Here is a 72,089-nt window from a genome sequence, read left to right on the forward strand (position 1 = left end):
ACCAAGACGCACTTAGCGGACCCCTTCCTGTTGCCTATACAGGAAAACTTGGACCCCAGTGAGCTGTCAGGCGTAAGAGGCGCACTGAGTTTTCATAAGGAGGAAGCTGCCGATCTGTGTGCATTAGAGCCCACACATTATCCCTCACCTACGGATCTCCCAAAGTCGAGCTCGAGAGATACAGTGCTAGTGACACTTTCCTCCTTACCTCTTAGGAATACTCCTGCTGCCCCAGAAACCGGAGTGGGGTAGAAAGTTTAACACTACAATGTCCATTAGGCTTCAGCGGACTGTATTAATAAACGGATACCAAGTATTACAGCTCGCTGGGTAAAATAGTTTTTTCTTTCCTCTGCAGAAATGCCACGTAGGTCTTTAGTGACCCTTTTTACTTTACCATCGACAGACTGCCTTGGGTAATAGTAAAGAGACAGACCCGCTATGATGTTAATTGACTTTAATATGGAAGCCTGGATACTACCGCAAATATTTGAGTGTCTTATTGAGTTTATATATTTACACATATTGCTTTGTTTTTTGCCTCAGTGCACGATGTTTCTCTGTGGAACACACTTTTGTACTTTTATCAGGTTTTGAGAACTGCAATCAGCAGCTAACTATTTATGATGTTATAAACTATGCAAGTAAGGCAACTCAGACCCTTATTTCCTACTTAGAATTCTAATATAGCCTATCACCCTAGCTTAAGACAGTCCTCACTAGTATGAATGTGCTCTTACAGAGAAGCAGGATGCGATTAGTTAAATTTTTTAGTCATAGTTACCTAATCTTTTATCAGAATTTAGACAAGCTCAATTCTAACTCTAAAGTATAGTTATTGTTCTGCTACACGGACAGGACTATATTAGCCCGCAATATTTTCCAGCCGCAGATAAAGCTGGTATAGGCTAGCTACTCTTTAGATGCCACTAATACTCTCTAAGTGTTTTTAAAATAGCTTATACCTGTACTCATATTAGCCTACTCTGCAGCAAAGGAGGTTGTGTTGTTTAAAACATTTCACGTCTATGTTGGTTATAATTTGTTGTTTATACTATTTAACTATTGAAATCTCTATAAGTAAGGCAACACTTATTAACATCTATATAGCAATATGGGTCTCTAACATTAACATGGCTACTGAATAGGTTTATGCCTATCTGTAATACTGCCTATTATACTATTTGTTACTTGTTTATATGCCTAGCCATGATAGGGAAGTTATGGTATCTGCAGTTAGTTTATTAGTCTGACCTAGATTAGTTAGATAGTTTATTGTTTTGCATGCTACAGTCTAATATCAAAGCATTCTCTTTCATCTGGAGCTCTATTGTCCACCCACTTACGCATAGAGTAATAGCTTCAACTATATACCTATACATGCTAGACCCTATGCTACTATGATGGAAAGGGGATAGCTATATATATACCTAATGTTTAGTATGATTTCATTATACTAATTTTTCTTAGATATACCATATACCCCAGATGTTAAAGGATTAATATAAAATTACACCCAACATTACATGATGTTTATTATTCCCAATATATTTGAACTTTTTCTCTATTCTAATATTCCCGGGCTTCTTATCTATAGAGCCGCTAGCTCCCATGACATTTCTTTACAGACTATATCTCCCCTCATCCTTTCCCGCTCTATATCTGCGAGCGGGTCATATCCACTATCCCCTAACCGTCTCTGTCCAGTGGTGACAATATCCCTGAGGGGAGATACTGCATAAATGCTCCAATAATGAAACATAGGTCTCATCCTAACCAGACTGGAGCTATACCTACCCTTCCTTGATACTCATTACAAATTACATTTAACTCCCGTATAGCGCAGTGTTACACACTACACGTTATGTAATAATAACTAAGTGACCCTGTCCATTTACATTCCTATAGTCTTCCGCCCCCCCCCCCCCCACTGTAGTTGACCATAGCTATTTATATTGCTATTATTATTATTTTGATCAAATAACTTAGGTACGCTATAATATTCCTATATAGAAAAATTGTTTGTATAAGTGGTACTTACCCGTTGACAATTCCCTAATTCCCCCCCTGTTTTTTATAAAGCTCTTGATATTATGACCCTGACTTTAACAATAAGAAGCATTCAAGTATAGGACGAATTAGTTCAGAATAAAATGGGTCTATCTGGTAGCTACAGTGCTCTTTCAGAGCGCCTTTTTAACATTATGGCCTGGAATAATAGCTACCCACATTATCATATAAAAACATAAAAGGAGGTTTTCAGATGCATTTTGGCATTCATTATATATTTTCTTTGCCTGTTATATTGTTATTGCGACAATCATTGCTATGTTTTGAAATATGTATATGCCATAGTTTTTTGTTGTCATTATGAAAAACCCTCAATAAAAAATTATTAAAAAAAAAAAAATATATATACTTAAGTAATATAGTATTTGAACTTTCTTCTGATATAACTACTTATTTGCTTTAGCGCCCTCTCCCTTTAGTGTTTGGTTTTCATTGATTTTGCCTATCTAGGAAGGAGTTTTTCTTGTGTGGAGAACAATTCAAACCTTTAGTGTGCGCCAGAGCACGGGGTATTTGAATTTCATATCTATTTTAAAAAGTAAGTTATAGCGCATCTTCATTACAACTGATGAATTAAACTCCATCTAAAATATCACTAACATTCTGGATCTGTTTTTATAAAGGGGAGAGTTTACCTATACAATCCTCTAAAATAGAGGTTCTCAACTGTCATGGTATCATAGAAAAAAAAAATTACCATGTTTAAATACAAAGATTTTTTTTTTTTTTTTTTGAGTTTTAATTGAACCACTTATCACATACAAAACTCTAATTCAAGTTATTTACACCTAGATTCCGAGTTTTGCGTTAGAGGCTGTGCGGTGCTAACTTACCTACAGCGCTGGTATTACGAGTTTTCAAAAAGCCGTCGTTAAAATACAAGAAGTGAGCGTTGAGCAAAATTTTGCTCATTACTGCACTCCAATACCAGCGCTGCTTAAGTCAGCAGTGAGCTGGTGTAACGGGCTTGTGCACAATTTCCCCATAGGAATCAACGGGGAGAGCCGGCTGAAAATAAGTCTAACACCTGCAAAAATGCAGCCCCATTGATTCATATGGGGAAATAAAACACCCTAACATGAACCCGGAGTCTAAACACCCCTAATCTTACACTTATTAACCCCTAATCTGCCGCCCCCAACATCGCCGACACCTGTATTATATTATTAACCCCTAATCTGCTGCCCCCAACATCGCCCCCACCTAAATTATATTTATTAACCCCTAATCTGCCGCTCCCAATGTCGCCGCCACCTACCTACACTTATTAACCCCTAAACCGCGGCACTCCCGCCTCGCAAACATTAGTTAAATATTATTAACCCCTAATCTGCCGTCGCTAACATCGCCGCCACCTACCTACATTTATTAATCCCTAATCTGCCGTCCCCAACGTCGCCGTCACTATATTAAAGTTATTAACCCCTAAACCTAAGTCTAACTCTAAACCTAACACCCACTAACTTAAATATAATTTAAATAAATCTAAATAAATATTCCTATCATTAACTAAATTATTCCTATTAAAAACTAAATACTTACCTATATAATAAACCCTAACGCCTAGATTTAGAGTTCTGCGGCCAAAGGGGTGCGTTAGCTACCCGTGCTTTTTTCTGGCCGCACCTTTTAAATACCGCTGGTATTTAGAGTTCACAGAATGGCTGGGTTTTCAGTGCGTTAGGCTCCAAAAAGGGAGCGTAGAGCATAATTTAACGCCACTGCAACTCTCGATACCAGCGGTGCTTACGGACGCGGCCAGCTTCAAAAACGTGCTCGTGCACGATTCCCCCATAGAAAACAATGGGGCTGTTTGAGCTAAAAAAAAACCTAACACCTGCAAAAAAGCAGCCCCATTGTTTTCTATGGGGAAACACTTCCTACGTCTGCACCTAACACCCTAACATGTACCCCGAGTCTACACACCCCTAGCCTTACACTTATTAACCTCTAATCTGCCGCCCCCGCTATCGCTGACACCTGCATATTTTTTTTAACCCCTAATCTGCCGCTCCGTAAACCTCCGCTACTTACATTATCCCTATGTACCCCTAATCTGCTGCCCCTAACACCGCCGACCCCTATATTATATTTATTAACCCATAATCTGCCCCCCTCAACGTCGCCTCCACCTGCCTACACTTATTAACCCCTAATCTGCCGAGCGGACCGCACCGCTACTATAATAAAGTTATTAACCCCTAATCCGCCTAACTCCCGCCTCAATAACCCTATAATAAATAGTATTAACCCCTAATCTGCCCTCCCTAACATCGCCGACACCTAACTTCAATTATTAACCCCCTAATCTGCCGACCGAATCTCGCCGTTACTGTAATAAATGGATTAACCCCTAAAGCTAAGTCTAACCCTAACACTAACACCCCCCTAAATTAAATATAATTTAAATCTAACGAAATAAATTAACTCTTATTAAATAAATTATTCCTATTTAAAGCTAAATACTTACCTGTAAAATAAACCCTAATATAGCTACAACATAAATTATAATTATATTATAGCTATTTTAGGATTTATATTTATTTTACAGGTAACTTTGTATTTATTTTAACCAGGTACAATAGCTATTAAATAGTTAAGAACTATTTAATAGCTACCTAGTTAAAATAATTACAACATTACCTGTAAAATAAATCCTAACCTAAGTTACAATTAAACCTAACACTACACTAACAATAAATTAATTAAATAAAATACCTACAATTATCTACAATTAAACCTAACACTACAATATCAATAAATAAATTAAATAAAATTCCTACAAATAAATAAATTAAATAAACTAACTAAAGTACAAAAAATAAAAAAGAACTAAGTTACAAAAAATAAAAAAATATTTACAAACATAAAAAAAATATTACAACAATTTTAAACTAATTACACCTACTCTAAGCCCCCTAATAAAATAACAAAGACCCCCAAAATAAAAAAATGCCCTACCCTATTCTAAATTACAAAAGTTCAAAGCTCTTTTACCTTACCAGCCCTTAAAAGGGCCCTTTGCGGGGCATGCCCCAAAGAATTCAGCTCTTTTGCCTGTAAAAAAAAACATACAATACCCCCCCCCCCCCAACATTACAACCCACCACCCACATACCCCTAATCTAACCCAAACCCCCCTTAAATAAACCTAACACTAAGCCCCTGAAGATCTTCCTACCTTGTCTTCACCATGCCAGGTATCACCGATCGTTCCAGGCTCCAAAATCTTCATCCAAGCCCAAGCGGGGGCTGGCGATCCATAATCCAGCGGCTGAAGAGGTCCAGAAGAGGCCCGAAGTCTTCATCCTATCCGGGAAGAAGAGACGAACCGGACCGGCAACCATCTTGATCCAAGCGGCATCTTCTATCTTCATCCGATGACGACCGGCTCCATCTTGAAGACCTCCACCGCGGACCCATCTTCTTCTTCCAACGACTTTCCGACGAATGACAGTTCCTTTAAGGGACGTCATCCAAGATGGCGTCCCTCGAATTCCGATTGGCTGATAGGATTCTATCAGCCAATCGGAATTAAGGTAGGAAAATTCTGATTGGCTGATGGAATCAGCCAATCAGAATCAAGTTCAATCCGATTGGCTGATCCAATCAGCCAATCAGATTGAGCTCGCATTCTATTGGCTGTTCCGATCATCTTGGATGACGTCATTTAAAGGAACTGTCATTCGGCGAGTAGGCGTCGGTTGAAGAGGTTGGATCCGGGTCGGTTGGAAAGAAGATGGCTCCGCTCCGCTCCAGAAGAAAGAAGATTGAAGATGCGGCTTGATAGAAGACTTCATCCCGATGATGGACTTCCGACTTCAGCCCTATGATGGAGTTCTTCAGCCGCCGCTTGGATCCAGACTTCAGCCCGAGTATGGACGTCACTCTTCAGCCCCCCGCTTGGGCTTGGATCAACACTTCCGAGGCTTGGATCAAGACTTCCGAGGACGGATCAGTGAACCTGGTATGGTGAAGATAAGGTAGGAAGATCTTCAGGGGCTTAGTGTTAGGTTTATTTAAGGGGGGTTTGGGTTAGATTAGGGGTATGTGGGTGGTGGGTTGTAATGTTTGGGGGGGTATTGTATGTGTTTTTTTTACAGGCAAAAGAGCTGAATTCTTTGGGGCATGCCCCGCAAAGGGCCCTGTTCAGGGCTGGTAAGGTAAAAGAGCTTTGAACTTTTTTAATTTAGAATAGGGTAGGGCATTTTTTTTATTTTGGGGGTCTTTGTTATTTTATTAGGGGGCTTAGAGTAGGTGTAATTAGTTTAAAATTGTTGTAATATTTTTTTAATGTTAGTAAATATTTTTTTATTTTTTGCAACTTAGTTCTTTTTTATTTCATTGTATTTATTTGTAGATATTGTATTTAATTAATTTATTGATAGTGTAGTGTTAGGTTTAATTGTAGATAATTGTAGGTATTTAATTTAATTAATTTATTGATTGTGTAGTGTTAGGTTTAATTATAACTAAGGTTAGGATTTATTTTACAGGTAATTTTGTAATTATTTTAACTATTTTAGCTATTAAATAGTTCTTAACTATTTAATAGCTATTGTACCTGGTTAAAATAAATACAAAGTTACCTGTAAAATAAATATATATCCTAAAATAGCTATAATATAATTATAATTTATATTGTAGCTATATTAGGGTTTATTTTACAGGTAAGTATTTAGCTTTAAATAGGAATAATTTATTTAATAAGAGTTAATTTATTTCGTTAGATTTAAATTATATTTAACTTAGGGGGGTGTTAGTGTTAGGGTTAGACTTAGCTTTAGGGGTTAATCCATTTATTACAGTAGCGGCGAGATTCGGTCGGCAGATTAGGGGTTAATAATTGAAGTTAGGTGTCGGCGATGTTAGGGAGGGCAGATTAGGGGTTAATACTATTTATTATAGGGTTATTGAGGCGGGAGTGAGGCGGATTAGGGGTTAATAACTTTATTATAGTAGCGGTGCGGTCCGCTCGGCAGATTAGGGGTTAATAAGTGTAGGCAGGTGGAGGCGACGTTGAGGGGGGCAGATTAGGGGTTAATAAATATAATATAGGGGTCGGCGGTGTTAGGGGCAGCAGATTAGGGGTACATAAGGATAGCGTAGGTGGCGGTGCTTTGTGGTCAGCAGATTAGGGGTTAATTATTGTAGGTAGCTGGCGGTGACGTTGTGGGGGGCAGGTTAGGGGTTAATAAATATAATATAGGGGTCGGCGGTGTTAGGGGCAGCAGATTAGGGGTACATAAGTATAACGTAGGTGGCGGTCGGCAGATTAGGGGTTAAAAAAATTTAATCGAGTGGCGGCGATGTGGGGGGCCTCGGTTTAGGGGTACATAGGTAGTTTATGGGTGTTAGTGTACTTTAGAGCACAGTAGTTAAGAGCTTTATAAACCGGCGTTAGCCCAGAAAGCTCTTAACTACTGACTTTTTTCTGCTGCTGGAGTTTTGTCGTCAGATTTCTAACGCTCACTTCAGCCACGACTCTAAATACCGGCGTTAGAAAGATCCCATTGAAAAGATAGGATACGCAAATGACGTAAGGGGATCTGCGGTATGGAAAAGTTGCGGCTAGAAAGTGAGCGTTAGACCCTTTCCTGACTGACTCAAAATACCGGCGGTAGCCCAAAACCAGCGTTAGGAGCCTCTAACGCTGGTTTTCACGGCTACCGCCCAACTCTAAATCTAGGCCTAAGCTAGCTACAATATAACTAATAATTACATTGTAGCTAGCTAAGGGTTTATTTTTATTTTACAGGCAAGTTTGTATTTATTTTAACTAGGTAGAATAGTTATTAAATAGTTATTAACTATTTAATAATTACCTAGCTAAAATAAATACAAAAATTACCTGTAAAATAAAACCGAACCTAAGTTACACTAACACCTAACACTACACTATAATTAAATAAATTAACTAAATACAATTACCTAAATTAAATTAGCTAAAGTACAAAAAAAACCCACTAAATTACAGAAAATAAACAAATTACAGAAATGTAAACTAATTACACCTAATCTAATAGCCCTATTAAAATAAAAAAGCCCCCCCAAAATAAAAAAAAAACCTAGCCTAAACTACCAATAGCTCTTAAAAGGGCCTTTTGCTGGGCATTGCCCCAAATAAATCAGCTCTTTTACCTGTAAAATAAAATACAAACACCCCCCCAACACCCCCCAACACCCACACAACCAACCCCCCAAATAAAATACTATCTAAAAAAACTAAGCTCCCCATTGCCCTGAAAAGGGCAGTTAGCTCTTTTGCCACCCAAACCCTAATCTAAAAAATAAAACCCACCCAATACACCCTTAAAAAAACCTAACGCTAACCCCCTGAAGATCGACTTACCGGGAGACGTCTTCATCCAAGCCGGGCGAAGTGGTCCTCCAGACGGGCAGAAGTCTTCATCCAGACGGCATATTCTATCTTCATCCATCCGGCGCTGAGTGGGTTCATCTTCAAGACATCCGTCGCGGAGCATCTTCTGAAGGTTCCTTTAAGAGATGTCATCCAATGGCGTCCCTTAGAATTCTATCAGCCAATCGGAATTAAGGTAGAAAATGATCCAATCAGCCAATAGGATTGAGCTTGCATACTATTGGCTGTTTATTTTATAGGTATTTATTTTTAAATAGGAATAATTTAGTTAATGATAGGAATATTTATTTAGATTTATTTAAATTATATTTAAGTTAGTGGGTGTTAGGGTTAGACTTAAGTTTAGGGGTTAATAACTTTAATATAGTGGCAGCGACGTTGGGGGCGGCAGATTAGGGGTTAATAAATGTAGGTAGGGGGCGGCGATGATAGGTACGGAAGATTAGGGTTAAATAATATTTAACTAATGTTTGCGAGGCGGGAGTGCAGCGGTTTAGGGGTTAATATGTTTATTATAGTGGCGGCGAAGTTGGGGCGGCAGATTAGGGGTTAATAAGTGTAGGTAGGTGGTGGCGACATTGGGGGCGGCAGATTAGGGGGTTCATAAATATAATGTAGGTGGCGGCATTGTCCGGAGAGGCAGATTAGGGGTTAAACATTTTATTTTAGTGTTTGCAATGTGGGAGGGCCTCAGTTTAGGGGTTAATAGGTAGTTTATGGGTGTTAGCGTACTTTTTAGCACTTTAGTTATGAGTTTTATGCTACAGCGTTGTAGTGTAAAACGCATAACTATACAAAGGTAGTAAATAGAAAAGTAGATGTACTGAAATAAGGCGTATCCAAAAAGACCAGGATACCTGCACCTTCCTTAAATAACAAAAAATAAATACTTATATTGCCGAAAAATTTATAAATGGAATCATAATAAATACATTTATAATAAATACCTATACAAATATATACACAAATACAAACAAGAGACAGAAACACACATAAAGAAGACAAACCATGGGCCGCTCATACAGCGCATACAGCCCATGGTTTGTCTTCTTTATGTGTGTTTCTGTCTCTTGTTTGTATTTGTGTATATATTTGTATAGGTATTTATTATAAATGTATTTATTATGATTCCATTTATAAATTTTTCGGCAATAAAAGTATTTATTGTTTTGTTATTTATTTAAGGTAGGTGCAGGCATCCTGGTCTTTTTGGATATACCTTATTTCGGTACATCCACTTTTCTATTTACTACCTTTGTATATTTCTCTACCAGGTTGCACATCCTAATATTTAGATTTATTGCAATGATTTAGTATTATGCATGGTTGAGCTTACTCATTTTTTATTTTTTGTTTCTGTTTTAAAACTCATAACTACTGACTTTAAAATAGGGTAGGGTGTACCGCTTACTTTTTGGCCTCCCAGGACAGACTCGCAATATCAGCGCTATGGAAGTCCCATAGAAAAACGGCTTTACGAAGTTTACGTAAGTCGTTTTGCGGTAAGGCCAAAAAAGTGTGCGGTCACCTTAAACCTGCAAGACTCGTAATACCAGCGGGCGTAAAATAGCAGCGTTAGGACCTCTTAACGCTGCTTTTTTACCCTAACGCACAACTCGTAATCTAGCCGTTAGTTATCTACCTAAAGATGTCTAGCAACAATTGTATTTTTGTTGTTTGTTTTCATGTCTTTCTTCCTCATTTTCCTCCTCACGCTCCTCAAACCATTTTTTGGATACAGTAGGGAAGGAACTGTCCTCAAATGAGGTGTTTTGAAACTCTGCTCTAAAGTAAAGGTATTAGATTTGGCTTGTACCTTATACGGGGTAGGTGCAGGTCCATTAGATTTTAAAGATCAATAACCCATTTAAAGTGAATGTCAATTTTGATGCTAAAGTGTCCTGTTTTTAAAAATTAGATTAAAAACAGGGGCACTTTAATTCATCAAAATGTACATTTCACACGTGTTGTGAAAAAAAACTTACCTTTTAAACTTGACAGCTGATCTAGCTTCCTCCGCCCGTCGCAAAGCCTCTTCCTGGGTCTAAAATGAGGAATCTGGCTTCACAGCGTTGAATCAGACACTGATTCCCCCGGGGGGAAGCCGTGATAGGAGGATGACCTATCCATAATTTGTGACGTCAGAAATGGCTTGCGACGACCGGAGGAAGCTGGAGCTGCTGTCAAGTTTAAAAGGTACAAGTTTTTTTTCATAACAGGAGTGAAATGTAAATTTTGATGAATTAAAGTGCCCATATTTTTAATCGAATTTTTTAAAAAACTGGCACTTTAGCATCAAAATTGACATTCACTTTAAAGACCCTTGGATTAGACTTTATTATCCTTTAGTTTATATTAAGTTATTTATAGACATGTACACAAGATAGTAACCAATGGTATAATAATATCATAACATCAAAATGTCAACATTTATGAGTGCTTTCAAGAGATATTTATAATCTAATAGCGCCGTTCAGTTATAATTCTGTCACCCTTGGGTCTGAATTGATATCAGCCTGGATTTTACTATTTACTATTTTAATATTGTTGCTATTACTGAGAGATCCTAAATGTGCAACAGTATTGTGCTGCAGGATCAATTTCAAGGTATTATTTGGAAGAATTATATTTTGATGCAACTCTAAATACACAAACTACCAAATACACAGTACTACAATATAAACAGAATTTATTTCTACCGCAGGTGAAAAGTTGGTTGGGTTATATGAAATCAGAATATGACTTTGAGGTATTATTTACAAAAAGTACATTTACATGTTCGTTCAACTTTGTTATCTTTGTCAGCATCGCCTCAGTTTTCTTGCAGGGAAGTTCTTGAATCAATAAAGCTGCAGAACCCATAATTACAGTGAATATTTTATTACTGCACTATTGCTTGCAAATACCTATCAAGTTGTCTTTTAACGCTGAAAAAATGGTAATTTCAGCATTAAAACAGCACTGCAGCCATTACAAGTCTTGTCGGTATAGCTGTAGAACGACACATAAGGAGGGAGAGAGATGGATAGAGAGAGAGAGAGAGACAGATTGATAGAGAAAGAGAGATGGATAGAGAGAGAAAGAGGGAGAGAGACACACAAGGGGGGGAAGAGGGACCACTGAAAGGGGCGAGACACCACTGAATTTTTAAGTAATATTTTAAGTGACGATCAAATACTAATAGTATACAATTTATTTTAAATATCTGAAACAGAACAGCACATACGAATGGGAGCATTAATAAATTATTATTTGTTGTCTACATCAGGGTTGTCCAACATACACCTAAGGAATCGCTGGTTTAAATGAAATACTATAGCTACAGGAGCCATGGAGAATATTTGCTATAACTCATTCTAAATTGCCTGGTTTAATTTTACATTACCATGCTTTTGGTCTAGCTTACTCTGGTGAAATAACAACTCATCCATACAAACAGCATAATAGTAAGATAATGTTGTGAGAAAACGCAGTTGCAGAGCTACAGAGAGTTCAGAAGTTCAGTAAGTGAGACTGTATACTAGTGTGGAGTACAGACACAAGCTGCTTAGGTAGTGGGTGTAAAGTTTGAGTAAACAAAATACAAAAATGATCCTTAAACTGCTGTAAAAGAGTAAAAAAACAAAAAACACTAAACCACATTCATTAAATTATAATTTTCACTAACAGAATCCCTTTCAGCAAAATCTGAGGTTGCAGCACTTACTTCAATAAAATGTGGCTAAAACACTGCTCACTGCATCTCTTCCTGATCTGTAAGGAAGTGACAGTGGCACATTCCACTGCACTTGGAGGGGAAGTACAGAACTCTCTTTTTCACTGAAGCAAAGCTGGCAGCTGCACAGGACAGCAACAAAATAAATTAAACTAGTTTTTTTTCCGTTTTTTGTTTTGTTTTATATGATTTAACATCCAGCCCCAACCCTAAATTCCCCTGACTGATGCCTCTCACTGGATTGGTTCAGCCCAAAAGAGGCCTGCCTCAAATAAGCACTTATGGGCCATGCAATGATCTTAACCACTTTCATCCAGAAGGTGGCGCAGCATGTTGTGCAATGGAGGGCAGCAGCCGGCAGACCTGCTTGTGCCTCTCCATAGCACAACATGTAGCTGAGGAAAAAAAAATGCTGGGGGAAAAAAAAAATTGCAATATTTTTTTTATTATTTTTTTTTAAAGCCAATTAAAAAAATATATTTTTGCCCATATGAGAGGTGAAGCCCTCCCTCACCTGCCTCTATTGACTGCACGTCACTGAGCTGTACAGCAAGCCTTTAAGCCTGTAATGCAACGTCAGTCCGGCACTCGTAAAAATTAGTGTTTTTTCATGGGACTTCCATAGCGCATTATATATGTGATAGTGAAAGACAGCACCTTTTCTCCTTCTGGGGCACGGAAAAGGGTTAGCCAGACCCCAATATGTATTCAAAAGAAGTAGTTTTCCAGCCTCCAGTTAAATTTAAAAAGACCTTTATTAATTTCTTACAGGGTCCATCATATCAACAACGTTTCAAACCTATACCAGGTTCTTAATCATGTCATAGTGCAGCCATTACGAGTTTTGCAGGTGAAGCTAAAGAGCTTGCTTTACACCCTATAACGACAAGATCCGTTTCGCAATCTAAAAGCAGTAGTTATGAGTTTTACGCTACAAAACTGTTACATAAAACTCATAACTAAAGTGTTTCAAAGTACACTAACACCCATAAACTACCTATTAACCCCTAAAACGAGGCCCTCCCACATCGCAAATACTATTTTTTTACGTTAAGCCCTAATCTGCCACTCCCGACATCGCTGCCACTAATGAAATTTATTAACCATTATTCCGCCTCTCCCCGACATCGCCGCCACTATACTAAAGTTATTAACCCCTATTCCCCAACATCGCCCACACTATAATAAATCTATTAACCCCTATTCCGCTGCTCCCCGACATCGCCGCCACTAAATAAAGTTATTAACCCCTAACCCTCTGGCCTCCCACATCACTACCACTAAATAAACCTATTAATTCCTAAACCGCCAGCCCCCCACATTGCAACAACCTAAATTAAACTATTAACCCCTAACCCTAACGTAACCCTAACACCCCCTAACTTTAACATAATTAAAATAGTGCTAAATTAAAGTTACAGTTATTAACTAAATAATACATATTTAAAACTAAATAAATACTTACCTGGGAAATAAAACCTAAGCTAGCTACAATATAACTAATAGTTACAGTATATTGTAGCTAGCTTAGGTTTTATTTTTATTTCAAAGGAAAGTTTGTATTTATTTTAACTAGGTAGATTTGTTAGTAAATAGTTATTAACTATTTACTAACTACCTAGTTAAAATAAATACAAACTTACCTGTCAAATAAAACCTAAGCTGCTTTACACTAACACCTACCATTACAAAAATAAAAAACAATAAAATTACAACAACAAAAAAACTACCATTACAAAACATAACAAACGAAATTATCCAAAACAATAACAATTATTCCTATTCTAATACCCTTTAAAAAAAAAAAAAAAAACCTAATCTATAATAAACTACCAAGGGCCCTTAAAATGGCCTTTTGTAGGGCATTGCCCTAAGGATATCAGCTCTTTTTCTACAAAAGAAAAACAAACACCCCCTAACAGTATACAAACCCACAAAATAAAAATAAATTCTAATCTAAAGTAAATCCTAATCTACCAATTGCCCTGAAAAGGGCATTTGTATGCGCATTGCCCTTAAAAGGGCATTCATCTTTTTTTTTTTTTTTTTTTTTTTTTTTTTTTTTGCTGCCCATTAAAAATAAAAAATGGCTATTCTAAAAAAAAAACACACCACAAAATGAAAAAAATACACAAAATAACAAACGAATTATCAAAAATAATAACAATTATTCCTATTCTAATACCCATTTTAAAAAAAACACCCCAAAATAAAAAACCTAATCTATAATAAACTACCAATAGCCCTTAAAAGGGCCTTTTGTAGGGCATTGCCCTAAGTTAAACAGCTCTTTTACCTGAAAAAAATACAAAGTCCCACTAACATTACAAACCCCCACCCCCCAAAATAAAAAAAATATCTAAAAAAACCTATTTTTTTGCCCTAAAAAGTGCATTTGTATGGGTATTGCCCTGAAAAGGGCATTCTGCTATTTTGCTGCCCACCCTAATATAAAAAAAAACACCCCAAAAAACCTTAAAAAAACCTAACACTAACCCCTCTTTAGGTACTCACAGTAGTTGAAGTTCCCGCTTGAACGATCTTCATCCCAGCTGCTCCATCTTCATCCAGGCGGCTTCTTCATCCATCGCGGGACCAGCATCATCTTCATCCCTGCGGAGGCGGAGCGGTCACTGAGAAGGTCCAAGGCGGAGGTCCATGTGATCGTCCGCCGCACACTGAGTATTGAAATGTAAGGCACCCCTTTTATACTGGGGGTACCATTGCATTCCTATTAGCTGAAAAATTTAAATCAGCCAATAGGAATTAGGGCTGCTTAACTCCTATTGGCTGTTCAAATCAGCCAATAGGATGAGAGCTACTGAAATTCTATTGGCTATTCAAATCAGCCAATTATTTTTGATAATTTGTTATTTTGTGTAATGTTTTTTTTTTTCGTTTTGGGGTGGGTTTTTATTTTTAGATTAGGGGTTGGGCATTCATAAAAGAGCTGAATGCCCTTTAATGGGCAATGCCATACAAATGCCCTTTTCAGGGCAATGGGTAGATTAGGTTTTACTTTGGTTTTATTTTGTGTGTTTGGGGGTGGGGGTTTGTATACTGTTAGGGGGTGTTTGTTTTTCTTTTGTAGGAAAGAGCTGATATCTTTAGGGCAATGCCCTTCAAAAGGCCCTTTTTAAGGGCCCACAAAAAGGCCATTTTAAGGGCCCTTGGTAGTTTATTATACTATAGGGTTTTTTATTTTGGGGTAGGTTTTTTATTTTTTTTAAAGGGTATTAGAATAGGAATAATTTTTATTATTTTGGATAATTTAGTTTGTTATTTTTTTGTAATGGTAGGTTTAAGTGTAAGGCAGCTTAGGTTTTATTTGACAGGTAAGTTTGTATTTATTTTAACTAGGTAGTTAGTAAATAGTTAATACCTAGTTAAAATAATTACAAACTTACCTGTGAAATAAAAATAAAACCTAAGCTAGCTACAATATAACTATTAGTTATATTGTAGCTAGCTTAGGTTTTATTTCACATGTAAGTATTTAGTTTTAAATAGGTATTATTTAGTTAATAATTGTAACTTTAATGTAGCTCTATTTTAATTATGTTAAAGTTAGGGGGTGTTAGGTTTAGGGGTTAATAGTTTAATTTAGGTTGTTGCGATGGCCTGGCGGTTTAGGGGTTAATAGGTTTATTTAGTGGTAGTGATGTGGGAGGCCAGGGGTTTAGGGGTTAATAACTTTATTTAGTGGCGGTGATGTCGGGGAGCGGTGGAATAGGGGTTAATATCTTTATAGTGTGGGCGATGTTTGGGTGCGAGGGAATAGGGGTGTAAGGCAGGACTTAGTTACAAAAGGAATTAGTTTCCTAGTTCCACTCAGTCTCACAGATAGCGGTGTTAGAAATAAAATAACCCCTATTCGGTTCATAGACTGAGGGCCCAAAAGGGAAAAAGCAGTAGTAAAAAATATATGTGACCCTAATAGTGTGTACAGAAAAACATAAGACAGGTCTCCTTTTATATAAAGCAATGGAGGTTCCACTTTAGTAAACAGATCAATTCACAGTAGTCTCATATTAATTAATGAAGGCATAGATAGGTAAACTGATTATTTACTAGAGGTATAGTAGTGCTGCTTCCGGGAAATACAATAGTATAATGATTAAAGTTATTAAGCAAAAGTAGGTGTTACAGCCTGATATCCACGATATAACAATTGAAGCAAATGATATGGTAATGTACCTTTAACTTCACGCTGAGTCCCAGCAGTATAGAGCGCTCTTGTCTTAGATGCAGCTAGAGCTGATATGGCAACCAAAACTGAATACCTGTTGCGGAAGTCTGTGGAGTCCGGTGTGTTGACAGAGGCAGAAGCGCTAGTGGCGTGAAAGCTGCCTGTATGCTGGTGGTTATGGCTGTTAGACAAGCAGATCACACACTCTTAGTACCGGAAGTGAAAGCCGTAGCTGGAGGCGGTGTTACTCGGCACTTGTAGCTTCTGAGGAAACAGACAGGAACCTACAACGAGTTAAATGTTAGGAAGCAGTTATGAGTATAGTGGAATAAGATCGGCAGGTTAAGTAAGTGGTAAAACAATACTCAAGTAGAGGCTGATTCTTAATATCCTGAGTACTTCAGGTGAAATCCAAGGCTTAAGCAAATGTTTGCAGGTCAGATAGTGAGAATCCTACCTACAACGAATCCTAAGCAATGTAAGGTAGGAGGAGGAGCTTTATATAGGCTGTTTGTTAAAGGCACAGGCAATAACCATGACAAGGGGTTAATAACTTTAGTATAGTGGCGGCGATATCGATAGCGGCAGATTAGGGGTTAATAGATTTATTTAGGTGGCTGATTTATTTGGGAGCGGCAGATTTGAGGTTAATAACATTATGTAGGTGTCGGCGATGTCGGGGGCAGCAGATTAGGGGTGTTTAGATTTAGGGTTTGTTAGGGTGTAAGGTTTAAACGGTTTTTTCCCTATAGACATCAATGGGGCGCCGTTACGGAGCTTTTCATTTGACGATAGCAGGTGTTAGGTTTTTTTTCTTACCCGCTCTCCCCATTGATGTCCAGGGGGAAAGCATGCACGAGCATGTCAAAACAGCGCTTGTATTTTGTGCGGTATGGAGCTCAACGCAACCATATCGCACGCACAAGGTGGCTGTTTCAAAACTTGTAATGGCTGCGCTACAGAGGGTTAAATAACGCAACTTCTGTTGCGTTCGTTAAATTCCCTATAGCGCGCATAACTTGTAATCTACCTGTATGTGTGCAAAGGGGGTAAAAATTAAAGTCAGCTTCAGAGTATTAATGCACTACTGGGAGCTAGCTGGACAAATCTGATGAACCAATGACAAGAGGAATATGTATGTGATCCCCAGCTAGCTCCCAGTAGAGCATTGATGTTTCTGTGCCTACCTATGTATGCTTTTCAACAAAAGATACCAAGAAAATAAATAAATTTTGATAACAGAAGTAAATTGAAAAGTCTCCTTTCATGTTCCTTTAAAGGGACATTAAAATACTTTAGTGCTGCGGAATCTGTTGGTACTCTACAAATAACTGATAATAATACTACTACTTTGAGATGGTCATATAAAATGATAAAATCGTATATATATTAAAAAACTCAACAATTCACTTTCATTATTTATTTTGTACCCTCTTCCTGTAATTATATTATGAAATTGTGAGCTTCTCAGCTCCTGTTAGAAATGGAAGTGCAGAACACTGTTATATTCCACACAGCCATTGGTTGCACACTCTAGTGACCTATTTATAACTGTCCCTAGTTGGCCACAGAAGAGAAAGTAACCTAAGTTACAACATGGCAGCTCCCATTGTTTTATAGATATAAAAACTTTACACTTATATTGTCAATATTTAAACATCTAATTCTATCTAGCATGTATTTGTTGTTTAATGTCCCTTTAATGCAACTTTGCAGACATATCCAGCCCATTAAAGCCTGAACATGACCATCAATTTGTGGCACAGACGTATCAGTATTAAACATAACTGATTGCACCACCCCACAAGCTATAGCTCTAAGTGCTCGATTTACCAAAGCCTTACGGCTGCAAATTCTCACAAGAACTTGCTCGCCGTAATTTATCAAGCAGCGGTCAACAGACCGCCACTTCCTTAACCTCTTCGCCACCTCTAAGGTGGCGAAATTCAATCTCCGCGGTCGAGTCCGACCGAGGAGATTGACAGCTCCTGCCCGCGCGTGATTGGCTGTGCGCGGGCAGGGGGCGGGGTTGCACGCGAGTGCAAAATTGCGCTTGTGTGCAATGGTGATTACCTGTTGGTAATTTCGCCCCGCCGCAGGCGAGCTGAGGCGTACAGGGGCGCGTATACGTGCCCCTGTACGCCTCAGCTTTGATAAATCTAGCCCAAAGTCTACTAGGTAAAGTCTTACTACACTTTTTTACATCATCCTAACTGCTCAATTGGCTATCAAAATTTTAAGGGCTCCATTTATTAAGCAGCGGATGCTGCTTCGGAGCCTGATCGCTTCAGGTCCGTTTGAAATGGAAGTTAAGAAGCAGCGGTCGTAAGACCGCTGCTCCTTCTCTTGTCCGCCACCTTTAAGGTGGAGAACTGAAATCACCCTGCTAGCGTCCAGTGAGCAGGGGGTGGCATTGCACTAACATTTCACCAGAAATGCTGTGCAATGTTAAATGCCGACACCGTATGCTGTCAGCATTTAGCGAGGTCGAGCGGACATGATTCGCTACACCCCTAAGTCTTCATTCTACCTACTATTTATGACAACTGTGCAAAATCTAGACTATTACTTCAGTTTCCCAGAGCAATTCCACTATGCATTTGCACTCTATAAACTGGCTCCTAAAGAGTTATATAGTAATATAATATAATAATAATAAAGATAATATATAGCCATAGTGGGTAAAAATCATAGTTTAAAAAGAATGGAATAATATGCCTAACATCACATTTTTATTTCGCTCTATAAAAATGTTTCCATAATGGTTTCACAGTCACAACACATAATTGCAGGTTGTAGTTTTGCACAGCTAGAGGATGGGGTGAGATGTGTGTGCGAGTGGCTGAACTTGCTCTCACACAGTAGCACGCTATACGTTTATTGTTGGTTTTCCTTTTTTATTTGTTTGATTTGGTTTAACTAAGAACACAGAAAATGACCTTGACTGGAACATAGAAGCTCACTTATTTACAGCACCATCACATATTCTGTAAAAGTTGGACCTTATCTGCAGTGACTGTTTCTGTTGCACATTTCTTGCTAATGAGTAACAACATGTATCATGGTCTTTGTTTTTATAAGTAATCATGCCCAGGGTAACAAGGTTTGTCTTATCCCAGCAACAGCGAGGAGATACCCGCTAGATGTGTAAGATAAATGATGACTCACTGGAGATGCATCTATTCAGGAAACAGTTACATTATTATTCATTAAAATAATTACTTTAATCCCTCATTCTCATCTGTTCTTATATCAGAGTGTGTACAATCCAGGGTACATAAAAAAATGAATGATTTTTTTTTAATTTAAATAGGATTTTTTTTTTTTTTTTTAAATTAAAATGCATTTTGAGGAAAAGTCTGTCTAAAAATAGTTTATATTTAAGATAAATTATAATATAAAGGTTATTCATCCTGAAATAGATTAGTTTTTAATTATATAGCAAGATGTTGTATATTCATGGCTGTAATGTTTATTTTATTTTTTTTAGTAAATTAATTCCATTCATCCATTCACAATGTCACGCTCTACCAGAGGTTTCAGTAAAATTATTTTAGACAATTTTTCTATCTTGAAGATATTATCACATATTATTGGTTTTGTAGTTCTCAAAACTGTGAATTTGTGTCTGCAGAAATAACATGCTCTTCTTCACAGCAAAAATGTTATAAACATACAGAGTTGAGAAATAGACCTTAAAGGGACATAAGCATGAAAAAAAACCTGTTGGGTTTCAGATTTACTACTATTATGAAATGTGCTTCATTCTCTATGCATTGTTGAAAGGCATACATACATATAGGCTCAGAAGCAAAGCTCTACTGGGGCCTAGCACACATTGGGTGAGAAAGTGACAACCAGCTAGTTCACAGTAGTGCATTGCTTCTGAGCCTAGCTATGTTTTCTATTTAACAATAGATACCAAAAGAACAAAGCAAATTTGATATTAGAAATAAATTGATTTTTTTTTTTTTTTTTTTTTTAAACTGCGTTATTTTTAAATCATGGAAGTTTAATTTGGACTTTACTGTCCCTTTAATACCATTGCTCGCCTACAAATCTATGTAGACAGAATCAACCCGTGCTAAGTTTCAAGAAGTTCACTGAATAGAAGATTGTTTGTAGTGGAATAGATCTGCACAAAGCCCTAACTGTGAGGAGGGACGGGCAAGCATTAAAATTAAATAGGTTTTTGTTTTAGTTAAAGAAAAATATTTAAATTCTTATTAAGGTAATGGTTATTTTTCTTTAGGTAAATAAAACTATTCAAATTGTTAATATTAAAGGGATAGTGTACACCAATTTTCATATAACTGCATGTAATAAACACTAGTATAAAGAAGAATATGCACAGATACGGCTCTATAAATCCAGTATAAAACATTTTAAGAAATGGGCTACATTATCTAGAGCACACAAAAAATCATATTATATGTATAAAACCACAAAGACCTCACGATCAAGCACTGTGTATTTCCCTCACGGGGTGGGCTGGCGATAGTTGTGTGGGCGGGTTAGAGATGTGTGGGCGGGTTCCGGGAATTGCCGATTTTGATCCCCAGAGCCGAGAATGATTTCCCCAGTCTCTTGGCAAACATCGCAACTCAGACCCACCTCTATTCAGTGCAGGTTAAGCTACAGGGGCTGAGCTGAGAGCAGCTGAATGGAGGTGGGTCAGAGTTCCGATGTTTGCGAAGAGACTGGGGAAATCATTCTTGGGAGGCAGCTACAAGGGAGCTTAGTAAAAACGTTCGCATGCGCAGTCCATTATTGTGCAGCAGATTCCCTTTGCGCATGCGAACGTTTTTTCGAAGCTCCCTTGCTTGTGACGTCACCTAGCGCCACGTCATCGCTGGGAGTGAAGCGCCTCCACTAGCTCCTGAGCGCTGCCCGAACACGGCCAATGTTATCTATATGGCTTTCAGGAACTAGCTCTCCCCTGCTGTGAAAAGCAAATAAAAAAACATGTGATTAGAGGTGACCTTCAAGGGCTTAGAAATTATCATACGAGCCTTCCTAGGTTTAGCTTTCAGCTAAGAATACCAAGAGAACAAAGCAAAATTGGTGATAAAAGTAAATTGGAAAGTTGTTTAAAATGACATGCCTTATTTGAAACATGAAAGTTTTTTTTGGACTTGACTGTCCCTTTAAAAGTAGACTGTCCCTTTAATATGTTACATGAACTACTAGTTTTCTTTAACCGAATTTAGCTTCTTTATATAGAATTACTATTTTTAATTGTAATTCATTTTACATTAATCACTAAATATGTAATGACACCTCAGTCAATATTTTTTCTTCATGATACTGCAATTTTATATTGGACTTTTAAATGCTTATTGGGAAATTGTGTACATTTTATATATTTTTAAATCACCTCCTTTACAAAAATAATGAGCATTAGCTAAATATGTTCAATAAAATAATCTTTCTCAAAGACCCTCCCTTTCACGTCTAATATCATCACTTTATTATTTATTTATTACCTACCAGAATTAAAAATCTGTTTCTAACTCTATTTATATTTAAGGTGGATTATTATAATTACAGTCTTTTAAGATACAAATTCAGTCGGATATTAGATTTAGATCAAATGACGTATATTTTAAAAAACAATAATCGAACACAAGTTTACCCAATTCCACACCTGTTTCGTGAAGAAAAAAACAAACAAAAAAAACAACTTTGGAACAAAAAGAAAACAGTAACAGTGCGCGTTCACCTTAAGGGAACGTGTATGCGGTTTCGTCAGAGGAAGAGGCGGAGCTAGGATTTGAGTGCTGGTGCTGTAGAGATAGGAAGTGTGTGGAATACCAGGTCTGACACCGCTTCGGCACCCAGCACGCGGGTAACATCATGTACTATAAGTTCAGCGGGCTCACACAGAAGCTGGTCGGGACTGTCCCGGCTGAGGCTTATAGTCCGCAGGTGCGTGTCGCTGTTTTAAATCTTTCTGTCAGCTTTGTACGTGGCGTCTGTCACTGACCTTCAAGGAAACTCGAGCCCTAGGCCTTAACACTGACAGTGTAGTCTCTTATACTGGTTATTCATTGTATTTTAGCCTCATTACGGCCCTTAGTAATATGAGTGGAGAGAAACTAATCTGACACCTGATTTTACTGATTAATGACATGTTTTGGTGCTGAAGGATATCAAGTCCTTGCCATGTTTTTGTCAAGGTTGTAACAATACCTCTTACATCTTAGTGTTAGGTGATATAGTTTGTATAAGAATAACCTGGGTATGGTTTATATATTTTTATTAAGTGATGTTTCATGTATTTATTAGGTATCCATGTTTTTAAATGCAGTGAAATAAGTTTCCTAAGGCTATTCGCTGGTATGTTAGCAATTTTAATTGTCAATATGGTGTCTTTTCTTACAGATTTTTAAATAAACCTATTAACATTATTTATGAAATGCCAACATTTTATGTAGTGCTTTACAAAGGTACTAGTCATGAAATAATTCAATACTTATAGTGACATTGTCAGTTTGATACATCTAATACAATAGTTACAAACTAAACAAAAATTTGTCACACCACTTAAAGTGATGTTAAATCCTAGTGTTTGTGAAAAGTTAGTATTTACCATTGGAACAAATAAAGGGGATTTTCAGTCATGAAGTATAAAATACTTCATGCTGAAAGCTCCTTTATTTGTTTGCAGCGTTCGCCGCACTGAGCTGCTAAGGCAGCCCACGGAAGAGCGCTATTTGGATGAGATGTGACGTTTCCACCTCTTAGCCAATAGCCGTGCAGGAAATCTGGCGCCAAGCAAGATTTCCTACACGGCTATTGGCTCAGAGGTGCAAACGTCACCCCAGCCAAATAGCATTCTGCCGAGGGCTGCCTTAGCAGCTCAGTGCGACGAACGCTGCAAACAAAGTAGTTTTTAGCATGAAGTATTTTATATACGTCATGAGTAAAAGTTCCCTTTATTTGTTCTAATGATAAATACTAGCGCTTCACAAACGCTAGGATTTACCATCACTTTAACAAACTAAAGAAAGATTGCAATGCTCTTGAGCTCCAAGCTTGCTTGCCCCTAATCCTTTTCTCAGTCTAGAATGATTTCAATACTTCAATATTTCAATGCATATGTGTGTTAATAGCCCCTTTTGAAAAAGGGGTAGTGTACAAGCGCTAAGGTAATCCCCAAGCTGTATCCAAACAGAGATCCTAACCAACCTCCAAAAAATATGCACAAGTAGTAAGAAGTGAATACAGCGCCAATAAGAGGCCAAGGGATAAATATACTCACAGAGAGATAAAAGAAGATTATTTAATGAACCATGTTAAAAAGCATCAGTAATAAGACTATATATAAAAAATGTAAAAAGCACATATAAATAAAATTACAAATACAGGAATATCTTACAGAAGCGGCTCAAAGGGCCAAAGCTGATAATTACAATAAAAACAGAGGTAATAACAGGTGATCAGTGTGAGTGGTACACCAGAATAAGAGTGTATACTAATAAAACAGAATTAGCCTAAGTACAACTGTAGCAAGTGCATCATGCAAAAAACTAATAAACAATAATACAAACAATAGTGTTCAAAATTAGTGTTACAAAAATAGTGTTCCAAAAAATAGAAAAATGCACTGCAGTGCAAAAAAAAGGGGGTAGCAAAATAATTGTATAGATACAATCAAATAGTGAGTGAGTGCAAATGGATATAAAATGCTAGCTACTTAATCCAGTGAGGTTAAGATATAATTAAATAAAATACACAATAGGCAATAACATAAAAAATAATAAAATACACAATATGCAATAACATAAAAAATAAAATATAATCCAAAAAGTTGATCAACAAATGTTAGTGAAGAACAAAAATAAGTCAATCAAAACTAAAAAATGGGTGATGAAAAGCAAGGTGAAAGTGAGGGAGTTGATTCCTTCCAATGTTAGTTACTTTAACAGATCCAAATTCCTGAGTGTGGTAGCTGAAATAGCTGATTGGATCCTAGCACCTGTCAGCTGCTCCTATGGTATCCTAAAAAGTGTCCCTGTAAAAAAAGAAATTCACAACATAGTGTATCCAATATGAGAATGAAGTAAAGATTAAAGTAATGCTTACCAATATGTCAACGCGTTTCTGCCCTCAAAAAGGGCCTTTCTCAAGACTAGTAGCCCCTTTTGAAAACAAGGAAGTTTGCGAAGTACACTTGTAGCTTCAAAGTTTTCTGTTCAGTGGATGTTATGCAGAAAGTAACCGATTTTGATAGCAGATAAGATTCAAAGACTCAAGTCTATCCAAAGTATCGTAAAAGTGTAAGCTTATTTAGTTTTGTATGGTAGCCTTACACTCATCCCAGGCATTAGTCCCCCACAGTGATTGTCATTACCTCCTTTAATGGAAGTTTATTCCAGGAATCAACCACCCTTTCTTTGAGCAAGTTCTTCTGCAAATTATTGCTGAATCAACTACCGTTCAGCTTGACATCATGACCCCTTGTTCTGGAATTGCTCTTTTTGCTAAAAATACTTAGTTTCAGCTTTTTTAAGCTTCTTAATAATCTTGAACGTTTCTATTAGTGATGCACCGATATAGAAATTCTGGACCGAAAACCAAAACATTTTTTTTTCCAAATTATTAAAAAAAAAAAATCCCTTTTTTTTTTTTTTTTTTTTTTTTTTTTTCATATTTAGACTATTTAATGGATGAATCTGAATTGAAACCCTGCAAGCCAATAAAATAAAATAACCACACTTATTGAAAGTAACACTCAATAACATTCAATTTTAAACAACTTTCTAATTTACTTCTATTATCTAATTTTCTTCATTTTCTTGATATCCTTTGCTGAAAAGCATAGGCTCAGTAGCTGCTGAATGGTGTCTGTGCATAGATGCCTCATGTGATTAGCTTACCCATGTGCATTGCTATTAATTCAACAACGGATACCTAAAGAATAAAACAAATTAGATAATAGAAGTAAATTAAAATGTTGTTTATAATTGTTTTCTCTATCTAAATCATGAGATTTTTTTTGTGGTTTAATGCCCTTTTAAATATAAATATACTGTATTATTCTTTTAGTTCTGTGTAACAGAATCAGATTTAAAGTTTTTTTTTTCTAAATAAAGTTTAGTCCTAGAAAACTATTGTATGCATAACAGTAAATCAAGAAATGAATTTAAACAGCAGCTCTAGACTAGCATCAAATTTGAAATATGGTACACAATAATTTTACCGAAAATAACAGGCAAAAAAGAAAAAAGCCATTTTCGGCAAACGTTTCTGCGGCCGAAATTTAGGTGCATCCCTAGTTTTTATTATACCACTTCTTTCATCTAAGCTATACATTTTTAGGTCACTGAGCCTTTCCTGATAAGTTTTTATTTTTTTTTAGACCATATACCATTTTAGTAGATTTCCTTTTAACAGATTACTGTTTATTTACAGCCATCTGGACTTGCAGCCTCCAAAAATGATCTGCAAACAGACATGCCTTCCCCTGAAGCCCTTTGCTGATATCTCTGATAAATATGTTAAAACAAAAACAGACCCCAGCAAACATGTTTAATGGATATTTTAATAGAACAACAAATGATGCTGTCTTTCTCCCATGGTTTTTCAACAAGCTCCCGAGTCCCAACATATTTACTTCATGCTTTCGTTAAAGTGTCAGTAAACCTAAAAAATAATGTTATATAATTCTGCACTATGTGCAGAATTATATAACATTATTTTTTAGGTTTACTGTCCCTTTTAAGTGCTGAGCAATTTCAATGCATATAAAGCTGCTAAATGGTTTGTGCAACAAATTCTTTACGCTTGATTAAAGTTTTATGCCACATTTATCATCTTCATATACTAAGCGATGGACTTTACTTTCAGAAATAAACTTTCCTCAAAACATAGATTTTATAGATAGATACAAATCTCTAACTTTGGATTGGATTACCAGTTTAACTTAATATTTGCGCTATTGTATGTTAACATTGCTCAATGAATAGCGTTTCTGTTTTTGCACTTGTACTACAAGTCCAGAGTTATTAATCAGCACTTGGTCAGTAGTCTAGGACTATAGGGCATGCTATCATCTGCATGTCATCTAGAATGAGATAATACACTTTTTGGGGACTCGCCATGCAATTAATGTTGGGTATCGCTCAAGCTCTAAGCTGATGGTGCCAGTAGTATAGCACAAAAAAAAAATGTAGACCCATCCTTTTTTATATACCATATCCCTTTAATTCTGCCACAAATCAGATACACCTGCCTCTTGTTATATACCATATCCCTTTAATTCTACCACAAACACTTTATTAATTGAAAAAAGGTTTAAGTATTAAGTTAAACTATAACTTAAAGGGACATGAAACCCAATTATTTTCTTTCTTTCATGATTTAGCAAGAGAGCAATTTTAAACAACTTTCTAATTTACTTCTATTTAATTTATTTCATTCTCTTGCTATCCTTTGTTGAAAAGCATATCTAAATATGTTCAGTAGCTGCGGATTGGTGGCTGCACATAGATGCCTCGTGTGATTGGCTCACCCGTGTGCATTGCTATTTTTTTCAACAAAGGATATCTATATAATGAAGCAAATAAAATGGAAGTAAATTAGAATGCTGTTTAAAATTGTATTCTCCATCTGAATCGTGTAGCTTTTAAATAATTTGTTTCCTTAGCATTTTCATGTTATCCATGAGATAATGGCTTACTTCAGGTCTCAAAAAGCGCAACATTTTAAAGCAGTATTTTTAATTGCAATACTTAAAGGTATTTAAAACCCCAACATTTTCTTTTGTGATTCAGACAGAGCTTAACATTTTAAAAAGTTTATAATTTGTTTAGTTCCCATGGTATTCTGTGTTGAAGAGATACTTAGGTTGGCATCAGGAGCACTACATGGCAAGAAATAGAGTGCCGTCTATCTAGTGCTCTTGTAAACGGATAACATTCTTATAAAACTGCTATATAGTGCTCCAAAAATGGGCTGGCTCCTAAGCTTACGTCTTTGTTTTTCAACAAAAGATACCACGACAACAAAAAATAGTAATAGAAGTAAATTAGAAAGTTGTTTATCTGAATCACAAAATAAAAATTGAGTTTCATATCCCTTTAACTCGCCATTGGTAATTCGAGCACAATGAGGGCTCCCTGCACTATCCATTAAAGGGACAGTAGTTTCTATTGTGTTGCTATAGAGTAACATCAGCCAAGTCTAATTTTTTTTTAACAAAAAACAAATGAACATCCTTTTTACTGAACTGATTTTTCAGTTGTCATATTCCACCCACCATTTGCCTTATTTGGAGGAGCCAATCTGGGCTTTAGTTTGCAAAAAACAAGGCTAGCCCCTGATAGTAAATAAAAATTGCAGTTATCAGTTAGCAAATTATAGACAGATATGTAGCAGGGTTATATCTCAAGGCCAGAGTTAGAAATTGCTCTATTTTCAGAGCTAAATTACATGAAAAGGGAGGCAAATAAATAATAAAAATATATTGCAACAGTGTTTCATTATGCACAGCTAAACATTTTTAGATAAAAAAAATCTCAAGGCGTTTACTGTCCCGTTAAAAGTATATGAAGCACTAAAAAATGTTTTGTCCACGTTATGATGCTAATATATTTAACCATCCATTTGTAGTACCAGATTGTGGATTCTTTGCGAGAGCTCTTTAATTGAGGACTGAGGACGCAGTGTCCTCAGGCCATTTAAGTTGAAGGTCTAGAGAATTGCTCCTGTAGAACCCTGAAGGCTGTGACACACTGCAAGCGATGCGGCGCGAGGCGATGCAGCTGCTTCGCGTCGCATCGCTTCTAAAGTTCAATTATTTCATCTCTGAGCGCTCAGCTACGCGGCCTGACGCAGCAGAGTGCTCAGAGATGAAAAGGCAGGACACACTGAGCGCGCACAGCTGCATCTACACGCTGCGCACCGCTCCGCTTGCAGTGTGTCACAGGCTTTATAGTATACTGCCCTGGTTTTTAGTAGTGCCTTGGTTCATCATTCTCCCTTGGTCTTAAAGGGACATATGGCAACTAATTTTATAAAGGGCCTTCCAACAATGTAGAGGTAACTCCTTGTGTTCCTAATAACATATCCTAGGATAGCAAATTAATTAGTGTAAAGATTTTTATTTTTTTTCCAATAATAGACTACATCCAAAAATTCTAACTTTCTAAGATAAGCTTGACCATAAGTTTTAAGCGCTTGGGCTTAATGTATGGTCCAAGTACTATATTTCTTCAATATCAAAAGGATATTCAGAGTGATACTAGAGGTATCTATAGTTGTAACCAGTGAGTGATAGTGACTAGTTTACATCCATTTTACATACATATATTCAACATTTGAAGAAGAAAAAAAAAAGTTAAACCTTATTTCTTCTGTTATGTGTGATCAGTCCACGGGTCATCATTACTTCTGGGATATAACTCCTCCCCAACAGGAAATGCAAGAGGATTCACCCAGCAGAGCTGCATATAGCTCCTCCCCTCTACGTCAGTCCCAGTCATTCTCTTGCACCCAACGACTAGATAGGATGTGTGAGAGGACTATGGTGATTATACTTAGTTTTTATGACTTCAATCAAAAGTTTGTTATTTTACAATAGCACCGGAGCGTGTTATTACTTCTCTGGCAGAGTTTGAGGAAGAATCTACCAGAGTTTTTTACTATGATTTTAACCGGAGTAGTTAAGATCATATTGCTGTTCTCGGCCATCTGAGGGAGGTAAAAGCTTCAGATCAGGGGACAGCGGGCAGATGAATCTGCATTGAGGTATGTAGCAGTTTTTATTTTCTGAATGGAATTGATGAGAAAATCCTGCCATACCGTTATAATGACATGTATGTATACACTTCAGTATTCTGGGGATGGTATTTCACCGGAACTACTCTGTTAAAAGTCACTAATCCTTTTAATAAGTATTTATCATGTTAAACGTTTTTGCTGGAATGTAGAATCGTTTACATTTCTGAGGTACTGAGTGAATAAATATTTGGGCATTATTTTCCACTTGGCAGTTGTTTGGTTTTAATTGTGACAGTTTCGTTTCTCTTCACTGCTGTGTGTGAGGGAGGGGCCGTTTTTGGCGCTCTTTGCTACGCATCAAAAATTTCCAGTCAGTTACTCTTATATTTCCTGCATGATCCGGTTCATCTCCGACAGATCTCAGGGGTCTTCAAACTTCTTTAGAGGGAGGTAGATTCTCTCAGCAGAGCTGTGAGAATTTTATTTTGACTGTGAATAAAAACGTTGCTCTGTAATTTTTATGTCAAATTTAATTATTGTTATTTTACTATGGGAACAAACCTTTGCTAAAAGTTGTGTTGTTTTAAAGTTTGATGCTATAACTGTTTTTTCAGTTCATTATTTCAACTGTCATTTAATCGTTTAGTACCTCTTTGAGGCACAGTACGTTTTTGCTAAAAAAGATTATAACCAAGTTGCAAGTTTATTGCTAGTGTGTTAAACATGTCTGACTCAGAGGAAGATATGTGTCATTTGTTCCAATGCCAAGGTGGAGCCCAATAGAAATTTATGTACTAACTGTATTGATGCTACTTTAAATAAAAGTCAATCTGTACAATTTGAACAAATTTCACCAAACAGCGAGGGGAGAGTTATGCCGACTAACTCGCCTCACGCGGCAGTACCTGCATCTCCCGCCCGGGAGGTGCGTGATATTATGGCGCCTTGTACATCTGGGCGGCCATTACAGATAACATTACAAGATATGGCTACTGTTATGACTGAAGTTTTGTCTAAATTACCAGAACTAAGAGGCAAGCGTGATCACTCTGGGGTGAGAACAGAGTGCGCTGACAATACTAGGGCCATGTCTGATACTGCGTCACAGCTTGCAGAGCATGAGGACGGAGAGCTTCATTCTGTGGGTGACGGTTCTGATCCAAACAGATTGGATTCAGATATTTCAAATTTTAAATTTAAATTGGAGAACCTCCGTGTATTACTAGGGGAGGTTTTAGCAGCTCTCAATGATTGCAACACCGTTGCAATACCAGAGAAACTGTGTAGGTTGGATAAATACTTTGCGGTACCGGCGAGTACTGACGTTTTTCCTATACCTAAGAGACTAACTGGAATTGTTACTAAGGAGTGGGATAGACCCGGTGTGCCGTTCTCACCCCCTCCAATATTTAGAAAGATGTTTCCAATAGACGCCACCACTCGGGACTTATGGCAAACGGTCCCTAAGGTGGAGGGAGCAGTTTCTACTTTAGCTAAGCGTACCACTATCCCGGTGGAGGATAGCTGTGCTTTTTCAGATCCAATGGATAAAAAATTAGAGGGTTACCTTAAGAAAATGTTTGTTCAACAAGGTTTTATATTGCAACCCCTTGCATGTATCGCGCCGATTACGGCTGCGGCAGCATTTTGGATTGATTCTCTGGAAGAGAACCTTAGTTCATCTACGCTAGACGACATTACGGACAGGCTTAGAGTCCTTAAACTAGCTAATTCATTCATTTCGGAGGCCGTAGTACATTTAACCAAACTTACGGCTAAGAACTCAGGATTCGCCATCCAGGCACGTAGGGCGCTGTGGCTAAAATCCTGGTCAGCTGATGTTACTTCTAAGTCCAAATTACTTAATATACCTTTCAAGGGGCAGTCTTTATTTGGGCCCGGTTTGAAAGAAATTATCGCTGACATTACAGGAGGTAAGGGCCACGCCCTACCTCAAGACAAAGCCAAAGCTAAGGCTAGACAGTCTAATTTTCGTCCCTTTCGGAATTTCAAAACAGGAGCAGCATCAACCTCCACTGCACCAAAACAGGAGGGAGCTGTTGCTCGTTACAGGCAAGGCTGGAAGCCTAACCAGTCCTGGAACAAGGGCAAGCAGGCCAGGAAACCTGCTGCTGCCCCAAAGACAGCATGAACCGAGAGCCCCCGATCCGGGACCGGATCTAGTGGGGGGCAGACTTTCTCTCTTCGCCCAGGCCTGGGCAAGAGATGTTCAGGATCCCTGGGCGCTAGAGATCATATCTCAGGGATACCTTCTAGACTTCAAATTATCTCCCCCAAGAGGGAGATTTCATCTGTCAAGGTTGTCAACAAACCAGATAAAGAAAGAAGCGTTTCTACGCTGTGTACAAGATCTGTTATTAATGGGAGTGATCCATCCGGTTCCGCGGTCGGAACAAGGACAAGGGTTCTACTCAAACCTGTTTGTGGTTCCCAAAAAAGAGGGAACTTTCAGGCCAATCTTAGATTTAAAGATTCTAAACAAATTCCTAAGAGTTCCATCGTTCAAAATGGAAACTATTCGGACAATCTTACCCATGATCCAAAAGGGTCAGTACATGACCACAGTGGATTTAAAAGATGCTTACCTTCACATACCGATTCACAAAGATCATCACCGGTATCTACGGTTTGCCTTCCTAGACAGGCACTACCAGTTTGTAGCTCTTCCATTCGGATTGGCTACGGCTCCAAGAATCTTCACAAAGGTTCTGGGTGCCCTTCTGGCGGTACTAAGACCGCGAGGGATTTCGGTAGCTCCGTACCTAGACGACATTCTAATACAAGCTTCAAGCTTTCAAACTGCCAAGTCTCATACAGAGTTAGTTCTGGCATTTCTAAGGTCGCATGGATGGAAAGTGAACGAAAAGAAGAGTTCTCTTTTTCCTCTCACAAGAGTTCCATTCTTGGGGACTCTTATAGATTCTGTAGAAATGAAGATTTACCTGACAGAAGACAGGTTAACAAAGCTTCAAAATGCATGCCGTGTCCTTCATTCCATTCAACACCCGTCAGTAGCTCAATGCATGGAGGTGATCGGCTTAATGGTAGCGGCAATGGACATAGTACCTTTTGCACGCCTACACCTCAGACCGCTGCAATTGTGCATGCTAAGTCAGTGGAATGGGGATTACTCAGATTTGTCCCCTACTCTGAATCTGAATCAAGAGACCAGAAATTCTCTTCTATGGTGGCTTTATCGGCCACACCTGTCCAGGGGGATGCCATTCAGCAGGCCAGACTGGACAATTGTAACAACAGACGCCAGCCTACTAGGTTGGGGCGCTGTCTGGAATTCTCTGAAGGCTCAGGGACTATGGAATCAGGAGGAGAGTCTCCTTCCAATAAACATTCTGGAATTGAGAGCAGTTCTCAATGCCCTTCTGGCTTGGCCCCAATTAACAACTCGGGGGTTCATCAGGTTTCAGTCGGACAACATCACGACTGTAGCTTACATCAACCATCAGGGAGGGACAAGAAGCTCCCTAGCAATGATGGAAGTATCAAAGATAATTCGCTGGGCAGAGTCTCACTCTTGCCACCTGTCAGCAATCCACATCCCGGGAGTGGAGAACTGGGAGGCGGATTTCTTGAGTCGCCAGACTTTTCATCCGGGGGAGTGGGAACTTCATCCGGAGGTCTTTGCCCAAATACTTCGACGTTGGGGCAAACCAGAGATAGATCTCATGGCGTCTCGCCAGAACGCCAAACTTCCTCACTACGGGTCCAGATCCAGGGATCCGGGAGCGGTTCTGATAGATGCTTTGACAGCACCTTGGAACTTCGGGATGGCTTATGTGTTTCCACCCTTCCCGCTGCTTCCTCGATTGATTGCCAAAATCAAACAGGAGAGAGCATCAGTGATTCTAATAGCGCCTGCATGGCCACGCAGGACTTGGTATGCAGATCTAGTGGACATGTCATCCTGTCCGCCTTGGTCTCTACCTCTAAGACAGGACCTTCTGATACAGGGTCCATTCAAACATCAAAATCTAACTTCTCTGAAGCTGACTGCTTGGAAATTGAACGCTTGATTTTATCAAAACGTGGTTTTTCTGAGTCGGTTATTGATACCCTGATACAGGCTAGGAAGCCTGTTACCAGAAAGATTTACCATAAAATATGGCGTAAATACCTATACTGGTGCGAATCCAAACGTTACTCCTGGAGTAAGGTTAGGATCCCTAGGATATTGTCCTTTCTACAAGAAGGGTTAGAAAAGGGTTTATCAGCTAGTTCATTAAAGGGACAGATTTCAGCTCTGTCCATCTTGTTACACAGGCGTCTGTCAGAAAATCCAGACGTCCAGGCCTTTTGTCAGGCTTTAGCTAGGATCAAGCCTGTGTTTAAAGCTGTTGCTCCGCCATGGAGTTTAAACTTAGTTCTTAACGTTTTACAGGGTGTTCCGTTTGAACCCCTTCATTCCATTGATATAAAACTGTTATCTTGGAAAGTTCTGTTTTTAATGGCTATTTCCTCGGCTCGAAGAGTCTCTGAGTTATCAGCCTTACATTGTGATTCTCCTTATCTGATTTTTCACTCAGACAAGGTAGTTCTGCGTACTAAACCTGGGTTCTTACCTAAGGTAGTGTTACAAACTGCTGTTTGTAACTGGCCCTTTAAATGAAAAATTGCCCTGCTTCCCTGGATTTTGGAGAAGCCTATTTGCCAGCCTCCTTCCACATGACTATGGCCCCTGGAAGATTGTGCCCCTGAGGACATATTGACTTTTGTTGGGTGTGTGTGGCCCTTTAAGAACCATCTGGGGACATATTGTGACTTTAATGAACAATGCCCCTTTAAGACTATGTCCCCAGACCTGTGAAATGACTTGTCCCTGGCTTTCTCCCACTTGGTTCAGTTTCATTGTGTGCCATTAAGAGTTAAATTTTGTTCAGCTTCAAGAAACCTATTCTAAATACAAGTCTGCTGGGATTAGCTCTAATTAGGTTTAGTGATCAACTTTCCCATTGTCTAATCAGACTAGTATTGATAAGGTGGACTGCATTGTTTTATTGTGTGTAATGTTATCTGCTGAAGTAAATGTTGTGGCCTGTCAAAGGGAGTGTCTCTCTATCTAATATCAAATGTGTGATGGGGGATTTTATGCCTCCCCCTGAGAGTGTCCTGTTTGCATGTAACCTCAATAAAAAGGAGGCTGTGTGCTCCAGCACATCAGACCTATTTTTGACCCTCTAACTTGCAGCTTTGACTCATGTTTGTAGGGGACAGCTTATAATCACTACAGGGATTGCTATGTTTTTCATACTCCCTTAGCTACAGGGATTGCTACAGAAGCAAGAGGTTCGCCTACTGGAGCCTGGTCGTAGGTCCAGGGCGCAGAGCAGACGGCGAGATACCAGCCCAGCAGCAGTGGTTCATATAGTCTGCATTACTGATGGTGGCTACGCAGCAGTTATAGAGTGTCCACGGTGCTGCTGCTCCTTTGGTGAGCGCTAGGAGCATCCTTTTCTACGGTCCAACTTCCAGCCAGCCTGGAGGCAACCGTAACATTTGGCGGCAGCGGTGGGATTGGCGTCCTAGCGCAAGGAGCAGCACCACAACAGCACTGGTATCGTAGGAGAGTTATTGAGGGCAACGCTAGCCACTGCGCAGCGTCCCTACCTACAGCAGCATGGAGCTGACAAGACACTATTCAGAACCCTGTGAAGAGCACCTCAACCTGATCCGTCGCTATGAGGGCGCGGATTTCGTTCCAGAGGTAAAGAGGCGGCTAGTCCGATATGGTCCAGACCCTGCACAGGAGGTAGTCAGTCGCATCATCCGGGAATTGGATACGGAGAACAAAGCGGCACGAGCCTTTGAGCGCCAACTGTGGAGTTTGAGGGTCTGGACACCTGGTCTCCAGCGAGAAAGTGAGTCACAAGGAGCGGAGAGCAACAACCTCCCTTCCCAGCGGCAGCCAGAGTTACAGGGAGAGGAGAGCAGCGACCTCCCTCCCCAGCGGCAGTATACCGTGCAGAGGGAAGAGACAACCAGTCCCCTTCCCCAGCCAGAGATACCAGAGGCAGCAGGCCTCATAGACTGGTCCTGGGAGGACCCCCAGCAGGCAGGTGGAGATGGGACCGCAGTCTCTCTACCGGCCCTACAGGGATGCTGGGCAGGCAGCCCAGATCCCCAGCGACAGACCCAGCTACAGGGAGGGGAGAGCATCGACCTCCCTCCCCAGCCGGAGTGTGCCTTCCAGGGAGAGGAGACAACCGGTCTCTCTCCCCAGCCGCAGCATGTTCCACAGGAAGCGGAGAGCATCGACCTCCCTTCCCAACGGCCACCGGAGTATCAGGAGGAGGAGGTAAGCCAATCTCCCCCTCCCCAGCTAACTCCTAACTTGGGCCCAGGGTTAACAGTGGAGATGTTAACCCCCACTGACCCCCACGTTCCCTTTGCCACCGGGCAGGACTATGCCCCAATTCCCCCAGCAGAAGAGCTGGCATCAGAACAGAGCGCTGCTGGCCTCTGCCCTACAGACCCCCTTGTTACAGGACTGGCCTGCAAACCCCTCACCCCAGCAGAAGCGCTGGCACCAGGGCAGAGTGCCGCTGGCCTCTGCCCCCCAAGTACCATCAGCTATTTGCCCAGCTGCGCCAGGAAGGCCGAGGATGCTGCACTTTCATCCTGCAACCTGGAACTTACAGGCCAGTACTACGTATTGTGGGGGGGCTACTTTGCTGCTAGCGATTATTTGTGGGTGGGTTGCGAGACTAACTTGGGCACTGACCGGCAGAAGGTCAGGTGCCTGGTTAGTCTCCCTCCAAAAGGGGAGATATGTTACAAACTGCTGTTTGTAACTGGCCCTTTAAATGAAAAATTGCCCTGCTTCCCTGGATTTTGGAGAAGCCTATTTGCCAGCCTCCTTCCACATGACTATGGCCCCTGGAAGATTGTGCCCCTGAGGACATATTGACTTTTGTTGGGTGTGTGTGGCCCTTTAAGAACCATCTGGGGACATATTGTGACTTTAATGAACAATGCCCCTTTAAGACTATGTCCCCAGACCTGTGAAATGACTTGTCCCTGGCTTTCTCCCACTTGGTTCAGTTTCATTGTGTGCCATTAAGAGTTAAATTTTGTTCAGCTTCAAGAAACCTATTCTAAATACAAGTCTGCTGGGATTAGCTCTAATTAGGTTTAGTGATCAACTTTCCCATTGTCTAATCAGACTAGTATTGATAAGGTGGACTGCATTGTTTTATTGTGTGTAATGTTATCTGCTGAAGTAAATGTTGTGGCCTGTCAAAGGGAGTGTCTCTCTATCTAATATCAAATGTGTGATGGGGGATTTTATGCCTCCCCCTGAGAGTGTCCTGTTTGCATGTAACCTCAATAAAAAGGAGGCTGTGTGCTCCAGCACATCAGACCTATTTTTGACCCTCTAACTTGCAGCTTTGACTCATGTTTGTAGGGGACAGCTTATAATCACTACAGGGATTGCTATGTTTTTCATACTCCCTTAGCTACAGGGATTGCTACAGAAGCAAGAGGTTCGCCTACTGGAGCCTGGTCGTAGGTCCAGGGCGCAGAGCAGACGGCGAGATACCAGCCCAGCAGCAGTGGTTCATATAGTCTGCATTACTGATGGTGGCTACGCAGCAGTTATAGAGTGTCCACGGTGCTGCTGCTCCTTTGGTGAGCGCTAGGAGCATCCTTTTCTACGGTCCAACTTCCAGCCAGCCTGGAGGCAACCGTAACAGGTAGTCACTAACAGGAATATCAATCAAGAGATTGTTGTTCCATCCTTGTGTCCAAATCCTTCTTCAAAGAAGGAACGTCTTCTACACAATCTGGATGTAGTTCGTGCCCTCAAGTTCTACTTGCAGGCAACTAAAGATTTTCGCCAAACTTCTTCCCTGTTTGTCGTTTATTCTGGACAGAGGAGAGGTCAAAAAGGCTTCTGCTACCTCTCTCTCTTTTTGGCTTCGTAGCATAATACGTTTAGCCTATGAGACTGCTGGACAGCAGCCTCCTGAAAGAATTACAGCTCACTCCACTAGAGCTGTGGCTTCCACTTGGGCCTTTAAGAATGAGGCCTCTGTTGAACAGATTTGCAAGGCTGCAACTTGGTCTTCGCTTCATACTTTTTCCAAATTTTACAAATTTGACACTTTTGCTTCTTCGGAGGCTATTTTTGGGAGAAAGGTTCTTCAGGCAGTGGTTCCTTCTGTATAATGAGCCTGCCTATCCCTCCCGTCATCCGTGTACTTTTGCTTTGGTATTGGTATCCCAGAAGTAATGATGACCCGTGGACTGATCACACATAACAGAAGAAAACATAATTTATGCTTACCTGATAAATTCCTTTCTTCTGTTGTGTGATCAGTCCACGGCCCGCCCTGTTTTAAGGCAGGTAAATATCTTTTAAATTATACTCCAGTCACCACTTCACCCTTGGTTACTCCTTTCTCGTTGATTCTTGGTCGAATGACTGGGACTGACGTAGAGGGGAGGAGCTATATGCAGCTCTGCTGGGTGAATCCTCTTGCATTTCCTGTTGGGGAGGAGTTATATCCCAGAAGTAATGATGACCCGTGGACTGATCACACAACAGAAGAAAGGAATTTATCAGGTAAGCATAAATTATGTTTTATAACTAATGACTTTGTTATGAGGAACAGTGTTCGGAGATTTCAAAATGGAATTGGTACATTTTTTTTTTTAATCACTGTTTAGTATCTATATTTTTATTATTACAATGCATACTTTTATTAAAAATGTTTACTTTTAAACATACTCCTTTTTTTTTTTTTTTCTTTTTTTTTTGTTACTACACTTATATTTGCAAAGGGACCATGCTAATTTTGCTTTTGTTGCCTTGCTAAAAGTAGCTTTCACTTGATGTTTTGCAGGGACTACGGCCAGCCATTTTATCTGAGGGATCTACCACTATATTTGCCACTCCAACAAAAATAGCATCTGAATCTGCAGCAGCTTCCGAATACTTAGGTCATAACAAAGTACCAGACTTTCAAAAGCTATTTCAGGTATTCTGGATTATGACTGTCTTTGCAAACTTAAGGCTTTACAAACGTCACTCCTTTTGCATTTAAAAGGACATTCAACTCCCGGTTAAAGTAAAGTGATTGTAAACTTAATGAATTAAAGTACAGTATCAAATACTTAAAGTGAAGGTCAATTTTGATTAATTAGTGCCCGGTTTTTAATAATCCTATTAAAAACAAGGGCATTTTAATTCATCAAAGTTTACCTTTTAATCCTGATGGCCGCTCCAGCGATTCCCCCGGCCGTCGGAAGCCTCTTTATTTGTCAGAAATGATGAATCCAGCTACCTTCAATCACGGCTCCCCCCCCTACCCTTGGCCTGAGGCAACACTGTGATTGGAGGAAGCCGGAACTTATAATTTTGGTCCCGCGAAGAGGGCTTGCAACGGGAGGAGGAAGCGCTGCAGCGCCTGTCAAAATTAAAAGGTAAGTTTTTGAAGAAAGCGAGTTTAATGTCAATTTTGATGAATTAAAGTTCCCTTGTTTTTAATAGGATTATTAAAAACCGGACACTAATTCATCAAAATTTACCTTCACTTTAATTCATTAAAGTTTACAAAGTTCCTTATTTGTTAAAGAAAACAGCAGATGCGGGTGGAGGATCGTGTTATGCTTACCATAACACAAAGGTAAGTATTTTAACAAATCTTTTTGTAAACTTTAATGAATTAAAGTACCCCTGTTTTTAAGAGTATTATTCAATACTGGGCTTTCATTCGTTAAAGTTTACAATCACTTTAGTTAGCAGTTATAAGACCTAACATTTGTTAGACTCAAAAATATACATACGCCTGTTTAACCCACTTCCATAATTTACATGAAAGTTCCACACACAAAAAACATGCTGCCCCTGGTGCTTTCCACTGCCCACCAAATATAAGCTTCAGTGTTTTACTCCTGTAGTTAATACTGTAACTTTCCCATTGACTTGTTTGTATCAATAGTAACAGATTGTAAAATACCTATGTGTCCCTTCTCCTCATGCTAGTGGTGTAGCAGAAGTCAGATATAACATTTGTTATAAAAAAATATATATCAACACAATTAACAATGTGACAGTTTTGTTTCCTAGGCTTTTGTTTTGGAGGTAGGTGTCATTTAACATCCCCTTGATTACTTAACCTTTTAAAGCCGTTATGCCGTTCCATTCCGTCATAATTAGACTGGGCTTTAAAGCCGTTATGACGGAATGGAACGTCATAACTAACGGCTGTCCTGAAGCCTTCTGTGCTTCAGGGATTTAATCGCGGTCTGGAGGGCGTTCCTAGGATTGTAGGGACGCCCCCCAGATGCGATCCAATATTTGAAATCTCGCGATCGTATGCACGATCGCGTAGTTTCAATTTGTCTACATCGGAACAGTTGTTCCGATGTAGGCACTTTAACCCTGTCACGAAAGGGTTAAAATTGCCAGTTACACAGTACAATAACATGCATTTAGCTTGTGCTTTGGCCATCTGACTTAGATATTCCTGTTTCCTGTAAGGCAAGATTAGTTTCTGGGTGTGTATCCCACAGGAGTTGAAAATGTACTACCAGAAAGCATGACAATATTAGTCACAAAAGGAAGCAAAATCATATACGGTAATTATTAGAAGCAAAAGTTAGTCACTCAAGTCAAAATTAAACTTTCTTGATTTAGATAGAGCATGCAAGTTTAAACAACTTTCCAATTTGCTTCCATTAACAAAATGTGCATAGTCTTTTTTTTTTTTATATTTACACTTTGAGTCACCAGCTCCTACTGAGCATGTGCACAAATTCACAGAATATACATATATGCATTTGTGATTGGCTGATGGCTGTCACATGATACAGGAGGAGTGGAAATAGACATAACTGAAACTTGTCAGAAAAAAAAATCTAAGTGCTATTGCATTGTATTTTTATCATGCATTTGTTGACTATGCAGATCTATTGTATTTACTGGTCCTTTAAATGTTTTATTATTTACTAATATATATCTGCATTATCAATGTAAACTGTTTTTAAAGGGATACTGAACCCAATTTTTATTTTTCATGATTCAGATACAGCATCCAATTTTAAGCAACTTTCTAATATACTCCTGTTATCAAATTTTCTTTGTTCTCTCAGTATCTTTATTGAAAAAGCAGGCATGTAAAGCTTAGGAGCCTGCTCATCTTTGGTTCAGCACCTGGTTACAGCTTGCTGATTGGTGGCTAAATGTACTCGCCAATTAGCAAGCAGTATCCAGGGTTCTGAACCAAAAATGTGCAGACTTGAAAGCTTACATTCCTGCTTTTTCAATAAAGATACCAAGAGAACGAAGAAAAATTGATAATAGAAAGTTGCTTAAAATTGCATGCTCTATCTGAATCCTGAAAGAATGAAAGGGATTTAATGTCCCTTTAAGAAACGGTCTTTTAAAAAAAATTAATATCAAATTGATTATATGTATTTTCCCCTTTTTAATCCATATAGAAATCGGATGGGCTTCCTGTACACCTTAAGCGTGGACTACCAGATAGACTGCTTTATCGGACCACTATGGCATTAACAGTTGGAGGAACTATCTACTGTCTTGTAGCCCTTTACCTGGCAGCGCAACCTAAAAATAAAAAATAAATTCTAAAATGGGACTGAAAGTATTTTTTGATTTTTTTAGTGAACATCGGCAAATAACCATCTATTTTTTTCTAACCTTGTTGTTGTTTTGAATGCACAGTTTAGCTAAATGGTTTCTAGTTGGCTTAAAAATGCAATTAGCAATGCAAGTCTCAAGTTGCTTGGAAACTGTTCTACCTAAATGGACACTTAAGTCAAAATAAACTTTTAAGATTGATGTCTGTCACATGATACAGGGTGCTGGAAAATAAGAGAAAAAATACTTTTGTCAGAAAAAAATCTACTGCTTATTTAAAATTCAGAGTAGGTGTTGAATTGTTTTCTTTTTATCATGCACTTATTTAAATTCTTCTACATTGAGTGGTCCTTTAAGTCTATAGGTATCTGCACACCAGTAAATGCTCCCTCTTGTGATTAATACATCTCTGAATATGTTAAGCTGTGGTAATATGACTGAGTTTGTTTTCCTTGTGTGTTTATTCTGTCTGCTTAAAAAAGCAAAAGTTAAATGCCATAGTTAAGCTGAATTAAAGGAACATGAAATCCATATTTTTTTTTCTTTAATGATTCTGATAGAGCATACAATTTTTAACAACTTTCCGATTTTCTTCTATTATCAATTTACTTCATTCTCTTAGTATTCTTTATTGAAGGGGCAGCAATGCACTTCTGAGAGAGCTGAATACTAAGAGAATGAAGCATATTGGATTATAGAAGTAAATTGGGAAAAGTTGTATGTACAAAAAAATAACGTGTGGCCTATTTATCGTTCTCAGGAATTCATGATTAAGAATAAGACTTAATAGGTCTCACTGAGATAAGAAGTGCTGATAGATGCCCATTTGACTTTAAATTTGTTAAAACCAAAGCTCCTTTGTTACGCTGATGGTTTTTCATCTGATTTTTTTTTTTTTGTGTAAAAATGTAGAAGGTTAATGCTGATGTTCGTTTTCATAACATTTAAGCACTGTGTTTATTCGTGGGAACATAGTTGCTTGTATCTGCTTGAGGAGCCATTCAAACAGCTAGCAGGCGTCATAACCCTCCTGTTACCAATAAGTTTTTGTTTTTTATCATTTTCATAAAGTACTGTATAATTTATACAATTGTATCATTGCTACATTAATATGCCGTTCCCTTTTTATAAAAATCAAATGAAATGTGAAATTGATTTCAAATGGATTCATGCCAAAGATTCTGTTGCAGAATTGAGTATTTTAATGTATTGCATTAGCCAAAACTTATTTTGTAATTTTGTGAATGGCTTTTTGTGGTTTTATCTTCGTTTCATTGTTTTACTGTTCCAAGAAATTATATTTGTACGTCCAGATTATAATCTATTTTTTTTTGTGGAATAAATACAGCAATAAAATATAATTTTAGTAGCAATTGTTTGCAAGTTCTATGTAACCTCGGTTAGGTCTCTTAGCTGATGTCCTTTCAAAAGCTGATTTGTAACGGGTTTCATAATTCTGTTTGAACTAGAGTAGCATACACTATATTGTTAATATTCAGCATTATAACACATATCCAGACCCAATATAACTTAGGTAGTGTGATCAATGAAACTGTCACAAGTTATCCACATTTAAATTGTGTGCATACTGTAGCTTTATAATTGCCATTTAGGAAAAAAAGGCATTCCTTGTTAGCAATAGTATACAGATGCTTATCGCTGCTCCAGTGTAGAAAGTGCTTGATGCATATGTTCTGCTGCTTGGATGGTTCTCACAGGTCTCTTTGCAAGTAGGGGGATTTCCTTCCAGGACCTGCTCCCACAACTTTCAGCAGGCAGAAGCCCAACACACAGGTGCAATTTCTCATAGGTTCAGAGCATTGTTTAAAAGTGATTAGCCACACATGACCTGTTTCGCCCCCCCCCCCCCCTCCTCCAGGGATTGACTACAGGGGCTTCATCAGATGACTTTCCAATTTACTTCTATTATAAATTTTGCGTAGTTCTCTTGGTATATAATAGGTCAGCTCAGAAGCATGCACGTGTCTTTAGCTATCTGGTAGCTGTGTTTGCAGCAATGTTTATAGTAATATTGTATACCATTGCAAATATTGCTATTGAAAGACACATGCCTGCCTAGGTTTGCCTTTCAACTATCGATACAGACAACAAAGCAATTTTGATAATAGAAGTAAATTGGAAAGTTGTTTAAAATTGCAAGCTCTATCTGAATCATGAAAATGTAATTTGAATTTTTTTTTATTGTAGAAAGTATATAATCTTCAGCAAAGTAACTATCAATGTTACTATAAATAGGTTTGCTACTATTTATTACTTTAGTTCATAAAGTTCTGTTTATAAACCAAAACGGCACACATAATAATAGTTATCCTAGTTCTAAAACTTGATGTCTGCAATTTTGCCGAGCAATTCTAGAGATTTGTTGCTGTTAAGGTCCCTGCAGTCATTTTCCTTCACCACAACAGCAATTTACAAGAACACCCGTAGAAGCTTGGAAGGAATTATTAAACACGGAATATAATAGGCATCCTGTACAGGAGTAAACAAAATATATATACTCTAAAAAACACTGGCCTATCAAAGTATTTAGGAATATAACAACATATAACAAAGTCATTAATAACAGAAAATATTCTCAAACACAATTTGTAAAGTTGAAATGTTTTAATCACTTTTGTGGTACAGATTTTTATTTATTTTTTTAGATTCATCTTGGCCATAAATGTGCTTTTGTTTTCAAGCACTCATAGAAGCCACTTTCTCCTACATTGGTGTATCCGGTCCACGGCTTCATCCTTACTTGTGGGATATTTTCAATCCCTACAGGAAGTGGCAAAGAGAGCACACAGCAGAGCTGTCCATATAGCTCCCCTCAGGCTCCGCCCCCCCAGTCATTCTCTTTGCCGCTCTAACTAGTAGCATCTCCACGGGGGTGGTAAAGAGTATGTGGTGTTAGTTGTAGTTTTTTATTTCTTCTATCAAGAGTTTATTTTAAAATAGTGCCGGCTTGTACTATTTACTCTGAAGCAAAAAGTGATGAAGATTTCTGCTGAGAGGAATATGATTTCTCCAACATTGGTGTGTCCGGTCCCCGGCGTCATCCATTACTTGTGGGATATTCTCCTCCCCCACAGGGAAAGGCAAGGAGAGCACACAGCAAGAGCTGTCCATATAGTCCCTCCCAGGCTCCGCCCCCCAGTCATTCTCCTTGCCGCTCTGAACAAGTAGCATCTCCTCGGGGATGGTGAGGAGTTTGTGGTGTTTAGTTGTAGTTTTTTATTCTTCTATCAAGAGTTTGTTATTTTAAAATAGTGCTGGTATGTACTATTTACTCTGAAACAGAAAGAGATGAAGAGTTCTGTTTAAAAGAGGATTATGATTTTAGCAGACAGTAACTAAAATCAGTTGCTGTTCCCACACAGGACTGTTGAGATGAGAGAACTTCAGTTGGGGGGAACAGTTTGCAGACTTTTCTGCTCAAGGTATGACTAGCCATTTTTCTAACAAGACTGTGTAATGCTGGAAGGCTGTCATTTTCCCTCATGGGGATTGGTAAGCCATTTTCTTAGTCTCAAACAGAATAAAGGGCTTATTATGGGCTATACACTGGTAGACACTCTTAAGGGCTAAATCGATTGCTTTATTTAAGTATTATATGCAGTTTGAAGTTGAATTTCACACTTTTATAACATTGGGGAACGTTTTTTAGCACCAGGCACTTGTTAAGACACCTTCCCAGTCAGGAAGGGCCTTTCTCTGTAGTAGGCAGAGCCTCATTTTCGTGCCATTATTGCACAGTTACTTTTGAGTACAGTACATGCAGCTGCATGTGTGAGGGTCTGGAATCCACTAAAAACGTTCCTAGAAGGCTTCATTTGATATCATATACCCCCCTGGGATTGGTGAAGTCGCAGCAAAGGCTGTAGCTAGGACTGTAAAAACGGCTCCGGTTTCCACATTTTAAGGGTTAACAGCTTGAAAATTGGGGTGCAATACTTTGAATGCATTAAGACACTGTGGTGAAAATTTGGTAAAGATTGGATAATTCCTTCATAGTTTTTCACATATTCAGTAATAAAGTGTGCCCTGTTTAACATTTAAAGAGACAGTAACGGTTTTGTTTTAAAACGGTTTTTGTGCTTTATTAACCAGTTTAAGCCTGTTTAACATGTCTGTACCTTCAGATAGATCATGTTCTGTATGTATGGTAGCCAATGTGGTTCCCCCTTCAAATATGTGTGATAATTGTGCCATAGCGTCCAAACAAAGTAAGGACAGTACTGTCACAAATTGTAAAGTTGCCCAGGATGATTCCTCAGATGAAGGAAGTAGACATAGTTCTACATCATCTCCTTCTGTGTCTATACCAGTTATGCCCGCGCAGGCGACCCCTAGTACTTCTAGCGCGCCAATGCTTGTTACTATGCAGCAATTGACGGCAGTAATGGATAACTCCATAGCTAATATTTTATCCAAAATGCCAGCATTTTAGAGAGAGCGCGATTGCTCTGTTTTAAACACTAGAGCAGGAGGGTGCTGATGATAATTTTTCTGTCATACCCTCACACCAATCTGAAGTGGCAGTGAGGGAGGGTTTGTCAGATGGGGAAATTTCTGATACAGGAAGAATTTCTCAGCAGGCAGAACCTGATGTTGTGACATTTAAATCTAAATTAGAGCATCTCCGCGCATTACTTAAGGAGGTGCTATCTACTCTGGATGATTGTGACGATCTGGTCAACCCAGAAAAATTGTGCAAGATGGACAAGTTCCTTGAGGTCCCGGTGCACCCTGATGCTTTTCCGATACCTAAACGGGTGGCGGACATAGTGAATAAGGAGTGGGAGAAGCCAGGCATACCTTTTGTCCCTCCTCCTATATTTAAGAAATTGTTCCCTATGGTCGACCCCAGGAAGGACACATGGCAAACAGTCCCTAAGGTCGAGGGGGCGGTTTCTACTCTAGCCAAGCGCACAACCATTCCTATTGAGGACAATTGTGCTTTCAAAGATCCTATGGATAAAAAATTGGAGGGTTTGCTTGAAAAGATTTTTGTACAGCAAGGTTACCTCCTTTAACCTATTTCGTGCATTATTCCTGTCACTACAGCGGCGTGGTTCTGGTTCGAGGAACTGGAAAAGTCGCTCAGTAGGGAGACTCCGTATGAGGAAGTCATGGACAGAATTCACGCACTTAAGTTAGCTAATTCCTTTATTTTAGACACCGCTTTGCAGTTAGCGAGGTTAGCGGCGAAAAATTCAGGGTTTACAATTGGGGCGCGTAGAGCGCTCTGGCTAAAGTCTTGGTCGGCGGATGTATCTTCCAAGACAAAATTGCTTAATACCCCTTTCAAAGGTAAGACCCTTTTTGGGCCAGAATTGAAAGAGATTATTTCAGACATCACTGAGGGAAAGGGCCATGCCCTCCCACAAGATAAACCTTTCAAGGCTAAGAATAAGTCCAATTTTCGTTCCATTCGCAATTTCAGGAACGGACCGGCTTCCAACTCGGCAGCCTCTAGACAAGAGGGTAACGCTTCCCAGACTAAACCAGCTTGGAAATCAATGCAAGGCTGGAACAAGGGTAAACAGGCCAAGAAGCCTGCTGCTGCTACCAAAACAGCATGAAGGGGTAGCCCCCGATCCAGGACCGGATCTAGTAGGGGGCAGACTCTCTCTCTTTGCTCAGGCTTAGGCAAGAGATGTTCAGGATCCCTGGACACTAGAAATAGTCTCTCAGGGTTTTCTTTTGGAATTCAAGGAACTACCCTCAAGGGGAAGGTTCCACATGTCTAACTTATCTTCAAACCAAATAAAGAGACAGGCATTCTTACATTGTGTAGAAGACCTGTTAAAGATGGGAGTGATACAACCAGTTCCAACTGTGGAACAAGGTCGGGGGTTTTACTCAAATCTGTTTGTAGTTCCCAAAAAAGAGGGAATTTTCAGACCAATTCTGGATTTAAAAATTCTAAACAAATTTCTCAGAGTTCCATCGTTCAAATGGAAACCATTCGAACAATTTTATCTACAATCCAGGAGGGTCAATTTATGACTACCGTGGATTTAAAGGATGCGTATCTACATATTCCTATCCACAAAGATCATCCAAGGATTTTCACAAAGGTGCTAGGGTCCCTTCTAGAGGTTCTAAGACCAAGGGGTATTGCAGTGGCACCTTATCTGGACGACATTCTAATCCAAACGTCGTCTCTTTCCAAAGCAAAGGCTCATACAGACATTGTTCTAGCCTTTCTCATATCTCACGGGTGGAAGGTGAACGTAGAAAAGAGTTACCTGTCTCCGTCGACAAGAGTTCCCTTCTTGGGAACGATAATAGATTCTTTAAAAATGAAGATCTTCCTGACAAAAGTCAGAAAGTCAAAGCTTCTAAAGCTTGTCAAGTTCTTCACTCTATTCTGCAGCCTTCCATAGCTCAGTGCATGGTAGTAGTAGGGTTGATGGTTGCAGCAATGGACATAGTTCCTTTTGCTCAAATTCATCTAAGACCATTACAACTGTGCATGCTCAAGCAGTGGAATGGGGACTATACTGACTTGTCTCCAAAGATTCAAGTAGACCAGATGACCAGAGACTCACTCCGTTGGTGGTTGTCACAGGATCACCTGTCTCAGGGAATGAGTTTCCGCAGACCAGAGTGGGTCATTGTCACGACCAACGCCAGTCTATTAGGCTGGGGCGCGGTCTGGGATTCCCTGAAAGCTCAGGGTCTATGGTCTCGGGAAGAGTCTCTTCTCCCGATAAACATCCTGGAACTGAGAGCGATATTCAATGCTCTCCGGGCTTGGCCTCAACTAGCAAAGGCCGGATTCATAAGATTCCAGTCAGACAACATGACGACTGTAGCTTACATCAACCATCAGAGAGGAACAAAGAGTTCCTTGGCGATGAGAGAGGTATCCAAGATCATCAAATGGGCGGAGGATCACTCCTGCCATCTATCTGCAATTCACATCCCAGGAGTAGACAACTGGGAGGCGGATTATCTGAGTCGTCAGACTTTCCATCCGGGGGAGTGGGAACTCCACCCGGAGGTTTTTGCCCAGTTGACTCAATTATGGGACATTCCAGACATGGATCTGATGGCGTCTCGTCAGAACTTCAAGGTTCCTTGCTACGGGTCCAGATCCAGGGATCCCAAGGCGACTCTAGTGGATGCATTAGTGACGCAATGGTCGTTCAACCTAGCTTATGCATTTCCACCGTTCCCTCTCCTTCCCAGGCTTGTAGCCAGGATCAAACAGGAGAAGGCCTCAGTGATTCTGATAGCTCCTGCGTGGCCACGCAGGACTTGGTATGTAGACCTGGTGAATATGTCATCGGCTCCACCATGGAAGCTACCTTTGAGACAGGATCTTCTAGTGCAAGGTCCATTCGAACATCCAAATCTAGTTTCTCTCCAGCTGACTGCTTGGAAATTGAACGCTTGATTTTATCCAAGCGCGGGTTTTCAGATTCAGTGATGGATACTCTGGTCCAAGCCAGAAAACCTGTGACTAGAAGGATTTACCATAAAATATGGAAAGGATATATCTGTTGGTGTGAATCCAAGGGATTCTCATGGATTAATATTCCCAGGATCCTCTCCTTTCTAACAAGAAGGTTTGGATAAGGGATTGTCAGCGAGTTCTCTAAAAGGACAGAGATCTGCTTTATCTGTCTTGTTACACAGACGACTGGCAGCTGTGCCAGATGTACAAGCTTTTGTACAGGCTTTGGTCAGAATCAAACCTGTTTACAGACCTTTGACTCCTCCCTGGAGTCTAAATTTAGTTTTTTCAGTTCTTCAAGGGGTTCCATTTGAACCCTTACATTCCATAGATATCAAGTTACTATCTTGGAAAGTTCTGTTTTTGGTTGCTATTTCCTCTGCTAGAAGAGTTTCTGAACTATCTGCTTTGCAGTGTGATCCACCCTATCTGGTGTTCCATTCAGATAAGGTTGTTTTGCGTACCAAGCCTGGTTTTCTTCCAAAAGTTGTTTCCAACAAGAATATTAACCAGGAAATAGTTGTCCCTTCTTTGTTTCCGAATCCAGTTTCATAGAAGGAACATTTGTTACACCATTTAGATGTAGTCCGTGCTTTAAAGTTCTATTTAGAAGCAACAAAGGATTTCAGACAAAACTTCTTTTTTGTTTGTCGTTTATTCTGGTAAGAGGAGAGGACAAAAAGCTACTGCTACCTCTCTTTCTTTCTGGCTGAAAAGCATTATCCGATTGGCCTTCTTGGGCCTTCAAGAACAAGGCTTCTGTTGATCAGATATGTGAGGCAGCAACTTGGTCTTCTCTGCACACTTTTGCCAAATTCTACAAATTTGATACTTTTTGCTTCTTCGGAGGCTATTTTTGGGAGAAAGGTTTTGCAAGCCGTGGTGCCGTCTGTTTAGGTAACCTGATTTGCTCCCTCCCTTCATCCGTGTCCTAAAGCTTTGGTATTGGTTCCCACAAGTAATGGATGACGCCGTGGACCGGACACACCAATGTTGGAGAAAACAGAATTTATGCTTACCTGATAAATTACTTTCTCCAACGGTGTGTCCGGTCCACGGCCCGCCCTGGTTTTTTAATCAGGTTTGAAAAATTTCTCTCTATAAATTATAGTCACCACGGCACCCTATAGTTTCTCCTTTTTTTCTCCTAACCGTCGGTCGAATGACTGGGGGTGCGGAGCCTGGGAGGGACTATATGGACAGCTCTTGCTGTGTGCTCTCCTTGCCTTTCCCTGTGGGGGAGGAGAATATCCCACAAGTAATGGATGACGCCGTGGACCGGACACACCGTTGGAGAAAGTAATTTATCAGGTAAGCATAAATTCTGTTTTTAGCACCAGTAACTAAAATCCATTGCTGTTCCCACTCAGGACTATTGAATACCAGAGAACTTCAGTTGGGGGGAACAGTTTGCAGGCTTACCTGCTTCAGGTATGATCAGTCATTTTTCTAACAAGACCAAGTAATGCTAGAAGACTGTCAGAAATCCCCCTCAGGGATAGGTAAGCCATTTTTCTTAGACTCTGTATAAAATGATGGCTTATCTTAAGGGCTCTATGCTGGTTGACACTATTGTGGGCTTAATTGATTTCTTTTTAGCATGTTTTCAGTATAAATAAACACCTATTCTAGTCTGAAAGGCCCCTCCACTCTGGAATGAAGAGGGAGGAGGCCTCATTTTCGCACCTCAATTGCGCAGTTGTTTTGACTAGGCCGTTCATGCAGCTTCACGTGGGGAGTCCAGAGACATCAGAAAGGACTTCAGAGAGGCTTATTTCCTACTTAAATAATCCCTAAGGAGTGTTTTTAACCGGTTAACTGCTGTTATTAGCTCCGGTTTGGGCATTAAGGGGTTAATTGGTCTGAAAATTTGTGTGCAATCTTTTCAAAGCATTAAGACACGGTTGTGAAAATTTCATTAAAATCGGAAACAGCAGCAGTAATGGATAATTCTCTCGCAGCATTTTTATCCAAACTGCCAGCTTTTCCAAGGAAGCGTGATTGCTCAGTTTTAAATACAGAAAATGAGCAAGGAGACGCAGAGGATAATTTATCTGTAGTGCCCTCACATTAATCTGACTTGGCGGTGAGGGAAGGCCTGTCTGAGGGAGAAATTTCTGACACAGGAAAAGTTTCTCAGCAGGCAGAGCCTGATACCATAGCATTTAAATTTAAGCTAGAACACCTCCGCGCCCTACTTAAGGAGGTCCTAGCTACGCTTGATGATTGTGACCCTTTGGTGATCCCAGAGAAATTGTGTAAAATGGACAAATTCTTAGAGGTCCCAGTACACACTGATGCGTTACCGATACCTAAGAGGGTGGCGGATATCGTGACTAAGGAGTGGGAGAAGCCAGGTGTACCTTTTGTTCCCCTTCCTATATTTAAGAAAATGTTCCCAATTGTTGACCCCAGAAGGGACGCGTGGCAGACGGTCCCTAAGGTAGAGGGGGCAGTTTCAACGCTAGCTAAGCGCACGACTATACCAATAGAAGACAGTTGCGCTTTCAAAGATCCTATGGATAAAAAATTAGGTTTACTTAAGAAAATTTTTGTTCAGCAAGGTTTTCTTCTTCAACCAATTTCTTGCATTATTCCTGTAACCACTGCAGCGGCTTTTTGGTTTGAGGAACTAGAAAACTCGCTCCAGAAGGAGACTTCTTATCATGAAGTCATGGACAGAATTCACGCCCTGAAGTTGGCTAATTCTTTCATTACAGATGCCGAAATTCTGGTTTCGCAATCGTGGCGCGCAGAGCGCATTGGCTAAAATCTTGGTCGGCGGATGTGTTGTCCAAAACAAAATTGCTAAATATTCCTTTCAAGGGTAAGACCCTATTCAGGCCAGAGTTGAAAGAAATTATTTCAGATATCACTGGGGGAAAGGGCCATGCCCTTCCACAGGATAAACCTTTCAAAGCTAAAAATAAGTCTAATTTTCGTTCCTTTCGCAATTTCAGGAACGGACCGGCTTCTACCTCTACAGCCACTAGGCAAGAGGGTAACGCACCCCAGCCCAAACCAGCATGGAAACCATTGCAAGGCTGGAACAAAGGTAAACAGGCCAAGAAGCCTGCTGCTGCTACCAAGACAGCATGAAGGGGTAGCCCCCGATCCGGGACCGGATCTAGTAGGGGGCAGACTTTCTCTCTTTGCTCAGGCTTGGGCAAGAGATGTTCCGGACCCCTGGGCACTAGAAATTGTCTCTCAGGGGTATCTTCTAGAATTCAAGGACTTTCCTCCAAAGGGAAGGTTCCACATGTCTCGCTTATCTTTAGACCAGATAAAGAAACAGGCATTCTTACATTGCGTAAAAGACCTTCTAAAAATGGGAGTGATACACCCAGTTCCAACAGCAGAACAAGGACTGGGTTTTTACTCAAACCTGTTTGTAGTTCCCAAAAAGGAAGGAACTTTCAGGTCATTTCTGGATTTAAAAATCCTAAACAAATTCCTCCGAGTTCCATCATTCAAAATGGAAACCATTCGGACAATTTTACCAATGATCCAGGAGGGTCAATATATGACTACCGTGGACTTAAAGGATGCGTACCTGCATATTCCTATCCACAAAGATCACCATCAGTTCCTAAGGTTCGCCTTTCTGGACAAGCATTACCAGTTCGTGGCTCTTCCCTTCGGATTGGCCACTGCTCCCAGAATTTTCACAAAGGTGCTAAGGTCCCTTCTAGTGGTGCTAAGGCCAAGGGGCATTGCAGTAGCACCTTACCTAGACGACATCTTAATTCAAGCGTCGTCTTTTCACAAAGCAAAGGCTCATACGGACATTGTTCTAGCCTTTCTAAGGTCTCACGGGTGGAAGGTGAACATAGAAAAGAGTTCTCTGTCCCCGTTCACAAGGGTTCCCTTCCTGGGAACAATAATAGACTCAGTAGAAATGAAAATCTTTCTGACGGAGGTCAGGAAGTTAAAACTTTTGAACATTTGTCGAGTTCTTCAATCCATTCCTCAACCCTCCATAGCTCAGTGCATGGAGGTAATAGGACTAATGGTTGCGACAATGGACGTGGTTCCCTTTGCTCGAATTCATTTAAGACCACTACAACTGTGCATGCTCAAACAGTGGAATGGGGATTATGCAGATTTGTCTCCCCAGATACAAATGGACCAGAAAACCAGAGACTCACTCCTCTGGTGGTTGTCTCAGGATCACCTGTCTCAGGGAATGAGTTTCCGCAGACCGGAGTGGATCATTGTCACGACCGACGCCAGCCTCTTAGGCTGGGGTGCGGTCTGGGAGTCCCTGAAAGCTCAGGGTCTTTGGTCTCGGGAAGAATCTCTTCTCCCGATAAACATTTTGGAGTTGAGGGCGATATTCAATGCGCTCCAGGCATGGCCTCAACTAGCGGAGGCCCAATTCATCAGATTTCAGTCGGACAACATGACTGTAGCGTACATCAATCATCAGGGAGGAACAAAGAGTTCCCTGGCGATGAGGGAGGTATCCAAGATCATCAAATGGGCAGAGGATCACTCCTGCCATCTATCAGCAATTCACATCCCAGGAGTGGACAACTGGGAAGCGGATTATCTGAGTCGTCAGACTTTCCATCCGGGGGAGTGGGAACTTCACCCGGAGGTTTTTGCCCAGTTAACTCAACTATGGGGCATTCCAGATCAGGATCTGATGGCGTTACGTCAGAACTCCAAAGTTCCACGTTACGGGTCCAGGTCCAGGGATCCCAAGGCGACATTGGTAGATGCCTTAGTGGCGCCTTGGTCGTTCAATCTAGCTTATGTCTTTCCACCGTTTCCTCTTCTCCCCCGGCTAGTAGCCAGGATCAAACAGGAGAAGGCTTCGGTAATTCTAATAGCTCCTGCGTGGCCACGCAGGACTTGGTATGCAGACCTGGTGAATATGTAATCGGTTCCACCATGGAAGCTACCTTTTGAGGCAGGACCTTCTAATCCAAGGTCCATTCAAACATCCAAACCTAGTTTCTCTGCAACTGACTGCTTGGAGATTGAACGCTTAATTCTAGCTAAGCGTGGGTTTTCGGAATCTGTTATAGATACTCTGATCCAGGCTAGAAAGCCTGTCACCAGGAAAATTTACCATAAGATATGGCGGAAATATCTTTGCTGGTGCGAATCCATGGGTTACTCATGGAGTAAGATTAGGATTCCAAGGATACTATCTTTTTTCTCCAAGAAGGATTGGAGAAAGGTCTGTCAGCTAGTTCCTTAAAAGGACAGATTTCTGCTCTGTCTGTTTTGTTGCACAAGCATCTGGCAGCCGTGCCAGATGTTCAGGCGTTTGTACAGGCTTAAGTCAGAATCAAGCCTGTCTACAGACCTGTGGCTCCTCCATGGAGTCTAAATTTAGTTCTTCAAGGGGTTCCGTTTGAACCTCTAAATTCCATAGATATTAAGTTACTATCTTGGAAAGTTTTGTTTTTGGTAGCTATTTCTTCTGCTAGAAGAGTTTCTGAATTGTCTGCTTTGCAGTGTAATTCACCCTATCTGGTGTTTCATACAGATAAGGTCGTTTTACGTACCAAGCCTGGTTTTCTTCCAAAAGTGGTTTCCAATAAGAATATTAACCAGGAAATAGTTGTTCCTTCTCTGTGTCCTAATCCAGTTTCTAACAAGGAACATCTGTTACACAATCTTGATGTGGTTCGTGCTTTGAAGTTTTATCTAAAAGCAACTAAAGACTTCAGACAAACATCGTCCTTGTTTGTCGTCTATTCTGGCAAGAGGAGAGGTCAAAGGGCGACTGCGACCTCTCTGTCTTTCTGGTTGAAAAGCATCATCCGGTTGGCTTATGAGTCTGCTGGAAGGCAGCCCCCTGAACGAATTACAGCTCACTCTACTAGAGCTGTGGCTTCTACATGGGCTTTCAAGAATGAGGCTTCTGTTTAACAGATCTGTAAGGCAGCGACTTGGTCTTCACTGCATATATTTGCCAAATTTTACAAATTCGATACTTTTGCTTCTTCGGAGGCTATTTTTGGGAGAAAGGGTTTTACAAGCAGTGGTGCCTTCCGTTTAGGTTACCTGACTTGTTCCCTCCCTTCATCCGTGTCCTAAAGCTTTGGTATTGGTTCCCACAAGTAAGGATGAAGCCGTGGACCGGATACACCAATGTAGGAGAAAACAGAATTTATGTTTACCTGATAAATTTCTTTCTCCTACAGTGTATCCGGTCCACGGCCCACCCTCGTATTTTGGTCAGGTTTAAATTTATTTTTGTAACTACAGTCACCACTGCACCCTATGGTTCTCCTTTTTCTCCTAACTGTTGGTCGAATGATTGGGGGGGCGGAGCCTGAGGGGAGCTATATGGACAGCTCTGCTGTGTGCTCTCCACTTCCTGTAGGGATTGAGAATATCCCACAAGTAAGGATGAAGCCGTGGACCGGATACACCAATGTAGGAGAAATAAATTTATCAGGTAAACATAAATTCTGTTTTTCCAATATTTCTTGCAGAGGCATATTTGTGATGGCTTCACAAACAAGATGTGCGTATCAAGTTTTTTTAGCGTTAATCTTTTTTTTGTCAACTGCCTTGTGTTACTGCTGCAATTACAACATGACAAGTTTCCCCGTGCCTTTTCCCTCACCCTTACACCTGTATATTGTAAACTCTTCAAACCAGTATTTGTTTAGTCTATGTATCTGCACTACCCAGTGCTGCAGAATTTGTAGGAACTTTACAAATTCTAATATTGGATTTCCATGTTCTGGTAGTCAATGGGAACAAGGTTATTGTAATGATTAGACATTGCTGGTTTGTACCTGAGTGACTCAAATGCTTTTCTCACTTGAGGGTGAGAGTACGGTCTGTGCTTTATTTTCATTTTGAAGTCATGGGGGGGGGGGACTGGAAATTTTTCTGAAAATTTGAAAACAATACAAAGCAGAGTATTCTTAGAAATTTAAAGTAGTATGCTTAAAATTAAAGTACTGATTATTCAATAAATAAACTAAATTTGCTTTTTAGAGCTTCTACACCCACCCACCCACCCAGACACACCCACCCACCCACCACCACCAATCGGGGGATGGTGGAATGTACTGTATATGACTAAAGAGAGTATTGCTCAAGGAATGTTTTCTGGCAAATTGTTTGATGGCCTAAATAATTTAAAGGCTTAATGTAATCTGTGTTTTCAGTTATTGACAATGGGGTTCCAGAAGGATATATTGCTCTCTGGTTAATCTCAAGTGGTCCAACATACTGTAGGTTGTGTGACCCTTTTTCATTTTCTAAACTTTTTAAGTGGTTACCACTATGTATTGATAGGGCTAGATTTAATAAGCAGTGGATTTCTGGCTCGCCTGAAACTCAAGCCGCCACCTTTTAGGCCGTGAATGTGCAGGGGGCGGCATTGCACAAGTATTTCACAAAAAAAATGCTTGTACAATGTTAAATGCTGACAGCGTATGCTGTCGGCAGGACATGATTTCTTACAGCGAATCATGTCTGCCTGGCATTTAATAAATTGACCCCATAAAGTTTAAGTGGTTTCTGTGATATAGCCTAAATATTAGAGAACCTCTGTTTTGAAGTTAGTTTTTTTAAGTGCTTTGGGCTTTCAATTTTTTTCTCCACCTAATGGTGTTCAGGCCAGCAGGTTTTAAACTATTTACTTTAGAATCTTTTTTTTTCAGAAACTGTATATCCTGAAAAAAAGATTACCTATCTTTTAAACAAACCAAAGAACACTGCAGAGGGTATATATTATTATTCTTTATTTATAAACAGGCAACAGATTTCGCAGCACTGTCCATGAGTAACAAAGATAAAAGGACAATCCAATTTGAGACACCAGACAAAATTTAACAAACAAAGGGGGAATTGGGAGCCCTGTTCCCGTGGGAATTTACAATCTAGATGATTAGGAGGGTGAGAAACAGGAGGTGGTGACTGCAAAGGTTGGAATGATGTTGGTGTGGAGTAAGATGAGGGCAACTATTCGGCAAGTGTAATTCATTAGTTACTGATTTGGTGATAGGCTTTCCTGAACAAGAAGGCATTTAGGGAGTGTTTAAAGGAGGAGAGGTTGAAGGAAAGTTTGACAGCTTGAGGAAGTGCATTCCAGAGGGTTGGTGCTGCACAAGAGAAGTCCTGTAGTCTAGCATGGAAGGAGGTGATGGTAGAAGATGCGAGAAGTAGATCATTGTTGGATCTTAGGAGGACGTGCTGGAGTATATTTGTTGATGAGTAAGGACAGGTGGGGTGGGGGGCTGCATTGGTAGGTCAGAGTGAGAATTTTGAATTTAATTCTGCTGTGAATGGGGAGCCAGTGAAGGGACTCAAAGAGGGTTGCAGCAGATACAGAGCGTCAAGAGAGGCGAATTAGCCTAGCAGAGGCATTTAAGATGGATTAAAGGGGGGGAGAGGCGGAAGAGAGGAAGACCAGTTAGTAGGTTATTACAGTAGTTAAGCAGGGAAATTGCTAGGGGATGGATTAGCTGTTTAGTGGTTTCAGCACTCAGAAAAGGACGAATTGTTGATATATTGTGTAGGTGGTTGTGACAGGATGAAGAAAGCAATTGGAGTCAAGTGTAACTCCTAGGCAGCGGACTTGGGGTGATGGGGAGATAGTGGTGTTGTCAACAGTGATAGTAAATTTAGAAACTGGAAAATAATTAGATGGGGGCATTAGAAGAAGCTCAGACTTGGACATGTTGATTTTTAGGTGGTGAGTGGCCATCCAGGAAGAAATACCAGATAAGCAGTTGCTGATGTGGGAAAGGACAGAAGAAGAAAGTGCAGGGGTGGATAGGTAGATCTGAGTATCATCAGCATAGAGGTGATAGTTGAAGCCATATCTATTGATAAGTTTAACCTGTGAGAAAGTATAGATAGAGAAGAGTAGAGCTTTGAGGTACTCCGACAGAGGCAATAAAGTGGAGGAGTCGCCAGCAAATGAGACAGAAAAGAACCTATTAGAGAGATAAGAGTGGATCCAGAAGAGGGCAATGACACAGAGCCCAAGGGTACTGAGAGTCTGTAGGAGGAGGGGATGGTCAACAGTGTCAAAGGCAGCAGACAGGTCAAGTAAGATAAGTATAGAGTGGCCATTGTTTTTAGCAGAAAGAAGATCGTTAGTAACCTTGGTGAGGGCAGTCTCAGTTGAGTGTTGGGGACAGAAGCCAGATTGCTGGGGGTGAAGCAATGAGTTGGAGGACTTAGTTTTTCAAGGCCTTTTAAAGCTAGCGGAAGCAGTGATATGGGGCAGGAGAATTGGGGTCGAAGGAGGGTTTTTTTTGAGGATGAGGGTGACCTTTGCATGTTTGAAGGAAGATGGAAATAAACCAGTAGTAAGGGATCGGTTGAATATGTGAGCTGGAGTGAGGGTAGAAGACAGAGAAGGTATTAGATGTGAAGGAATAGGGTCAAGGGGGCAGGTAGTAAGGAGGACATTAGGGAACTCACTTAATTCTCAGTGGTTGGGGGAAAGGTACTGAGAGTGGTGGAGGGGGTGACCGGTGGCGGAGATGGAAGGTTGCAGTCTTGTGGTGGGATGTTAATTTGGATGGTAAGTGTTCTGTTAAAAAAGTAGTCTGCCAAGTCTTGATCACTAAAGTCAGATGAAGGGGGTGGTGCAGGTGGATAGAGGAGAGTGTTGAAAATGGAGAAGAGTTGTTTAGGGTTTGAGGAGTGAGAAGAGAAGTAGTTTTGCATGGCTAAGTGAAAAGCAGAGGAGTAAGAATAAACAATGAACTTATAGTGTAGGAAATCTGGTTCAGAGCGGGATTTCCTCAAGGCACGTTCAGCAGCACGGGAGCATTTTTGTAGATAGCGTGAGAGTGCCAGGGCTGGAGCTGACGACATGGTGTTTTGCATATTTGTGCAATGCAGGAGCAATGGTGTCCAGCACAGAGGAGAGAGTATTGTTATAGTGGTTTGTAGCAAGGTCAGGTCAGGTCAGGATACTGTGGAAGCGTGGGGGAGGCGTTTTTGAATAAGGTTGGAAAGTTGGAGAGGATCCACAGTGTGCAGATTTCTGCGGGGGCAGGGAGGAGAAATAGGTGAGCAGATGGTGGTCTGAGATGGGAAATGGGCGACAGGTGACATCAGAAAGGGAGCAGTGGTAGGAGAATACCAGATCAATAAGTGTGTGTTGCGGTGAGTAGGGAATAGAGAGTGGATTGTGAGAGATAAAAGGAGTTAGTGAGTGAGAGAAATTTAAAGACAGCAGGGGTAGATGGGTTATCAATGGGGATGTTGAAGTCCCCTAGGATTAGAGCAGGTATATTTGTAGAGAGAAAGTGAGAAAGCCAGGCAGCAAAGTTGTCAAGGAATTCGGAGGTTGGTCCATGGGGGCGATAGATAACTGCCACCCTGAGGGAGAGGGGGGAGAACAGGCGGATGCAGAGGACTTCAAAGGAGGAGAAAGAGAGAGATGGATGAGGATGCAGGTGCTGATAGGAGCAGGAGGGGGATAGTAAGATTTAAACACCACCACGTCTCTCACCTGGCCTAGGTGTGTGGCTAAAATGCAGACCGCCGTGCATGAGAGCAGCATTGGGAAGCAGAGGAAGATAGCCAGGTTTCAGTAATTGCTAGAAGATTTAAATCGTTAGAAACAAACAGGTTGTGAACAGTTATATGTTTGTTACAGACAGAACGAGCATTCCAGAGGGCACAAGAAAAAAGAGGGGATAAACGCTGTGGGTTACTTTAGATGAGATTGTTAGGAGTGCATGACCTGTAGTTTGTATTGTGAGAGACTGCACAAGAGTGTAACAACTTTCTAATTTATTCCTATTATCAATTTTTATTTGTTCTCTTGGCATCTTTATTTAAAAAAAGCTGAAATGTAAGCTTAGCAGGCCTATTTTTGGTTCACCACCTGGGTAGCGCTTGGTGATTGGATGGCTACATTTATACACAAATCAGCAAGTGCTATCCAGGTTCTGAACCAAAAATGGGCTGGCTCCTAAGCTTACATATCAGGTTTTTTTAAATAAAGATACCAAGAGAACAAAGAAAAATTGATAAAAGGAGTAAATTAGAAAGTTGTTTAAAATTACATGTTCTATCTGAATCACGAAACTTTACTCTTGACTAGACTGTCCCTTTTAAATGAATGGAATATAAATTTGTTTAAAAGGAAATAACAAGAAGGTGCAGTCAGATGTCCAAAAGTATTATGCAGAAAACAAATCCTATGATATAGTAGCAACATTCTCTTATAATGCTTGATAACAAATACACTTACAGATGTTTTTGTGCCCATCAGTAAAGACTGTAGATATCAAGATTCTCCAAGGTGGCTTCCATCTAACCCACAATTTAAAAATCAAAGAATTTATTAAAAATTCGAACACAGTGCTCTTCAAAAAGAAATAGATTTGTAACTTAAAAAGCTCTTTATTTGCATTTTAATGGAGTTTATATTCACCTGACCAAGTGATAGGGAGGACAGTTTAACAGAGGCTCCAGTTTGCAATTTAATATCTTCTGTTGCCGACTGTGCTATAACATCATTTAAAGTCCTTGTAGGAGTGATCTGTCACTCGCAACCTCCCTTCACAAACACTTGACTTGATTCCAGGTGTGATACAGCATGAATCTCACATAAGGAACTCAGGTAAGTTGCAGACACAAGCAGGCTACATAAATCACATTTGATTTCTGAGCAAGTGGCTTCTCACAGTCTGCACTTATTTGATACAGAAGGTGATGATTCTGAATGTTGTTTTACATAACCGTTCTATGTATGTGTGGTGTCTATTTAACTTGTGTTTATTAAAACCATCAACATGCTTTATAAGGTAGGGCAGTAGTGTATTGACTATTAGAGGCCGATTTAACAACCCCCATATTGGCCCCAATGTAATTGTTTCTGTGCGAGCCTTCAGGCTCGCTGGAAACAGGAGTTAAAGGGACATAAGACCCAAATTTTTTCTTTCATGATTCAGATAGAGCATGCAATTTTAAGCAACTTTCTAATTTACTTCTATTATCTAATTTGCTTCAATCTATTGATATGCTTTGCTGAAAAGCATATCTAGATGGGTTCAGTAGCTGCTGATTGGGTGCTGCACATAGATGCCTCGCGTGATTGGCTCACACATGTGCATTACTATTTCTTCAACAAAGTATATCTAAAGAATGAAATAAATTAGATAATAGAAGTAAATTGGAATGTTGTTTAAAATTGTATTCTCTACCTGAATCATGAAAGAAAAATTGTGGGTTTAGTGTCCTTTTAAGAAACAGTGCTCTCGAGACCGCTGCTCCTTAATTCATATGCCTCCTCTGAGGCTGCAATCCGGATACGATTGGGTTGATTAACACCCCCTGCTAGCGGCCGATTGGCTGCGAATCTGCAGTGGTCTGCTGTCTCTCGCCCTCTCTTTTTTGTGCTCTCCCCCTCTCTTTTTTGTGCTCTCTCTCCCCCCTCTCTTTTTTGTGCTCTTTCCCCCCTCTCTTTTTTGTGCTCTCTCCCCCCTCTCTTTTTTGTGCTCTCTCCCCCCTCTCTTTTTTGTGCTCCCTCCCCCCTCTCTTTTTTTGTGCTCTCTGCTTTATCAAATTTCTAACAGGTAAACTTGCGGCTATTCTGGCCCAGCGTACCTGGTTTTCAATCCGCCACCCTGGAGGCCGCGGATGCCATAGAAATCAATCTGAAAGCACCAAAAGCTTATGTCCGATGCTGCCGGTTATCCTATCGATTTGTATTGTTGAAAACAAGTAACGTTTACACCTAACACCCTAACATAAGCCAGAGTCTAAACACCCCTAATCTACCGCCCCCGACATCCCGCCACCTACATAATGTTATTAACCCCTATTCCGCCACTCCTGGACTTTGCCGCAACCTAAATAAAGTTATTAACCCCTATCCCGCCTCTCCCGGACCCCGGCGCCACTAAATAAATGTATTAACCCCTAAACCTCTGGCCACCCACATCACTACCACTAACTAAACCTATTAACCCTAAACTGCCAGCCCCCCACATCGCCATAAACTAAATTAAGCTATTAACCCCTAAACCTAACAAGCCACTAACTTTAAATTAAAATGACGACATCCCTATCTTAAAATAAATTTAAACTTATCTGTAGAATTAAAATAAACTATTTTTAAACTATTAATTAACCTACCCTAACTATTATACTACAATTACATTAAACTACCAATTAACTAAATGACATATTAAAAAACCTGAACCCTACTCAAATTATTAAAATCTACTATTAAACATTATTAAAAAACACAAAATTACCAAAAAAAAACAAACTACATTATCAAACATAAAAAATAATTACACCTAATCTAATAGCCCTATCAAAATAAAAAGCCCCCCAAAATAAAAAAAAAACCCTAGCATACAATAAACTACCAATGGCCCTTAAAAGGGCCTTTTGTGGGGCATTGCCCCAAAGAAATCAGCTCTTTTACCTGTAAAAAAAATAATAATACAAACACCCTCCAACAGTAAAACCCACCACCCAATCAAGCAACCCCCCCCAATAAAAAAATATCTAAAATAACCTAAGCTCCCCATTGCCCTGAAAAGGGCATTTGTATGGGCATTTGCCCTAAAAGGACATTTAGCTCTTTTACATGCCCAGACCCTAATCTAAAAATAAAACCCACCCAAAAAAACCTTAAATAAACCTAACACTAACCCCTGACAATCCACTTACAGTTATTGAAGTCCCGCTTCAAGGATCCATCCAGCCGGCAAGAAGTCTACATCAGGGCAGCCTCTTCCATCTTCATCCAGCTGGCGAAGTCCGCATCCAGGGGGCAAGAAGTCTTCATCCAGACGGCATCTTCTATCTTCATCCATCCTGCGTGGAGCGAGTCCATCCTGAAGAAACCCGGCGCGGAGCTCCTCTTAATACGGTCGCTGCTGTAAACTGGAACTTCAATGCAAGATGGCGTCCCTTGCATTCCTATTGGCTGAAGGTTTCCAATCAGCCAATAGGATTAGAGCTGCTAAAATCCTATTGGCTGGTCTGCAGCAGTAACATTTGGTAAATCCAAAAAAAGTATTTTATATGCAGTTTTATCGATTTTTTTTTAATTTCTCACTCTTCAATCTATTGTTTTGTATATAAGTACTCACTGGTAAATATAGATTTCAGGAACCCAAGAGAATAAGAAATGAAAACTAAAATACAGATTTTTCCATTGTGTATTCAAATTCAGACAGATGTAAAAAATTATAGAAATTTCTATAATTGTTGCATTCAACCAAAAACACTTAACAAGCAGGCCTTTAGCAAAAAAAAACAACAAATGAAGATATGCATACAACAAAAAATATCTTGTGCTGTTGTTAGAACTGTTACTAAAGATGAGAAAGGCTTCAAAAGTTTAAATTTACACTATTTAGGTGGGAAAGGCTTAAAGGGACAGTAAACTTAAAAAATAATGTTATATAATGCTATTATATAACATTATCTTAGCGGCAGGTAGCAAAAAAAAAAGCATTGCAAGATATTTTATATTAAACCTGGATTTAGCAGCTCTCCGCTCCAGGATCTTCTGAGCGGGTCTTGAATTTTAAAAGCGCTTTGCAGGCGCGCTGTCTAATCACAGCACGCCCGAGCGAGCCACTGAAATTAATCTAGCTACATTAATTTCAATGGCCCGATCGTGCGTGCGTGCTGTGATTAGACAGCGCGCCTGTGAGGCGCTTTTAAAATTCAAGACTCGCTCAGAAGATCCTGGAGCGGAGAGCTGCTAAATCCAGGTTTAATATAAAATATCTTGCAATGCTTTCTTTTTTGCTACCTGCCGCTAAGATAATAAAACATTATTTTTTAAGTTTACTGTCTCTTTAAAGGGACAGTCTAGTCCAAAACAAACTTTCATTATTCAGATAGGGCATGCAGTTTTAAACATTTTTCCAATTTTACTTCTATCACCAATTTTGCTTTGTTCTCTTGGTATTCTTAGTCGAAAGCTAAATCTAGGAGGTTCATATGCAAATTTCTAAGCCCTTGAAGGCCGCCTCTTAGCTCAGGGCATTTTGACAGTTTTTCACCACTAGAGGGTGATAGATGTGTTTCATATAGATAACACTATATTCATAGGAGCCAGAACTGATTGGCTAAAATGCAAGTCTGTCAAAAGAACTGAAATAAGGGGCAGTTTGCAGAAGCTTAGATACAAGATAATCATAGAGGTAAAAAGTGTATTAATATAACTTATGCAAAACTAAGGAATGGGTAATAAAGGGATTATCTATCTATTAAAACAATACATATTCTGGTGCAGACTGTCCCTTTAAGAAGTTCAAATTTACACCACTCAATTACAATTTAGCAGTGTAATTGTCAGTTGACTGATTCTTTTATCAGCCAATAAGTATATAAGCTTCACTTTTGTTCATGGCAAGTCCTGACCCCATTAAAATAATAAGTGAATACATTATTTTTTTTATGTGATGCTTCTAGCTAGTAGCAGTAGTACTGTTACTGTAACTTTATTTAAGTTATAGCTACTGTCTAGCTGCTCCTATGTTGACCTGAAGTAATTCCCCATAGGAAATAAAATTCAAATGTCCATACTGAACTCATTGTATATTCATTAAGAATGAAGACCAGAGGGGGGGTGAACCCAACTGATGAACAACAAGGCCGCAGAATTGTGAGCTCCAGGCTGTGGACACCTTTCAGCAACATTAAACTGAAGACCAGCAATTAGCATACACACATCAAACCTGCATCGGCTCTGTGAAGGGTTTTTCCAGACTCGAAAGAACTCCAGATCACTGTGATAAGTAACCTAGCCCTGTCATCTTAATTCAGGCCTTTCAGGAATGCAGTAGAAACGGCACGCCATCTGCATGGCACATAACTAGTAAGTGAAGGCTCGATAGGGGGACAACTTTACTGATTACCCCATATAAGACATCAGGGTTAATTGGTCCTTACACATTGTATTCACAGGGGAGCTCCCTGTTTGAGCAGCTAAGGGAGCTTTCTTAGCCTCCCGTTGCAAACCGCAAGAGCTGGATTGTTAAGGCCTTGGTTAAACTTTGCACCTTCTGTCCGAACACTATGAACTGTAGACATGTGCAATTCGTTTTGGCCGAACTTCGTTTTCGGACGAATTTTGGCCGATTTGGAAATTCAGATGAATCTGGATCGGCACCATAACTAAAATTTCTAAAACGAATAAATCAGTTTCCGAATTTTCGGATCCATTCTTTATTCATATTCTGAATTTTTTAATGTTCATCTAAACTGCAGTTCCCAAACATCGCCAACACTAACTAAAACACTAAATAAAGCTATTAAACCTTAAACCACCGTCCTTCCACATCGCCAACACTAACTAAACCTTTTAACCCCTAACCTGCCGGCCCCCCATGTCGCCAACATTAACTAAACCTATTAACCTCTAAATCGCCGTTCCCCGACATCGCCGACACTAAATAAAGCTATTAACCCCTAAACCGCCGCCCCCACATCTCCAACACTAATATATTAATCCCTAAACCGCCGCCCCCCCACATCTCTAACACTAACTAAACCTATTAACCTCTAAACCACCGTTCCTCAACATCACTGACACTAAATAAAGCTATTAACCCCTAAACCGCCGCCTCCCCACATCGCCAACACTAACTAAACCTTTAAACCACTAAACTACCGCCCCCCACATCGCCAACACTAACTAAACTTATTAACCTCTAAACCACCGTATCCCCCCACATCGCAAACACTAAATAAACCTATTAACCTCTAAACCGCCATCCCCCACATCGCCAACACTAAATAAACCTATTAACCTCTAAACTGCCGCCCCCCACATTGCCAACACTAACTAAACCTATTAACCTCTAAACCACCGTACCCCCCACATCGCCAACACTAAATAAACCTATTAACCTCTAAACCGCCATCCCCCCACATCGCAACTAGCTAAATTAAACTATTAACCCCTAAACCTAACACCCCCTAACTTTAACATAATTAAAATACAGCTAAAGTAAAGTAAAAATTATTAACTACCTATTTAAAAATAAATACAAAATTACCTGTGAAATAAAAATAAAACCTAAGCTAGTTACAAATTAATATTACTATTTACTAACTACCTAGTTAAAATAAATACAAAATTACCTGTGAAATAAAAATAAAACCTAAGCTAGTTACAATATTACTATTTACTACCTAGTTAAAATAAATACAAACGTACCTGTGAAATAAAAATAAAACCTAAGTTTAATCAAACCAAACAATGCTAAAAATAATAAAACCTAACATTACAAAAAACTACAATTACAAAAAAAACAATAAACACTAAAACTGCAAAAAATAACAAAATATTATTATAAAACATAACAAACAAAATGTTTCAAAATAATAAAAATTAAACCTAATCTATAATAAACTGCCAATAGCCCTTAAAAGGGCCTTTTGTAGGGCATTTCCCTAAAGTTAACAGCTCTTTTGCCCAAAAAAATTAAACAAATACTCCCTAAAATTACAAAACACCCACCCCCTCAAACCCCCAAAATAAAAAAAACCTAACTAAAAAAAAACCTAATCTACCCATTGCCCCAAAAAGGGCATTTGTATGGGCATTGCCCTTAAAAGGGCATTCACCGGTTGGTGTATGCATGGAGGCGGAGGTCCAGGCGGAGATCTATCATTCCGACGTGGAGGTCCTTTTCATGCGATCGTCTGTCGCACACTGAAGATTAAGTGCAAGGTACCCCTTTTATATTGGGGTACCCTTGCATTCATGAAAATTTCAAATCAGCCAATAGGAGGAGAGCTGCTGCGGGGGATAATCGCATGAAGAGGACCTCCCAATATAAAAGGGTTACCTTGCATTCAATCCTCAGTGTGCGGCAGATGATCACATGAAGAGGACCTCCACTTCGGACCAATAGACCTCTGTCTCCACGCATCCACCGACCGTTCTGTCTCCGCTGGGATAAATATAGAAGATGCCGGTCCCGGGATGGATGCAGATGGAGCCGCCTGGATGAAGATTTTTCGCCGGACTTCAGGAACAGTGAGTACTGATTTAGAGGTTAGTGTTAGGTTTTGGTTTTTTGGGGGGTGTTTTTTTTAGATTAGGGCTTTTTAAAAATTTTAATGGGCTGTAAAAGAGCTGAATGCCATTTTCAGGGCAATAGGTAGATTACTTTTTTTAGTTAGGTTTTTTTTAGTTTGGGGGTGGGATTTGTAATGTTACGGGGTATTTGTTTTAATTTTTTGGGAAAAGAGCTGTTAACTTTAGGGCAGTGCCCTACAAAAGGCCATTTTAAGGGCCATTGGAAGTCTATTATAGATTAGTTTTTTTTTATATATTGGGATGTTTGGGGGTTTTTTTTGTTTGTTTTTTAAACGGGGTATTAGAATAGGAATAATTTTTATTATTTTGGATAATTTTGTTTGTTATTATTTGTAATGGTGCTTTTTTATTTTTAATGGGCTGCAAAAGAGCTGATTGACCTTTTAAGGGCAATGCCCATACAAATGCTCTTTTTGGGGCAATGGGTAGATTAGTTTTTTTTTTACTTAGGTTTTTTTAATTTGTAGGGGTGGGGGGTGTAAAGTTGGGGGGGTGTTTTAATTTTTGGCAAAAGAGCTGTTAACTTTAGGGCAATGCACTAGAAAAGTTTTTTTTTTTATTTTGGGGTGTTTTTTTTTAAACAGGGTATAAGAATAACTTTAATTATTTTGGATAATTTCGTTTGTTTTGTTTTGTAATGATAGTTTTTTTTATTTTTTGTAATTTTAGTGTTTATTATTTTTAGTAATGTAAGGTTTTATTATTTTTAGTAATGTTATGTTTTTTATTGTTGGTATTAGATTTTTTCAAAAAGTGATGTTAGGTTTTTTATTGTTGGTATTATTAGATTTTTTTTAAAAATTAATGTTAGGTTTTTTATTGTTGGTATTATTAGATTTTTTTTAAAAATTAATGTTAGGTTTTTTTTTTTTTTTGTTTTAATATTAGTTATATGGCAGCTGTAAAAAAGAGCAACAAAACAAAGAGAAAAATTGCGACCACAAAGAGTTCTGAGAAGGATTACTGTGAAAGAGTTCAGTGCAGCATCGGCAACAGCTCTTCTCTCCTAAGCGGAATCAACCCACTCCTACTCGCCCGACTTGGCAATGATCTGCGGCTTGATGAAACTTACGGAGGGGCGAGCTGATCTGGGATACAGATACGATCTCTGCCATGTAGCCCTGAAGTAAGTGTCACTTTTTCCAGCATGCAGGAGACCACTCCGACCACATCCTGTCAGCATGGGGTAGAGCTATCTGGGTGAAGTTACCGCTGCGGATGGTCCCGTACACAGGCCTAATTTAAATCCAGCATGGCGCTGGCTGTTGTCCCTGCGTGGAGAACTCTGTGGCAGGGAGGGGGTGTCCCTATTGCAAGTCAAGCGACTCCTCTTCCCAGGTAATAGTCGGGTGAACTCTCATAGGGGGCCGCATGTAGGTACACTGCTCCTCTAGCTTCACAGCCTCCCTGCACTAATTGGCGGTGCCGCAAGGTACACCCACAAGTTCAGACGCCATTATGTCTGAGTGTTCAAATACCGCCCGATATCCCTCCAGGAGAGCACCGATCATTTCCAGGAGCTGCGTCGCCGCGCTCATAGTAAGGTTCTGCTGTGATGGCATTTATTGCCGTTGTTAGAGTATAAGTTGGTGAATTTCACATATCAGTCAGGCTCACTTTGGGAGCAAAGATGATCGCTCGTAATGTCTCTGGCCCGTGGGTAGATAGAAGGGTGATAGATATATCTACCAAAATCGTTCTGCCTTTAGATTTCCCAATGTATAGGTTCCCTAACCCCTAGGGTTACAACATCAAATAGTTAGATAAATCAGAGCGGCCGCCAAATTTGATTTTTATGTAGAAAAGTTCTGGAGCTATTGCAATGTGCGACCGCTCAGTCTGCTAGCTGGCTCCTCCCCCCATGTTAGGTTTTTTTTTTTAGTTTAAGCTTAGGTTTTATTTTTATTTCACAGCTAAGTTTGTATTTATTTTTAAATAAGTATTTAGTTAATAATTGTAACTTTACTTTAGGTGTATTTTAATTATGTTAAAGTTAGCGGTGTTAGGTTTAGGGGTTAATAGTTAAATTTAGCTAGTTGCGATGTGGGGGATGGTGGTTTAGAGGTTAATTATTTTATTTAGTGTTCTCGATGTGGGTGTGTGTCGCGGTTTAGGGGTTAATAGGTTTATTTAGTTTTTTTGGCGATGTGGGGGGGGCACGGTTTAGAGGTTAATAGGTTTAATTAGTGTTGGCGATGTGGGGCGGCGGTTTAGGAGTTAATAGCTTTATATAGTGTCAGCGATGTCGGGAACGGTGGATTAGAGGTTAATAGGTTTAGTTAGTGTTGGCGATGTGGGGGGCCATCGGTATAGGGGTTAATAGCTTTATTTCATGTCGGCAATGTTGGGGAACGGCAGTTTAGATATTAATAGGTTTAGTTAGTGTTGGTGATGTGGGGGGTTGGCAGTTTAGGTGTTAATATGTTTAGTTAGTGTTGGCAATGTGGGGGGACAGCAGTTTAGGGGTTAATAGCTTTATTTAGTGTCAGCTATGTCGGGTAACGGCGTTTTAGAGGTTAATAGGTTAGTGTTGGCAATATGGGGGTGGCGGTTTAGCGGTTATTAGGTTTATTTAGTGTTGGCGATGTGGGGGGATGGCGATTTAGAGGTTAATAGGTTTAGTTAGTGTTGGATATCTGGGGGGGGCAGCGGTTTAGGGGTTTAATAGCTTTATTTAGTGTCAGGAAACGGCGGTTAAGAGGTTAAGAGGTTTAGTTAGTGTTGGCAGTGTCGGGGCGCCGGTTTAGGGGTTAATAGGTTTAGTTAGTGTCTGCGATGTCAAGGAACGGCGGTTTTAGCTAATTTTGTTTCGGCAAATTAGTTATGTTAAGTAAAATCGTTTTTCGGATCCGTTCGTTATTTCGGATCAATTGTTTATTCATATTCATTATTCTATTGTAAAGTTTAGAATAGAATAATGAAAATGAATAACGAATGGATCCGAAATAATGAATGGATCCGAAAAACGATTTAACTTAGCATAACTAAAGACATTTTTTAGCGTTGCACATGTCTAATGAACTGTTTTTGCTTAGCATTGTTTAACTATGCATATAATTGCTGCAACCAGCTGTTTAACAGTTGAGTTTTGTGTATTATATTTTATTAACCATTTGATGCCTCCATTTTTGCATTATCCCTGTTTGCCTTAATGACACCATTGGATTGAGAATCTGTATACAGGCTAAGTTTATAGCTGCTCACTGAGATTTCTAATAAGGAGCTAATACACCAGGTCCCCTTTCTTTCTATTAGAGTTATTTGGATATTAGGGATATTTAGATAACTATTTCAGTGAGCCTGATATCTGGGACACCTACAACTTATAGCACTGACTCTTTCCTATCTATCCCTTTCATTTAACCCATGTAATAATTGCTTATACTCCTAGAGCTATAACTCTTTCTATTCCAATTTCTTGGAGATACCTCTTCTGATTCATGATAGCTTCAAAATGGCTTGTTAAATCAGATTAACTGCAAAAACTTCTTACTTCTTCTCAGGATTCCCAGCATTTGTGTGCTTTGCATACAGAGGCGGACCCTGTATTATCAGAGACCAAGGATAATATACCTTTAATTAAAGCTCATTTACACTCCCTTCCTTTTAGAGACAATTTTACCTCATTTTTTTCTCAAGTTGGACAAATTATTAAAGACAGCCTTATGGAGGTTAAAAGAGAGCTAATGGATTTAGGCACCAGAATGGTTCAGCTAGAAGAAGGTGCAGAAACAATGACTCATGACACTGAATAGATAAATCAGCAATTACAACATCAGTTCAATATTATACACCAACTCCACACACAGGTTGTGGACTCGGATAATAGAAGTCCCTGCCAAAATCTTTGGTTCCGAGGTGTCCCAGAACAAGTTTCTCCAAGGAATATTGGGTGAAGAAGGTGCAAGCAACATATCACAGAGCCCTGAGACCTTAACCAGAGGAGTCTGCACCTCCCTGAAACGTTATAGTTAAGTTGGCTGCATATAAAAAAACATCCCTTTCAGATTTGGGGTCACACAATACAATGTTTTGCAGACTTAAGCCCACAAACTCTGATGAAACACAAAGAAACTAGATATCTAACTCAACATCTAAGGGGCTTGGGAATTCCTTGTAGGTAAGGATTCATTTTCTGCTTAAAAGCAATGAAAGATGATAAACTGGCTATGTGCAGAACTATGAAAGACATAGGATCGATTTCTTCATCATCATCATCATCATCAATTTCATCTCTCATAGAATCAAGCTCAGCTAATGGTGTCGGAGCATCACCAGCCAAATGTAAACCACAATGACAAGTTTAGACAAAAGTGTCCAGGAAGTATCCAACATCATCTGGAAATCAGAAGATGTCTGCTCTGCTTTAACTGCCCCTGGATGAAGGGTTGGGACTACATGTTATAATTTCAATATGTAACTCACCTTCACAGTGTAGAGATCTGTTATTTATAAAGTTATATAAATGTAATTTATATGTTGCCTTTTTTCCAGGTGGACACTTGAGGTAGAGACTATTAGCAAACTAATTTCTTGTATGTTACTGTTTGGGGTTTCATTGTTCTGACTATTGTTATGTTTCAATCATTCTAATAGATTAGTTTTTGCTTATCCACAGAGCTTAATTATGCTCACTCACTGAGGTAGGATTGGGATTTTTCCCACCTTTTACAAAAGACTATCTTTGACCATGTGCTTCATGTACTAAAGCATCAATTTGCTTGCAGCTCGATAAACTTGCTATAACTAGCTGCAAGGAAAACTATGCCCACTATCTATATGTACTAAAAAAAGACCAAAAATTGCAGCGTCTAATCCGCCATGAGCTAAATTTTGATGCCTCGCTAGTATCTAAAATTGAAATGTACTATTCAGTCTGGAAAAATTGTAAGTCAGCTTTGTCCCACGTGACTGCAAGGTTTAACAGACATCACATTTGTCACAGGAAGAGAAGTCAGCACTATATAAAGGCAAACTTTTGGAAATTTAGACATATTAATTATTATTTCAGTAGCGCTACTGTTTGAATTAATTGCACTCAAATCTAACTGTTATGGGTTGTTCTGGAGCGGATTCTCAGACATCAAAATCCAAGAATCTAGACTTTTCACATAAACAGAACGGGGTTCTTGTAGATATGGTACTCTTATGAGTACCTATTTGGACAAATAATATACAAATGAGGAAGTGTCTCTATGGCTAACACTATAGACAGTGAGAAACAATAAAGTTGGTTGACCTTTTATATAATTTGTAGGCGTAAATCTTATAGCTCCTATTGTTTATTATAGTGCTCGCCACCTAAATGCTGACGAGGGATAATTCACGAGGTTGACAAGGGAAAAAGTATCCAGTGGAAAAATAGATTTTTTTAGCAAATATGGTTTGTCGCAATATTTATGTTGAGCGAGGAGTTTTATGCTTCAAAAAAGTTTTGGATCGAAGAATTGTGGACAAGTTCGCTTGCAACTTGTAAATTGCAATTTTTAACAGAGTTTACTGCTTTGTACATATGATTTTTCTATTCATATCGTGGATATTAATGTGGAAAAGCAGATGAACTGTTCTCTGACAGTTAAAGGGTCATGATACCCGAATTTTAAAGACTTGTAGCTAGCTTAGGTTTTTTTACAGGTAAGTATGTATTTAGCTTTAAATATGAATTATTTAGTTAATAATTGTAAGGTTAATTTAGATTTATTTTAATTATATTTAAGTTAGGGGGTGTTAGACTTAGGGTTACGTTAGGGTTAGGGTTAGACTTAGGGATATGCTAGGGTTAGAATTAGGGGTTAATATATTTACATAGAGTTAGTGATGTGGGAGGTCAGAGGGTTAGGGGTTAATAATTTATTTTAGTA

General features: G+C 39.6%; 1 protein-coding gene across 1 annotated transcript; it reads left to right on the forward strand.

Moving 5' to 3' along the window:
- The first annotated feature begins 22,124 nt into the window (after positions 1 to 22,124).
- On the forward strand, positions 22,125 to 40,721 carry LOC128657896 (cytochrome c oxidase subunit 7A-related protein, mitochondrial). Its single transcript, XM_053712324.1, has 3 exons — positions 22,125 to 22,284; positions 37,965 to 38,099; positions 40,564 to 40,721. Exons 1-3 carry the CDS (start codon positions 22,213 to 22,215, stop codon positions 40,705 to 40,707), a joined length of 351 nt encoding a protein of 116 aa, XP_053568299.1. The 5' UTR covers positions 22,125 to 22,212; the 3' UTR covers positions 40,708 to 40,721.
- Positions 40,722 to 72,089: the final 31,368 nt, after the last annotated feature.

This window comes from Bombina bombina, chromosome 4 (assembly GCF_027579735.1).
Source record: "Bombina bombina isolate aBomBom1 chromosome 4, aBomBom1.pri, whole genome shotgun sequence".
NCBI lineage: Eukaryota > Metazoa > Chordata > Amphibia > Anura > Bombinatoridae > Bombina > Bombina bombina.

Excerpts from the sequence above, each read along its gene's own strand:
- LOC128657896 (XM_053712324.1), top strand. The coding sequence starts at position 22,213 with ATGTACTATAAGTTCAGCGGGCTCACACAGAAGCTGGTCGGGACTGTC. Across the intron at positions 22,285-37,964 it reads CTGAGGCTTATAGTCCGCAG|GGACTACGGCCAGCCATTTT; the intron begins GTGCGTGTCGCT and ends GATGTTTTGCAG. Across the intron at positions 38,100-40,563 it reads ACTTTCAAAAGCTATTTCAG|AAATCGGATGGGCTTCCTGT; the intron begins GTATTCTGGATT and ends TAATCCATATAG.